We start from the raw sequence: 69,250 nt of genomic DNA, 5'->3' as shown, positions 1-69,250 counted from the left end.
AACACCATGCAAATGTTCCCTAAACATTTGCCACATTTCTGCTGTGCATTTCACTGAGAACATCTGCTCCCAATTTATGTTCTCAAGTTCCTGTCTAATAGCATTCCCTCTACTCCAATTAAATGTTTTCCCAAATTGTTAAGTGCAGGACAAACAATAGTTGTAGAGAGGTAACACTAACTTTAAAGATTAGAATAGCTTTATTTGTCACATATACATCATACAACTAGATGTGTCATTTGCATCAATGACTAACATAGTCTAAGGATGTGCTGGAGGCAGCCCGTAAGTGTTGTCATTCTTCCAGTGCCAATGTAGCAAGCCCACATCAACACATACAAGATGCTGGAGGAACTCAGCAGACCAGGCAGCATCTATGGAAAACAGTAAACAGTTGACGTTTCAGGATAAGACCCTTCATCAGGACTGGAAGGGAAGGGGAGAAGTCAGAATAAGAAGGTGGGGGGTGGGGAGCAAGACGTAGAAGGTGACAGGTGAAACCAGGAGAGGAGGGAGGGAGGTGAAGTAAAGAGCTGGTAAGCTGACTGGTGAAAGAGATAAATGGTTGGAGAAGAGGGAATCTGATAGGAGAGGACTTTAGACCATGGAAGAAAGGGAAGGGAGAGGAGCACCAGAGGGAGGTGATGGGCAAGTAAGGAGATAATGTGTGAGAAGGAGACAAGAATGGGGAATGGTGAAGGAGAAGGGGAGGGGACTAATTACCATAAGTCGATGTTCATGCTATCAAATTGGAGGCTATCCAGATGGAATATAGGCTGTTGCTCCTCCAACCTGAGTGTGGCCTCATCACAGCAGTAAGGAGACCATAGACTGACATATTGGAATGGATATGGGAAGTATAATTGAAATGGGTGGCCACTGAGAGATCCTGCTTTTTGTGGCAGACTGACTGAAGGTGCTTGGCAAAGTGGTCTCCCAAATTACATCGGGGCTCACTGATATATAGGAGGCCACACCAGGAGCACTGGATACAGTAGATGACCTCAACAGACTCGCAGGTGAAGTGTCACCTCACCTGGAAGCACTGTTTGGGGTCCTGAATGGTAGTGAGGGAAAAGGTGTAGGGCCAGGTGTGGCACTTGTTCCCCTTGCAAGGGTAAGTATCAGGAGGGAGATTAGTGGGGAGGGAGAAGTGGACAAGGGAGTTGTCCCTGAGGAAAGCAGAAAGTAGGGGGCAGCAAAGATGTGCTTGGTGGTGGGATCCCTTTAGAGATGCTGGAAGTTACGGAGAATTATGTGTGGAGGCTAGTGTGGTGGTAGGTGAAGACACGAGGAACCCTATTCCTGGTGTGGCGGCAGAAGGATAGGGTGAGTGCAGATGTGCGTGAAATGTTAGAGATGTGGGGGAGGGTAGCACTGATAGTAGAGGAAGGGAAGTCCCTTTCCTGAAGAAGGAGGATGTCTTAGTTGTTCTGGAATGAAAAGCCTCATCGTGAGACCAGACGCAGCGGAGACGAATGAACTGAGAGAAAGGGATGGCACTTTTACAACTGACAGGGTGGGAAGAGGTATAATCTAGGTAGCTGTGAGAATCAGTGGGTTTGTGAAAGATATCAGTAGATAGACTGTCTCCAGAGATGGAAACAGAGAGATCAAGAAAGGGAAGGGAGGTGTCAAAAATGGACTAAGTAAATTTGAGGGCAGGGAGGAAGTTGGAGGCAACGTTGATGAAATCGATGTGCTCAGCATGGGTGCAGGAAACAGCACTAATGCAGTCGTCAATGTAGCATAGGAAGAGTTGGGGAGCGATGCTGGTGTAGGCTTGGAACATGAATTGTTCCATGTAGCTGATGAAAAGGAAGGCATTGCTGGGACCCATGGCTACACCTTCGATTTGAAGGAAGTGGAAGGAGCCAAAGGAGAAATTATTGAGGGTGAGGGCCAGTTCCATCAGATGGAGGAGAGTGGTGGCAGAAGAGAACTGGTTGTGTATGTTGTCCAGAAATAAGCAAAGAGCTTTAAGGCCCTTCTGATGGGGGTGGAGGTGTATAGGGACTGGTCATCCAGTGAAAATCCCTGCAACTTGCTAACCTTAACCCATATAGCTTTAGGAACGTAGAAGGAAAACAGAGCACCTGGAGGAAACCTACACAGTCACTGGGAGAACATACAAACTTCTTAAAGGCAGAGATGGGCATTGAACATTAAGCGCTGGTGATGTTAATTGTTGCTTTAAGACTAACAAATAAGGAATGAACAGAACTTCTCCAAGACATTCACTAGAATTACATCGGTGTGGATAATCCTGATGAAGGGTCTCTGCCTGAAACGTTGACTGTTTACTCTTTTCCATAGATGCTGCCTGACCTGCTGAGTTCCTTCAGTATTTTGTGAATGTTCTGTAGATTTTCTCCTGTTTGTAATCCTATATCTAAAACTTGCGTTATCTGACTCTCACCATTCAAGCAGCTTCAATTTTTCCAATTGACCTAGCATGTCTGTCAGGAAAATATATCTGCCAACAAAATATTTTGATACAAATTGCAAACAGTAGCAGTGGCATGAATCATGTAGATAGGTAGAACCTGTTAACAGGTATCCTCTAGGATGCTAGCATAGTCCCAGCAAAAGGTTGAACCACCTGGTGAGGACAATGAAGATATCAGGGCTCTCACCCTCCTTTCTATCAAATATAGTGGGCTACAATTCTACCAAAGTCTTCTGCACACTTCCATCTTACATTGTGTTTCGACCTTCACACAATCTCACAGGACATAACCTTCCTGTAGTATTTCTGCTGTGCTAATACCAACTAGGAAATTAATGTTGAAAGAAGTGCAGCTTCTTTATGAAGTTTTCATTTTTGCAGGAAAGTAACATTACTCAGAGTCAGAGACCCGGCCACTAAGTATGAATTCCCCTCATTTTAGGGGGAAGTCAGATCCCTTGGAAAGGCATTCTGCACTGAGGACAGAACATTTGTAAGGAGTCAGTCCTTGTAAGGAGTTTCTATGCTTTCCCATGATCATATGGGTTTCTTCTGTGTGCTCTAGTTTCCTCCCACGTTCCAAAGTTGTATGGGTCACATGGGTCTAATTAAGTGGCACTGGTTTGTTGGGCTTGTTAGCATGCTGGACGTCTCTAAAATAAATATCTCTAAAAATTGCTCTCACAGCTTCTCAATGTCTTATCGTCCCAGCTCTTTGAAATTAATTAGGATGTGCACACTATTACCTATTTTGTCTGATCAAGTTTTGGCAGACTTTAATTTAATCAAAGTAGTTCAATATGTCATCCTATTTTGCAATGCCCAAGTCAAATATTTATTATATTTCATAACGGAACGAGCTTGGATGGGCATCTTGTTTGTCATGGATGCGTTGAGCTAAAGGGCCTGTTTCCATGATGTATTACTCTGTGGCTCTGTAGTGTTGTGCTAAAAAAAGACTATGAGGCTAATTATACTTGATACAGTCTTGAATACCATGTTAGACAACCGGGATGATCAGAATTCACAAATTACTATGGGCTTTGGGTGCTAAGACAAGGCAGGAGTAAGGATCTCAAAGGGGTATTAATGTGCAAATAATCCACGCCTTTATTTCCTATGTGTGTTTTTATTGCAGAAACTAGAATTGGAATCGATAGCTTATGCCAAAAATGTTGTGATATTTGGTGAGATTGAAGAAATTGTTCCCCTCCATTGATGCTGTCTGACCTGCTGTGTTCCTCCAGCAGTTTGTGTATGCTTTTCAGAATAGTGTCTGTTTTGTGATACTGGTATCAGGCAAGGCTACTGAGCACACAAATAAAGAAAAATTTTTTCTTATTCACACTCTGTAGGGCTCTCATAATTTTATAAACTTCAACCAAACCTTCACACAGTTTAAAATCATTATTCCTGATGATCCTTGCTAATTTGTTCTGAGCCCTTTGTAATGCTATCAATATTCCCCAGGCTGCTCCACGAGACGAGAGAAGAGATTGCTGACCCTCTGGCTAGGATCTTTATGTCCTCGTTGTCCACGGGAATGGTACAGGAGGATTGGAAGGAGGCGAATGTTGTCCCCTTGTTCAAAAAAAGTAGTAGGGATAGTCTGGGTAATTATAGACCAGTGAGTCTTACGTCTGTGGTGGGAAAGCTGTTGGAAAAGATTCTTAAGAGATAGGATCTATAGGCATTTAGAGAATCATGGTCTGATCGGGGACAGTCAGCATGGCTTTGTGAAGGGCAGATCGTGTCTAACAAGCCTGATAGAGTTCTTTGAGGAGGTGACCAGGCATATAGATGAGGGTAGTGCAGTGGATGTGATCTATATGGATTTTAGTAAGGCATTTGACAAGGTTCCACATGGTAGGCTTATTCAGAAAGTTAGAAGGCATGGGATCCAGGGAAGTTTGGCCAGGTGGATTCAGAATTGGCTTGTCTGCAGAAGGCAGAGGGTGGTGGTGGAGGGAGTACATTCAGATTGGAGGATTGTGACTAGTGGTGTCCCACAAGGATCTGTTCTGGGACCTCTACTTTTCGTGATTTTTATTAACGACCTGGATGTGGGGGTAGAAGGGTGGGTTGGCAAGTTTGCAGACGACACAAAGGTTGGTGGTGTTGTAGATAGTGTAGAGGATTGTCAAAGATTGCAGAGAGACATTGATAGGATGCAGAAGTGGGCTGAGAAGTGGCAGATGGAGTTCAACCCGGAGAAGTGTGAGGTGGTACACTTTGGAAGGGCAAACTCCAAGGCAGAGTACAAAGTAAATGGCAGGATACTTGGTAGTGTGGAGGAGCAGAGGGATCTCGGGGTACATGTCCATAGATCCCTGAAAGTTGCCTAACAGGTGGATAGGGTAGTTAAGAAAGCTTATGGGGTGTTAGCTTTCATAAGTCGAGGGATAGGGTTTAAGAGTCGCGATGTAATGATGCAGCTCTATAAAACTCTGGTCAGCCACACTTGGAGTACTGTGTCCAGTTCTGGTCACCTCACTATAGGAAGGATGTGGAAGCATTGGAAAGGGTACAGAGGAGATTTACCAGGATGCTGCCTGGTTTAGAAAGTATGCATTATGATCAGAGATTAAGGGAGCTAGGGCTTTACTCTTTGGAGAGAAGGAGGATGAGAGGAGACATGATAGAGGTGTACAAGATAATAAGAGGAATAGATAGAGTGGATAGCCAGCGCCTCTTCCCCAGGGCACCACTGCTCACTACAAGAGGACATGGCTTTAAGGTAAGTGGTGGGAAGTTCAAGGGGGATATTAGAGGAAGGGTTTTTTACTCAGAGTAGTTGGTGCGTGGAATGCACTGCCTGAGTCAGTGGTGGAGGCAGATACACTAGTGAAGTTTAAGAGACTGCTAGACAGGTGTATGGAGGAATTTAAGGTGAGGGCTTATATGGGAGGCAGGGTTTGAGGGTCGGCACAACATTGTGGGCTAGTACTGTGCTGTACTATTCTATGTTCTATAATGTACTGGCCACAAGTGTACACGATGCACTAGTTGTGGGGTAACTAATGAACTCAGTGGCCATTTAATTAGGTACACCTGCTCATTAATGCAAATATCTAATCAGCCAGTGATGTGACAGCAACTCAAGGCATAAAAATATGTAGACATAGTCAAGTGGTTCAGTTGGTGTTCAGACCAAGCATCAAAATGGGGAAGAAGTGTGATCTCAGTGACTTTGACTGTGGAATGATTGCTGGTACCAGACAGGGTGGTCTGAGAATCACAGAATCTGCTAATCTCCTGGGATTTTCACACACAACAGTCTCTTGAGCAGAGGTTACCAACCTTTTTTATGCCATGGACCACTACTGTTAACTGAGGGGTCCCTGGACCCCAGGGTAGGAACCTGTGCTCTACAGTTTACAGAGAATGGTGCAAAAAGCAATAAAAAAGCATCCAGTGAGCGCCAGTTCTGTGGGCAAAAATACCTTGGTCAGAGAATACCCAGACTTTTTCAAGCTGACAGGAAGACAACAGCAACTCAAGTAACCACACATTATAATAGCGGTATGCAGAGAGCATCTCTGAACGCACATGTCAAACCTTGAAGTGGATAGACTTCAGCAGCAGCAGACCACACTGGGCTTCACTCCTGCGCCTAACAGGGCCTCTGAGTATATGCTACATAGCTGTGATGACATCTTTCTGCTTTATTATATGACTCAACTAGCATTCCATTTCTTCTTAGCTACCTAACCTACACGCTCTGCCATCTAAAGGGATCCATAGCTTTTGGTTCCTCCACATTTTCCATTCCTTTTCACATTTTGATGTTATATCTCCCAAGTGCAACATATTTGTTTCCACTATAGCTTTCCACCATCTCCCAGGCTACAAAATCCATTTATGTACTTTAACCAGACCCTATTTAGTATTTAATTGTACTAGAATTTGGCATTTGCAGGTTACGAACTGCAAGATAATAACTATTTTGTAGAAGCCATCCAGTACATACCAAGTTCACGATGTACTTTGCTGCTGCTTTTGCATGGGAAGGGGGAGTTGGGGGGGGGCTTTAGGGTTCTAACATTTAACTGTCATTCATTCTTTGGGGCACTCCTCTGTTTTCCTGGATGTTTGTGAAGAAAAAGAATTTCAGGATGTATATTGAAGAATGGATTAAAGATCACCAAAGAGTGAAAAGGGCAAAATTCAATATGCCCAAACAGTCACACATAATCCAGAAATATCGTAAGTGGTGGGAAAAGAAAGTGAATATAATTAGTTGCACAATAATTAGTTACATTCCTCTTGGGGGGGGGGATAAGTAAATTCATCAGTGTGCTGAAAGCTAATTTACTCACCAAAAAAGTGACATATAAGATGAAAGACAGATTATTTTAAGTTTGTAAGCAATCCATCGCAAATGAATAAATAATTAATTTGAACTAGCTATGTATATTTCAAAAACTTTGGTAACAGACTTAATTATAACGTACCAGCATGTTCAAACAGATGGAGTATTTATATTGGGATTCACTAATTAGAAGAAACCCATCTATCAGGATGGATATAAATGACTGGTAATTTTGTCTGCATGAAAGATATTCTGAGCTTTAAAATGCAGTATCTAGTTTCCATTATTGAAAGGTAATGGTCTGGCATAAAAAAAAACCATGACCTATCCCTTTCAATTCTAAATGTTTTGACAACAGGAATCAATCTAACCATCCTATTAAAAGGAAAAAAGTTTTTAAAGTGTTCCGGAGACTTAAAGCACAAATTTTATTTTTACAAGAGACCCATGTACGGAGGGGGGACAGACTACGTTTTTTTAAATTCTGGAAGGGACAACAATTTCATTCGAACTCCAATGCTAAGATTCGAGGCGTCTCTATTTTTATAGACTCCTCAGTTACTTTTATACAACAGGATATTATCTCTGATCCGAATGGTAGATTTTTACTGGTTAGTGGTTTACTATTTAATAAAAAAGTAGTTTTGGTTAATGTTTATGCTCCTAATATGGATTGTCCGGAATTTTATAAATCATTGTTTGATCAGTTTCCGAATTTGAACGAGTTTTCATTGATTTGGGGCGGAGATCTTAATACCTGTTTATCTCCAGCTTTGGACCGTTCGGCTCCTTTACGGACTTTACCTAATAAATCTGCAAATTTGATTAATTTTTTCCTTTCTGATTCTGGGTCGACGGACATTTGGCGTTTTCTGCATCCTCAGGAAAAAGATTTTTCCTTCTTTTCACATGTTCATCATTCCTATTCAAGAATTGATTATTTTTTCATTGATTCTCGTCTCATTCCTTCAGTGATTAAATGTGATTATGATTCTATAACCATTTCGGATCATGCTCCACTTAAGCTTTCTATTAAAATTATGGCCAATATACCAAACAATAGACAATGGCGTTTTAATTCGCTGTTGCTTCAGGACTCGGACTTTGTTAATTTTATGAATGAACAGATTGAGCTTTTTTTTACAATTAACCATACAGAAGATATTTCGGTTAACACTCTTTGGGACACTTTTAAAGCCTATATTCGGGGTCAGATTATTTCGTATTCCGTTGCTTTGAGGAAGAAACAGAAGCAGGAGGAGATGGCAATTGTGGACAAGATTAAAGAAATTGATAAGAAATATGTTATGGCTCCTTCTGAGGAGCTATACAAACAAAGAACTGAACTTCAAATGGAACACAGTTTACTACTCTCGTCTTCGATTGTAAACCAATTAAAGAAAACAAGAAGTGATTTTTATGTTCACAGTGATAAAATTGGCAAGCTGCTGGCTAATCAATTGAAATCTAATTATGTTAAATCTCAAATCAATCAGATTTATAACCAAAATGATCGATTGATATTGGATCATGTGGGGATTAATCAAACCTTTTGTGATTTTTATTCTTCTTTATATCAATCAGAGTCTCCTCGAGATTCTAAATATATGAATGATTTTTTAGATAAGTTAGACTTCCCTCAGATTTCACAGGATATGTCTTCTTTATTAGATACTTCCATTACAATGGATGAGATTAAGAATGTTATTTTTTCTATGAATCTGGGGAAAGCTCCTGGCCCTGATGGGTTTACCGTTGAATTTTATAAATGTTTTGCTTCTTTATTGATTCCTTGGCTCTATAAGGTTTTTGAGGCTTCTTTGAAACTTGGTAAACTTCCGGAATCTTTTAATAGAGCATCAATTTCTTTAATACTAAAGAAGGATAAAGACCCTGCTCAATGTGCATCTTATAGACCAATATCTTTATTAAATGTTGATTCTAAAGTTTTTTCCAAGTTATTAGCAAATAGACTAGAAAAAGTACTTCCTTCTATTATTTCGGAAGACCAAACGGGTTTTATTAAAGGTCGTTACTCTTTTTATAATATTCGTACATTGTTAAATATCGTTTATACTCCCTCACAAAATGTTCCTGAGTGTGTTATTTCTTTAGATGCCGAGAAAGCTTTTGATAGAGTAGAATGGCCTTATTTATTTAAGGTGCTTGAAATGTTTAATTTTAGCTTGAAATTTATATCCTGGATTAAACTGTTATATCACTCCCCTGTAGCCTCGGTTCGTACTAACTCCTTAAACTCACCTTTTTTTCCTCTCTTTCGTGGTACTCGACAAGGCTGTCCTCTTAGTCCCCTATTATTTGATATTGCATTAGAACCTCTTGCAATTGCTATTCGAGAATCTTCAAATATTACTGGGATAACTCGGGGATTAAAGTCCCATAAATTATCACTCTATGCTGATGATTTACTTTTATATATTTCTAATCCTGAGAGATCCATTCCTGCTGTTTTAGAGTTATTAGCACAATTTGGTCTTTTCTCAGGTTATAAATTAAATCTTAGTAAGAGTGAACTTTTTCCGATTAATAAACATCTTCCCTTATATTATAAATTTCCATTTAAATTGATTAATAATTACTTTTCATATCTTGGGATTAAAATTACTTGTAAACATAAAGATTTATTTAAGACTAACTTTTTACCATTAATAGACCATATTACTCAACTTTCATCTAAATGGTTTCCCTTATATTTAACTTTGATTGGTCGTATTAATGCAGTTAAGATGTTTTTTTTGCCAAAATTTTTATATGTGTTTCAGGCATTACCAATTTTCGTTCCTAAATCTTTTTTTGATAAAGTTGACTCTAAAATTTCTTCATTTATTTGGCAGAATAAGAATCCGAGACTGGGTAAAATACATTTACAGAAAGCTAAGAGAGATGGAGGTTTAGCATTACCTAACTTTAGATTTTATTATTGGGCTATTAATATTCGACATATGAAATTTTGGTTACTTGACCGGGACATACTATCTATTCCTAAATGGGTAGCATTGGAATTACAATCTGTTCAGGGTTATACACTTGGTTCTATTTTAGGTTCCTCTCTTCCTTTTGATTCGAAACGCCTTAAGCAGGTCTCTAACCCGATAGTTAAATATGCTTTGCGCATTTGGTTTCAATTCAGAAAATTTTTTGATCTTAATCAATTCGGGTTAGCGATTCCTATTTTAGGTAACATATTTTTTCCTCCCTCTTTTACGGATCGCGCTTTTCAAACTTGGAAGACTAAGGGTATTTTACGGTTTTTGGATTTATTTTTAGATGGTTCCCTTATGTCTTTTGAACAATTATCTAATAAATATAACTTATCAAGAATACATTTTTTTAGATATTTACAAGTTAGAAATTTCCTAAGTACTATACTTTCTTCCTTTCCAATGCTTCCTCCTATATATATTTTAGATTCGATAATTAACCTTAATCCATGTCAGAAAGGTGCATCGGCTATGATTTATAATATTATTATGAAACTTAGGAAAGCTCCATTTGATAAGATTAGGGTAGATTGGGAACAGGAATTGGGGCTTACCATTTCTGTGGATGATTGGGGGCAGATTTTACAATTAGTTAATACTTCCTCTATTTGTGCTAAACATTCCCTAATTCAATTTAAAGTGGTTCATAGAGCACATATGTCCAAAGATAAGTTAGCGCGTTTTTACTCGCATATTAATCCTTTCTGTGATAGATGTTCGGGGCAGATAGCCTCTTTAACTCATATGTTTTGGTCTTGCCCTACTTTGGAAACTTTTTGGAGAGATATTTTCAATATTATTTCTAAGGTATTAAATATAGATATCTCTCCTCACCCTATTACTGCTATCTTTGGACTACCTAAAATTTCTAGTAATCTTTCCCCTTCAGCCCGTAGAATGATTGCATTTCTTACTTTAATGGCGAAAAGATGTATTTTACAACATTGGAAAGAGCTTAATGCTCCAACTACCTTTTTTTGGTTTTCTCAGACGATTTTATGTTTGAATCTGGAGAAAATTAGAAGTAACCTTTATGATTCTTCATTTAAATTTGAACAGATTTGGGGACCTTTTATTCGATATTTTCATTTAATGTAATATTTACCCTTCTTGTTTTTTTTTCACTGTTTTAATGGAGGTCGGGATTGAGGACGTGATTTTAAGTTTAACTCTGTTTGGTTTCAAGTTAGCCCATTGCTTTGCTTTGCTTTTAGGTAGTTGCACGGTGGGTTTTTTTTTGGGGGGTTTTTTTTTTCTTTTTTCTTTTTTTTTCCATTGATATATATAAAATCTAGTATACTATTATGTTATCTTGGTTTCTTATGCTTAAATTACATTGTTTGTAGTATTTTCTTTTTGGTATTGTTATCTTTTGGAATTTTATTGTACTTTAACATTGTATTAATGTTTATATGGCTTACCTTTTTTGTATACTTACTCAATAAAAAGATTTAAAAAGGAATCAATCTAACTATAGTGTTGCTTACAATATCAATTTATGATCTGCTCCTTACACTTTTGATCAATAGATATTCAGGACATTGCTTAATTAGCATTATGCACTCCACTTCAAATACTCACTTCTTCCATCTTCAATACAACTACAGTATCTACCACGCATATTCCAAAGCTGTGACTCAAAGGATAGCAGGAGCACAGCAACAATGCCAATAGCAAGTACCGTGTCAAATCACACTCCATCCTGATTCACCAATTCTTTCTCATGGCTGGTTTAAAATCTTGGAACTCAACACAACAAATGGGATTACATTTCCATAGTGCAATAATTCTAGAATGTTACTCGCCTTCACTTTCAAGGGGAGAGAGCAATGGTTAATAAATGCTGGCCCCAAAGATGCCCAAATCAAAGTGTTTGAATAAGAGCATCATTAGTTATGCATATCACAAGATCAGCATATGGGACACTTCATATTAGAGAACATTATAAAGCACCAAACTTTAAAACACTCAAGAATCTCAAGGTGGCAGCATTATAAATTACACTAGAATGTATGCATATTAATTGGATTTCATAAATAGAATAGATGGACACACAATATTCCATGACAAGTATTATGCTTGATGGGCAAACTGTGGCCTATTTAAGAATCAGATTGGTCCCAGCATTGGTAACCCACAAGACACTATCTGCCAATTTGGGGAAAAAAGGACCCATTTCTGCTTCTTCTCAGACAGCCAGTTCTCTATTCGTCAACACTTTGCTCTCAATCCCAAGTGATTTAATTTCATATACTAACCTCTTATATCTTTTACATGTGAACTTTATCAAAAAGTTTCTTAAAAGTTGAAATAAAGCTCATTAAAAAAAATTCCAGTTGAATTGTCTAGTATAATTTTCCTTTAACCAATGTTAACTTTGTCAGATCATATCTCTCTTCTCCAAGTCCCAGGCTATTATATCATTTATAATGGACTCTTGCAATTTGCCTACTATTGATCTCTAAGATAACTGGTCTCTAGCTTCCCTCTTTTCTCTGTCTATCTCTTTTTAAAATAGTCAGGTTATCTATCCTCCAATCCACTGCAAAAGCTCCAGATGATCAAAGCATCTCATTATTTCTAGGTCTACTTCCTGAAATGCAATGAGATGCAGACCATCAGCCCCTGTGGATTTAATCCCTCCAATTTCCCCCAAATTATTTCCCTTGTGATATTTATTTTATTTAGTTCCTCCCTCTTACTCAACGCTATGTTTCTGTAAGATTATTTGTTTCCAAACTATGAATTCAATTGGCTTGCCATCTTTTTTCTTCAGTTCCTGACTGTAGTGGCCTACATTTGTCCTTGTTTATCTATCGAGGCCTTTACAATTAGTTTGTGCTCTCTAGGTCGTGCACACACTCTGTTTTCCTTTTCTGTATCAACCCCTTTGTCCTCCTTAATCAGCTCCAAATCCTCCGGTTTCCACTTTAACTGGCTTTTTTCTCTACTTTCCCCCCAGAAATTTGATAGTAACCCTCACAGATGTTGAAATCCATAGATGAGTCACCTTTTCTGTTTTAGTTTTGCATCAGACAGGAATGAATGACTGTTATCATTAATTCATACTCTCATTAAAGATATGCTTTTGACCATCCACTGCCATACCTATAGGTTTCCAACTCTGGCTCAATAATATTATTGTTTATTTTGATTCAGGACCCACATTTCAAAATCAACTCTCTAACTTTCCATCTTAATGAAGAATTAATTACGATCAGAAGGATTATTCCTTTCCCCCACGATTGTTTAGTAATCCTTTCTGATTACACTGCACCCAAAATAGGACAGCCTGTCTCCAGAACATACTGGTATCAACCTTGCATACACTCCAGAAATTCCTCCTCTACATTATTATTTCTAATTCGATTTGCTTGACCTATCTGTACATCAGTTATCCTTTGATTAGAGTTGTGCCCTTATTTTATGCATCTGGTTTCCTGTTTAATGCCATCCCTACTATTGGTAGTCAATATACTGCTGTTCCTTAACTCCAATCATGAAAATTCCACATCAATGTTCTCAGAACTAAGAATCTTCTTCGCTAATGTATTGGTTTTCCCTTTCATTGAACAAAGAGCAAGGCCAGCAAGAGTTTAGATCTATTCCTAGAGAAAACCCCATCAGCATGACAATTTTCAAATGCTGCTTAGTTTAATCAAAATGCACATTTTTGTTACTACCAAATGGAAAGGATTATAGTTGGCTTTACTGATGATTTCAGGGTGTAAGAATTGTGTTAAATCATCGTTTCATGTGAATGAAGATAATGTGTCATCTGTTTATCTACAAGGATTTAAAATGAAATTACAGCACACTATTCTTTGCATTTATTGTTAAACAAGCTAGAGAGTGTTGCACCATTTTCCTCCCTCTACTGGAGGAATTGTGGAAGCATCATCATCATACAGACTACTGTACTTCAATAAGGTCCATTACCAAAATCTCCATTAGGTAATAAATCCAGGCTTCCTAATATCTCTGTTATTCAGGGAACTAGCAAAGTGCAGTTGAAGAACACCCTGTCCCAGAAAATACAATGACTAATAACATTTTCCTGTAGGAAATCAGAAAATCCCATCACCACAATAGTAACAGGATTCAGCAATCGTCAATAAAGGAGAACTGTGTTTAAAAAAATACATCTCAATTCTCTCATAGGTATTTACCACCCATAATTGTGTTTTTTTCTGCAGTAATCGTGTAATTTGTAGTGATAATGTGGACAACTGCAGATATAAAAATATGTAATAATTGCCTCTGAAGTATAAAGCTAAAAGGCAGTTTAGAATTATATAAAATGTACAAGTATGAAGTTCAGAAACAGTTCAAGTAATTTAAAATAACTTCTAAAACTTCAATTATTGTCATCCAGTCACACAACACAGAAACAGACACTCAGCCCAACAAGCCAAACTTTAGTGACCATTGTCCATCCATTTACGCCAATCCCTCTTTAATTAAAATTTTATTCTCTGCATCTTCTAATCATCTCCTCCCAGATTTCTCATTCACTTGAACACAAGAGGTATTTTACAATGGCCAATTAACTTACCAACCTGCACAGACCTTTGGGAACGTGGGAGGAAACTCATGTAGTCACAGGGTGAGTGTGCGAACTCCACACAGACAGCATCTTGGGCCAGGATTGAACCCAGCACTGTGGGGCAGTAATTCTACTAGCTGTGACCACCCCCCCCCCCATTATAGTGAATTCTTGATCTGACTTCTTCTGTGACAAAGCCATTAGATTTTAACCTTCCCACCAGATGCAGACACAAGGTTTCAGTTTAGGTGTAGTAAATTTAACCTGCTAATTACATCAGAGAAGAAAGCCACTTGGCCCATCAAATCTATACCACCACCCAGAACGATTCTATCAACCTCAATCCACTCACCTTACTTCCCAGTACCCCTGCAACAGATTCTCTTTCAGATCTAAAAACTATTCCCTTAATTCTTTAAGATGGCAATTTACAGTAGCCACTTCTTTGGGATATATAAGAAAACTGGTGAACCTGGAACAACTTCATGGAATGACAGGGAGAATGTGAAAGTTCATACAGATGGCAGCCGAAGCCAAATCTGAGCATGCATCTCCAAGGCAATGAGGCATCAGCACTAACTGCTGCAGCACTGCGCCACTCTGTAATGGAGTAAAAAAGAGAATTAATACCTCAGGAATTTTGTTACAGAAACTCCTCCAGAGTTTGTTGGATTTTGAGGCAGCAACTCACAAATCCTTGGGTCAAAATTTTAAACAAGTGAATAATGAAAGTTTCAGAGGCATTCAAACCATCTAACAAGAAAATTGGTTGTTATTACAGTACCAGAATGCACAAGGCCAGAAATGAAATTTTGCGTGTAAACAGACAACTAGGCTCACGAGTAATTTTTAGCTAACAACAGAGATATCAAGAATGCAGAACTTTGATCGACAAGTAGGGCAAGGCACCCGATTTGAAAGCCACGTTTCTGGATGCTGCTGGTCTTGGCGGCTGGCAAACCATTTCCCCATGCAGGTCAGACACCACATAGGACGACAGTAGCACTGTTGACATTCACCCTCATTTGGGTCCATACAGACTTTGACAAGTTTGATATTAGCAGCTGTCTGCATGCAGCCAATGCATGGTTCCAGTTCCTGTTTTAAAGAAACAGTGTGCAGTTAAAAGAAATAGATAATATCTCTATCAGCCACCTCTAAAAGATTCTTGGAGAACAATTGCGATTCAGTTAACTTACAAAGTTCTTGGTATTATACAATTCTTCAAACAATATTACCAACTCTGCCCTACTTACCAGTATAACTATGTCTTCAAGATCAATGTTATTTTTGATTTGATGAAACAGTGACAGCACCATTGTGGATTTGAATTATTGTCACACAAGCTATGACTTAAATTTATATTCTATCTTTTCTTAACGAAATCTGAAAACCTATCCTTTTTTTAAGCAATAAAACAACTTTCCATTTACATAGCTTCTGTTATAACAGTTTTCACAAGTGATAAACAGGAATAGATTCCTATTTTGAAGTGGAATATGATCTGTAATGCAACACAGAACTTGGTCACACCACATTCCCATGGACACTAATTTGAAATATACTGGAAGGTGTTGGCTACAATACTGTCAACACTTTTAATGTGTTTCTTTTAAATACTCCTCCTCTCTTTCAAACACTTCCATGGCTCTTTTATGCCCAGTTCAAGAGGTTTGACAGCTCATTCACAAAACAAATGATCAATTCTTTGATTTTCCCCAATATTATCCATTTTGGTTTCTTTTGAGGCTGGTACATGGTTTGCTCATTACAGCACAACAATTTATTGATTCCTTTTACTCAGATGAAGTACTTATCATTTTTCTAGTCCAATTTCCCCAAAAGAAATCCAAACCTTCTAAAGACATACTGCCCTCCCCACCAACCTTCCCCCTCACCTGGATTCACCATTACCTGCCAGCTTATACTCCTTCCCACTCCCCCCGCCCAGCACCTTCTTATTCTGGCTTCTTCCTCCTTTCTTTCCAGTCTTGATGAAGTGTCTCAGCTGAAAATGTTGACTCTTTATTCCCCTCCATGGATGCTGCCTGACTTGCTGATGTCCTCAAGCATCTCGTGTGCATTGCTCAAGATTGCCAGCAGCTGCAGAATTTGTTGTGCTTATGATTTACTACCTTGTTATTTCTTTTTTTTGCACTATTACTTTTGCAATTTAGAGTAATTTTATGTCTCTGCACTGTACTGCTACTGCAAAACAACAAATTTCATGTCATATGAGTGATAGTAAATCTGATTCTGAGCTGACAGATTTGTGCTGGATTTCACATGACTGAATACAGACAGCCAATGTATGGTTGTACTTCATGATCAAAAACAATTCAGTAGTCATTTTAATCCTAAAGCAATCAAAGTGATCAACCCCCACATCTCCTGCGACAAAGGAAGTAATTCACCTCCTCTTTCAGCACAAATTTTCATGTTAGAAATTCCATGAAGCACAAGCCAATAAAGAGAGTAACAATGCTACTGGGATCTTGGTGAATGTCAGTTTTTATGGACTGTGGGAAAATGAATCAGAGTCAAGTGTGTACTTGAGGATTGGGTTAGGAAGGCTAGTTCTTTCTGGATTCCTTCCTATTGTAATATTTCTATGGCTCCAAGTTGAATACAGAAATAAAGAAAGAATCAGGGATTGGACAGAGGGAAAGAGAGGAAATGTTCCTGTTTTGAATGGTTATAAATTTCCATGAACAACTCATTACCTGCAAAAATGAGACTCCACTGGGCCAGAATATTGAATGGCAATGCGAAAAAATAAATATCCCCATTGAAAGAGTTTTTACATTAAGAACAGGCATTACATTACATCAAGTTTAATTGGCAATTAGTATAGAAATGAAGAAGTTTCATAAAACGCAAATGCTGAATCAATTTTCTGCAAGAGCAATCACAATAGTGCCTTATTATCACAAATTGCCAAATGATTTGTGCAATTACAACCCATATGGTTTCTCTTTTGTATCACAAGACTGTGATGTGATTTCTTTGTTTATAAACTTCAAATGCTGTTATTTAACTGTGAAATTCTGGCTCGTTAACCTGGAACAAGTTTAATTTCTTGTAATTGTGTCTGCTAGATATCAGGACATAAACACAAACTAAATAAAAGAAAATTCAGTATTAATGACAGGATGTTCTTTTCCAAGAAAGATTAATTTCTGAAAGAGTTTTCAAAGTGAAGACAGCAACTTATCAATGGCAGATGGGAGCAATGATTATGCTTGGGCATGGGAAACGAACCGCAAATTTCTATGGAAACATGTTAGATTTAATAAATAGCCTCCCTCATCTGTACATGTCTTTAATCTTCATTATACTCAAATCTGAAGCAGAGTGAAAGGGTTTAGAAACTCGAGAGCATAGTTTTAATATTCACTTCGATGCCAAGCTGCAAAATACACACTTACTCTCTTATAATATCAATTATATTCTTTTCCTGATGATTGTGCAGAATAGAACTGGACTATACAACTCCAATCTGAGCACTTTGGGATTGTAAAAGCGATCCCCTCAGAGATGATGAATACATTAGGAATGCTCTTCCAAAATTCCACTCTTTATGAAAAAAGTCATGATATATAAGAAAACAAAGCCAAGAGAAAATAGGGAATTAGCAGCCAGTTAGCTTGAGACACATTGTCAGGAAAATGCTGCGATCTACTATTGATAAGAAGCTGTTCAATACAGAACATAATGTGATTGGGCATGAGGCATCTGATGGAGTTTCAAGGATACAAGCAGCAAGGTTTATGATAGAAAACTAATAGATGTAGTAAATCTGTATTTTCCAAACAGCTTTTCATAAAGTAGACAAAAGGTTCTGACAGGATTTATCACATTCAAGGCTACAATTAATAGATTTTTGACAAAAAGAGTATCTAGGGATATGACAGATCAAACTGGAAAATGGATGACCTTAATAAATTGTATGACTATGTGGACTACTTCGGTTTTTATTTCTTTTGTTGACCTAATTCCAACTCTTATAATCAATGACAAGGATTACAGATTTCCAAGGGATTATAAATTTATGGAAAAAAAGTGGGATAAGGGGTGTGAAGCAATTTTTAAACAATAATTTAGATAGTCTTAATGTGACATACTCAAGCTTTCATATAAAAGCACAATCCACTTTAAATTTCCCTTTTCAGCTATGGTAGCAGTGCCTCAACACTTTCTAAGACAGATATGGCCTCCTTTGAGAAAACCATCCTCTAATCTGTTACTGTTTCAGAAACCATTAAACAAAACTCTACTGGTTGCAAAGCTGGATAAAAAGCAATACATTTTTTGAACAAGTATGCAGGTTTAAATCATTTAAATCAGTCTGGTCAAAGTTGCAATAAGTTGAAACCCATCCAGCTTCCTATGCTTCTACTGTGTTTATCACCTTTTTATGCACTTTTTGGTAGTTTTTCCACTTTATTCTATATTATTATTGTTTTACCTTATTTTATCTCAATTTGATCTGTATGAACAGTATACATACAGATCAAGAGAGCAAGTTGCAAGAAACCATCAGAAATGTAAGAAACAGAGAAAAATTGATGGTTTTCACTGTATCTTGATATTTGTAACAATAATAAAACAATACCAAATTTCAACCCATAATATATTCCTAAGGTGTTTTAAAACATCTTGAGTAGATGTTAGGACAGCCAATTCCTCTCTAGCTCTCCTACCCACCTGGCTTCACCTATCACCTTCTAGTTATCTTCCTTCCCCCCCCCCGCCACCTTTTTATTCAGTGCCTACCCCGTTTTTTCCCCAGTCCTGAAGAAGGGTTTTGCCCGAAATGTTTATTTCCATAGATGTGGCCTGACCTGCTGAGTTCCTCCAGCATTTTGTGTATGTGTTGCTTTGGATTTTCAGCTTCTGAAGACTTTCTTGTGTTTAGGACAGGTGATTTGAAATTTAACCAAGGAGGTGAGGAGGAAGCAGTGTGATAAAGATTAGAGAGAAAGCAGGAGAGGTAGCAACAGATATGTTGAGGAAATTCTAAATCTTATAGGCTACACAGCTGAAGGGAAAGCCGTAAACAGTGGAACAAGGAAATTCATGGTCAGAGCTTTTGAAGCAGAGAGATTTTGGAGGGTTGCATGGTGTAAGACGGTTACAGAGATAGAGGTGAAGAGGGATGTAGAAGTAAGAATGAAAGTAATCTGAAGTGAATATACATCAGCAAGCACAAAGGTGATGGAATCTGATGCAACGTAGGGAAAGTGCTAAAAATTTTAAGGCCAGTTCAAATCACAAGATGGGAGGCTTCCAATCAATTGTTAAGTAAGGTAATGAACAGGGACTGATACAGAGTTTGTGGAGTAGCTTTATTTTACTTTTAAACAATTAAGCCCAACATACTTTGCATAGTAATGATTCTATTTCCAGTTCAATTGGAGAAGCTTTGTTTACTTTCCCAATTTGCACCCACCTTTGCTTTGCACTGCTATTGTTTTTCATTTAGCATCAGACGCTTTCCATAATCAGACCTATTCCCCAACTTTAAAACTTCTGTGCATGGTTAAACCTTGTTACGTTTCATGATGAAGACCATTAACCTGAAATATAGCCCAGAATAAAGCATACAACATTTATGCTTTTTATTATTTCTCTGTGATTGTGTTGCCACAGATTCACTATGATATTATTAATTGTGACAATGCATACCTGATTCCCAGAAAGATGATAAGGTTGATTTAATTCTACTTGAATCTTGAATGTGTCCAAAAACATGTCACTCAGAGACTGATGGATGACCACATTATGGGCATTCCGGATTGTAGTATGGAGCTTCTCACGAAGTTCACCATATTCTGTTGAATTTAACCTGCAAACAAAAAAAAAGAAATTTCAATCTGTGACAAGAGCTAATGCTAATCATTTTCTTTTATTTGCACCCCACTTGCTATGGTTTTGTTGTATTAAGGGAAAGAGGTTAGAAGACTTTAAAAGTGTTAAGGAAAGAATATTAGGAAATCAGCTCAAAAATGATCTGACAATTAGTCTCAACTTTTAAGCAGCAATGGAAAATTAAGTCTGACTCTACACTGGGTTACATCACCTACCTAATGTCAAATGGTGTGATGTGTGGATTGATGATGCCCACTCGGATTGTGAGGAATTGCACAGGTGTATTTAAGTCAGGACACAGTTCATGCTGCCTTGATTCAGTCAGGGTGAGGTGAATGTCCTGTTGCTGTGCTATATAAACACGATACGTAGTCACCTTTATCACCCAGGTATCAGTGACAACAACTCGGGCTCCTGGTGCACCGGAGGCAAATTTATCAATCCGTCGGAACTCTGTATTCACAGAAGATGCCACAGCTCTCCAACTGGACTGAGGAAGGGCATAGTGTGCAAGGCTTCGGGCTATCGGATGGTTGCCCCAATTATTTAAGGACCAATACCAAACGATGAGACTAACAATGACAGGAATTAGCACAGCTATCGCCAAGTAAATAATCCATCCCTTGCTCACAAGAACATAGTAGTACTTTTCATCAGAAGTTGCAAAACACATTCCTGCAAAATAACCTGCAAGACAAAAAATAGTAAAGGAAGATTGACAATAGGAACATGCATATTAGTAAAGGAACATTATGTACCTACTTGCAAAGTTTATGTCAAAACTTAATTGCAAAAAAAATCCTCCGTAGTTCAAAGTCAAAAATGAATTTACTATAAAAGTACATATATATTATATCTCCACATACTACCTGGAGATTTATTTTCTTGCAGGGATTTACAGGAAAACAATATTTATGAAAAACTGTACATAAACAAAGACTAACAAATAACCAATGTGCCAAAAAAAAACTGTGCAAATAATAAAAAAAATGAGAACATGAGCTGTAGAGCCCTTGAAAGTGAGTCTGTAGGTTGTAGAATCAATTCAATGTTGAGGTAAGTGAAGTTATCCACTCTGGTTCAGGAGCCTGATGGTTGTAGGGTAATAACCATTCCTGACCTGGTGGTGTAGGACCCAAGGCTCCAGTACCTCCTACCCGATGGTAGTCACATGTCCTGGATGGTAGGGGTCCTTGAGGATGGATGCTGCTTTCTAGTGGCAGCGCTCAATGGTAGGGAAGGACTGTGATGGACTGAGCTCTGTCCACCACTTTTTGTACACTTTTCTGTTTCTAGATATTTGTGTTTCCATACCAAGCCATTATGCAACCAGTTAGGATGCTCTCCACTGTGCATCTATAGAAGTTTGTTAAAGTTTACGGTGAAACACTGAATCTACACAAACGTCTTAGAATGTAGAGGCACTGTGGCACTTGCATGCTGCTCCCAGGACAGATCCTCTGACATGATAATGCCAAGGAACTTATAGTTACTGACTCTTTACATCTCCGATTTCCCAATGAGGACTAGCTCATAAAATTCCAGCATCTTCCTCCTGTCCATAATTAGCTCTTTGGTTTTGCTCACATTGAGTAAGAGTTTATTGTTGTGGCACCATTCAACCAGATTTCCATTCTCACTTCTATATGCCAATTGGTTCACCTCCAACCTTGCTTTCTCTCCGAAATAACCCTTGCATTCAAGTGTTAACTTACACCCTTTTGAAGTGCAAGGACTATTTTGTATTGCATGTAAACTTTGTTTTAATTAGATTTCATCTTGGTCCTGTGTTTGATGGGTTTCAATGCAACGTAAAAGTTATAGATACACTAGAGGACTAAATTAAAGAAGTTCAAAGTTCAAATTTATTATCCAAGTATGTATACAGTATGCAACCTTGAGATTTATCTTCTTGCTGGCGCCCACAAAACAAAGAAACAAGAGGGTCCCTAAAAGTGAGTCCACAGCTACTGAGTGAGTTCAGCGCTGAGGTGAGTGAAGCCAGTCCAGGAGCCCAGTGGCTGCAGGGCAAGAACTGTTTCAAAACCTGGTAGCGTGGGATCCAAGTCTCCTGCACCTTCCCCCACCCCCCACCCGATGGTAATGGTAAGATGAGAGGGAAGCGGGTCAAGCACAAACAGTTCCTCCTTCAGGAGACTGCAAAATTGCTAGTTCGTTTAGATGGTTTAAAAGTACATTTCTTAAAAGAAGATTACAGGCTGCAGATTGCAGTGATCATAGTTCAGACGAAATATATCTAGTAGAGTATCTAGCAGTTTTGAGAGTTGCTGGCAAAATGTCGCTGTATGTCCATAAGACTCAGGAGCAGAATTAGGCCATTCAGCCCATCGAGTCTGCTCCGCCATTCCATCATGGCTGATCCCGGATATCACTCAACCCCATACACCTGCCTTCTCACCGTATCTTTCAATGCCCTGACTGATCAGGAAACGATTAACTTCCGCCTTAAATATACACACGGGCTTGGCTTCCACCACAGTCTGCGGCAAAGCATTCCACAGATTTACTACTCCAGCCAAAAAAAAATCCTCCTTACCTCTGTTCCAAAGGATTGCCAGTCAATTTTGAGGCTGTGCCCTCTAGTTCTGGATACCCCACCATAGTAAACATCCTCTCCACATCCACCTTATCTAGTCCTTTCAACATTCAGTAGGTTTCAGTGAGATCCCCTCGCATTCTTCTAAATTCCAGTGAGTACAGGCCCAAAGCTGCCAAATGCTTCTCATATGTTAACCCCATCATTCCTGGAATCATCTTCATGAGCCTCCTCTGGACTCTCTCCAATGACAACACATCCTTTCTGAGATATGGACCCCAAACTTGTTGACAATACTCTAAGTGTGGCTCTAAGACTCTAGAGTCTTATAAATACTCGGCATTATCTCCTTGCTTTTATATTCTATTCCCCTTGAAATAACTGCCAACCCTGCATTTGCCTTCTTTATCACAGACTCAACTGTAAATTAACCTTCTGGGAGTCTTGCATGATTCCAAAGTCCCTCTACACCTCTGATGTTTGAACTTTCTCCCCATTTAGATAATAATCCACATTATTGTTACTTTTATCAAAATGCATTATCATACATTTCCCAACACTGTATTCCATCTGCCATATTTGCCCATTCTTTTAACTTGTCTAAGTCCTGCTGAAATCACATTGCTTCCTCAGCGTTACTTACCGCTCCACCCATCTTCGTATCATGCGCAAACTTTGCTACAAAGCCATCAATTCTATTATTTAAATCACTGACAAACAATGTGAAAAGTAGCAGTCCCGATACTGACCTCTGAGGAACACCACTAGTCACTAGCAGCCAACCAGAAAAGGCCCCTTTTATTCCCACTCGCTGGCTGTGGCCTGTTGGCCATTCTGCATCCATGCCAGTATCTTTCCTGTAAAACCATAGGGTTTTATCTTGTTAAGAAGCCTCATGTGTGGCACCTTATCAAATGCCTTCTGAAAATCCAAGTAAATGACATCCACTGCCTCACCAGGGCCTTCTTGCAAGGGAGCTACAAGGAAAAAATTTAGAACTGGCATGCAATTAGTTGGAAAGAAAGTTAACAACAGGAATTCTGCAGATGCTGGAAATTCAAGCAACACACATCAAAGTTGCTGGTCAGGCAGCATCTCTAGGAAGAGGTAAAGTGGGAGGGGGAGATCCAAAATGATAGGAGAAGACAGGAGGGGGAGGGATGGAGCTAAGAGCTGGACAGGTGATTGGCAAAGGGGATATGAGAGGGTCATGAGACAGGAGGCCCAGGGAGAAAAATGGGGAGGGGGGGACCCAGAGGATGGGCAAGGGGCATAGTCAGAGGGAGAAAAAGGAGAGTGAGAGAAAGAATGTGTGTATAAAAATAAATAATGGATGGGGTACGAGGGGGAGGTGGGGCATTAGCGGAAGTTAGAGAAGTCAATGTTCATGCCATCAGGTTGGAGGCTAAAGAAAGTTAATCTGGTACACTGGCTAAAGTTAAACTACGTTTGTACTATAGAAACAAGAACAAAATTGGAAAAAGCAGTACCTGTGAAAAAGAGAAATAGATTTAATAGGCCAGGATAAAGACTTTATGTCAGAACAAGGTTGCAATTCTGATTTAATATCAGGAATTCATTCAATACTCAGTTTCTTTCTGCAGAAACCCAAGTGAGGAAGTAGAATGTAATTTTCTTTTCCTACATGCGTCAGCAAGTACAGATGACACGGACTCAATACACACCTGCTTCAAGAGTTTCAGTAACTACAGTGATCACTGGAACTGATATTAGAGAGTTCAAAACTTTTAATACAAGCAATTGACAACTCCTTGACTAGGTCCCAGCAGACAGTCTGGGCCAGTCCCACAGTGCCAGCAGACCGCTCGGGCCGTCCTCCCCTGCCACCGGAGCAGTGGCGCTTACCTAGCGGCAGCAGTGAGTGCACGGCGAGAGTGGCGGCCGTCCGGCGGATGTGGTAGTGGACGAAGGCAAGCTGCTCGCTGCCCAGCTGATCGGACAGCAGGTCCTGCACCGTCAACCCCGCCGAACGGAACTCAGTCGGGGTTAAGACGAAGCAGAAGCACAAAACGACGTAAAACAACGTAAACACCACCTCGGGGTTGTTCATTGTCAAAAGCCCCAGTTGTGGTCTCCGTGGAAACAGGAAAATCAGGTCCCGGGCCCGCCCATGCACGCATGCGCAAATAGCGCGGCTCCGGGCGATCCCGAGTTGTGTCTATTCCCAGGGAAAGCAACTTGCAGGGGTTGATTTCATTTTCTGTTTATGTCCGTTATGCAAAAAATGCAAATTAATTTCGTGGTTTTATCGCGCAAAAGACCAAGGTATGTTCGTCTGAATTAAAAACGAGGGATAGTTTTCACTAAAACTCATGGGATAAGAAGAAATAACATTCTTCCCACCCCCCCACCCCCGACATTTACATCGTGCCTTTAACACGGTGAGAGCCCAGGCCAACTTGTATCAGTAAATGGCAATAATCTTTCAGTCATAGAGCACTACAGCACAGGAACAGGCCCTTTGGACTATCTAGTCCGTGCCCAACTATCATGCTACCCAGTGCCATCAGCCTGCACCTGAACCCATCCATGTGCCTATCCTTTTGTAGTGGTTAGCTTCCCTATTTTAGTAGCAACATTTATGAATGCTACGTCTATCAGACTTAGCTTTAATATTTTTTGAAGAGTAAATTTCCATTGTAAAATTCTGCACATCTGCAATAATAAACTCCACAGAGGGGCAGGGAGACAACATTTCAGATTCAGCTTTTTGTGACATTAAACGTACCTTGAACTGACGTGACATTTCATGCTTTATTTCTGCATTTAAAAAAAAATGTTATCCTGCAGCATAACCAATGAGCATAATAAAATAAATGAGGAATTGGGAAGAAGGGAGCAGAACTGCTATTTTATTTGAAGAGATTGGTTGCAACAGTTTAAGTAATCACAATATTCAAGGAGGACATGGCTGAAAGATCAGATACCATTACTGAAACAAAGGAAGAGGAAAACAAATGGAATATCTGCAAGGGGCTGAGCTTTTGATGGAAGAGTGGAGAAGACATACCACTGGGAAAAACAGGATGTAGGGATTTGTCAATTAAAATTATAAACTATAGTTTGGGAGATGGAGAGGCAGTAATATTAATAATGAACATAAACAACAGGAATTCTGCAGATGCTGGAAATTCAAGCAACACACATCAAAGTTGCTGGTGAACGCAGCAGGCCAAGCAGCATCTATTTTTATCATTAAGTCCTGACGAAGGGTCTCGGCCTGAAACGTCGACTGCGCCTCTTCCTATAGATGCTGCTTGGCCTGCTGCGTTCACCAGCAACTTTGATGTGTGTTGCTTAATAATGAACATGATGGGTATATGGGACATGGTATATGACAGGTAATTTACAAAGAATGTTTTAACTGAAGAAGGCTATTAAAATAAAATCTTCACACAAAATTAAAGTTTCTTCCTCCAAGCAGTTAATCTGATCAACCATTTTAGTCCCACTCCCTTTATAAATTACCTCTGTCACTGCACTGTACTGTAGACATCATGTAAAAAGTGATGCTATCTGGAGTTTAGCCATTGGTGCTTGGCTCTTGGTAGGGTCACCCACAATGGTAAGGTCAAGGGAGAAGTCCAGGCAACTACATTGAAATATCTGGATCTCAGAATGGCCTCAACGGCCAGCTGAAGATTCATCAATAGACAGCTCCTTAGGAGAACATCATACTCAGTTTAAGTAATCACACTCACACTTTTTATTATGCTGTTTGCATTGCAAATATATGCTGGCATTTATGTATTTATGCACATTTTATTCCATTTCTGTCCTTTAACCTCTAACTTTATTTTTTAAATCATCCTTTGTTATTGTTGCAAGTTGCTTTTTGTTGCATGTTGTGCCCTGACCAACACAACCACAGCAAATTCCTAATACATGTATATACAAATAAAATTGATCTTTGATCCCTTGAATTCATGTCAAACCACTGGCAATTTCAGAATGTCCCAAGTGCTTTTTGAAGTGCTGTCACTGTCAGTGACAGAATGAAACTGCACAGTATCTGTCCCTTTGGCCTGTCGTGCCCAGACCGAACATTTGAACCTATCTATTCTTCTCTCATTTAGCAGCATCTGTAGCTTCATTCCTTAGTGATTCAGATGGTATTGTTCAGATATGTTTTAAATTATGTGAGAGCACTACCTTCCCAGGCAGTGCACTCCAGATGCCAGCTAGGGAATATTTAGAAATCCCCACGAGGACACCAGCAATCTCCTCTCTTACTCAGTGAATATGGACGAGAAGGATTATTTTAAATACTATTCATATTTTTTTGGTTCCGAGCACTGATTGCTCCCTGAATGATCCTCAACAGGCCTTGTTCTTTCCCTGGTTACCTTCTTGCTCTTAATATTTTAAAATGCCTTTAGATGTTCCTTAATCTTGTAGGACAAGGATACTTCATGGCCCCTCTTTGCCCTCCTAATTTCTTTTTCAGTTACCCCTTACACATACACACTCTGTAGTCCTGAAAGTACACCAGTTTTTGCACCCAGTACCTGCTATATGCGTCCTTTCTTTACTTCAAATCCTCAAAATTCTTTGACATCCAGAAATATCTTGATCTCTCCTTACTGATCACCTCATGGGAACACCTTGCCGCTGAACTCTCATTACTTCAATTTCCATATAGCAATGTTCTCATCTCTTTTACTTGCTTCCCTGTCTTGCCAGAAACTTGTACACACTGAAGCACTGATTTGCTACTCCTTCCTTTCTTTAAACCATGTCTCTGTGATTATAACATTTTCCCATGTACAGATCAACCCTCTGCCTCACCAGTCATTCTCCGTGCATTTAAGTACAGACAAGTTAGCTTTCCAATCCTTCCATGTGCTGTTATATGCCCATACAGTGGCATGCAAAAGTTTGGGTGCCCCGGTCAAAATTTCTGTTACTGTGAATAGCTAAGTGAGTAAAAGATGAACTGATTTCCAAAAGGCATAAAGTTAAAGATGACACATTTCTTTAATATTTTAAGCAAGAAAACTATTTTTTTCCATCTTTTACAGTTTCAAAATAACAAAAAAGGAAAAGAGTCCAAAGCAAAGGTTTGGGCACCCTGCATGATCAGTGCTTAGTAACACCCCCTTTGGCAAGTATCACAGCTTGTAAACACTTTCTGTAGCCAGCTAAGAGTCTTTCAGTTCTTGTCTGGGGGATTTTCGCCCATTCTTCAATGCAAAAGGCTTCTAGTTCTGTGAGATTCTTGGGTCGTCTTGCATGCATTGCTCTTTTCAGGTCTATCCACAGATTCTCAATAATGTTTAGGTCAGGGGACTGTAAGGGCTATGGCAAACCTTCACCTTGTGCCTCTTGAGGTAGTCCATTGTGGACTTTGAGGTGTATTTAGGATCACTATCCCGTTGTAGAAGCCATCCTCTTTTCATCTTTGGCTTTTTTTTTACAGACGGTGTGGTGTTTGCTTCCAGAATTTGCTGGTATTTAATTAAATTCATTCTTTCCTCTACCAGTAAATGTTCCCCGTCCCACTGGCTGCAACACAAGCCCAAAGCGTGATCGATCCACCCCCGTGCTTAACAGTTGGAGAGCGGTTCTTTTCATGAAATTCTGCACCCTTTTTCCTCCAAACATACCCTTGCTCATTGCGGCCAAAAAGTTCTATTCAAAAGGTTCAAAGGAACATCTAAACAAGCCTGATGCATTTTGCATCCTGTGGACTGATAAAGTTAAAATATTAAAGAAATGTGTCATCTTTAACTTTATGCCTTTTGGAAATCAGTTCATCTATTACTCGTTTAGCTATTGACAGTAACAGAAATTTTGACCGGGGTCCCCAGACTTTTGCATGCCACTGTATCTGTTCTGCCTACAGGACCAACAGTTTGTTTTCTGTATTTGACTGTACCTCCTCCCTGATGGTAGCAATGAGAAGGCACTTCCGGGGGGGGGGGAGGGGGAGGGGAGGGAGCTTAATAATGGGTGGTGTCTTTATGAAGCATTAGCCAATTTCCCCCGGGATCAATAGTATGACTATGACTATGACTTGTAAAGGTGTAATTGATGCCCTAGAGCCTCATGTCCAACATTGGGTTGGCTGAGTTTACAACCTTCTGCAGCTTTTTCCGATTCTGGAGTTAATAACATGATCTGTACAGATGGCATGCAAAACAATGCTCTTTATTGTACTTTGGCATGTGTAATCTCCACGGATGCTTCTCCACCTGCACTTTGGTTCTTGCTCTAGATCCCAGCATCAGTCTCATGTCTCCTTATAATCATAACCGTTCTTCCCTGCTGTGTCAGAAACTTGGCCGTGCTGCTTCCCCCGCAGTTCCTTCCCCCGCCCTCGCAACCCCTGTGTGGTGTCCAATGTGGTATGTACTGTATACAGTATTTATTTGCGCAGATACCTGACTTCATCCACTGCTCCACCTGGTGGTCACCCATCACTTTTCTACCTGCGCAGCTAATGTTTTGGATGACCAGCTTAATAAGCATGCTATCTACAGTGACCACAGCATTTTAATCAAGGAACAAATTTGAATAAGTAAAATTGATGAAGGAGCGCAAGTCTACAAAAAGGACTTTAGAATAGCTGATGGTGGATTCATTGAAGAATGCTGTGTCCATACATCTATTGATGCTTCTGGACACATCTTCAGTGATGTTCCTGGAATCATCGGGTGTTTCGGGTCTTTCAACATCATACAACGGCCTCCAGGTGACCCAGCCGGGGCTGATCAGACCCCAGCTTGTGTCCAGATGGCTAGCTACTTATGACTCCATGGCTCCCCTCTTTTGAGCCACAGCCATCTTGAGGCCCTCTCTGCCGCACCGGTGGTACTGCGGATGGCTCTCCTCTTCCTCTCTCCCTCGATGCCCAAAATGCTGAAGGCTCTAACTAAAGAATGGATACTCTGTAATCATTATTATGTGGGGATTAGATTATTTTCCTTTGGGTGCAGAGATCGTAAAGAGTTCTGTTTAAGTGTTAAAGGAAGAGATGTCTGTTTCAATGTGAACAAGTTGGGAGGGGTGACTGAAAAGTGGTATTGGAGGTTCATTAATGTACACACAAGGCTAGTCTGCCTGTCTGTGACAAATATTTCTGAGGGGTTGAATATTGGTAGTGATAAGTTATTCAGAAGATTGGAGACCAGATTTGAGAGAAATTATTGCATGGATAGGAATGAACTAATACTAGACTGGAAGAACAAAGCAGGTCTATTGGAGAATCATATTGACTGCTGTGGAAGTTTCAAGTTCAACACTGGAATTGGGTATATCTAAAGCAGAGGTTGATAGGTTCTTGATGAGTAAGGGCTTCAAAAGGTATGGGGAGAAGGCAGGAGAATGGGGTTGAAAGGGATAATAAATCAGGCATGATCACGTGGTGGAGCAGACTCAATGGTCTGATTAACCTAATTCTGCACCTATGTCTTATCGTCTAATTTGGAAATGTAGCTGGTACTATTTTAAACTGAAACAATCTAAACAATCTCTGAGATTGTTGAAAAGCATCAAAATATTTGACTGGTTACATTATGTTAAAGATGGGGTGGGAGTTGCGGTTTTCAGAATCGGTTATATCATTGTCTTAGCAAACGTGAAAATGCTGTTTTGTGGCAGCTATTTGGACTAAGTAAAAATGTTATATATTAAAGATAAAATTACACATTGGTAGTGTATAACATAGAAAGCGGTGCACAGATACAATCAATAGGACTCCATTGTTTTCACTTTAGGTTTGTAAGCATAAGATTGCAAGTTTGATTTTTTTTATGAAGTACATTACTGGGTTATATGATGATTGACTTTTGTCAATATTCTAAGCAATGCATGTGGAGCAGAGTCACTTTAATAAAAGTAAAAGTATGTTTGTATGTCTTGTTTTAGTTTTCACTGAAGCTTTTGAATATGCATACAAATAGGAGCAGCTAAGTCTGTTATCCTTGTCCAGTTCTTCAAGATGATTCATGGCATAGGGTCGTAAATTATCAGACAAAATAATCAAAGAAACAAGATTTTTAAGAAAGGAGATTGTGATTGTTTCAATTGATGTATAAGAAATTAACTTTATTTGCCATATAACCATTGAAACATACAGTGAAATGCATTGTTTGTTTATCTTCCAGAGTCTGAGGTACTGGGAGAACTCTACAAGTGTCACCATGCTTCCAGCGCCAACATAGCATGCCCACAATTTACTGGTACATAACCTGTGTGTCTTTTTTGGAATGTGGGAGGAAACCGGATCACCCAGAGGAAAACCATGTGGTTGTGGGGAGAACTCCTTAAAGACACTGGTGGGAATTGAACGTCAATCTTCCAATCACTGGTGCTGTAAAGCATTACACTAACCACTATGCCACTGTGTCACTCCCACCTGCTGATTAAATCTTTCCAGATTCTGATACATAAGACATCATTTTGCATGTCTTGGTTTTGAAATGAGGCCTCTTAGAAGATTCGTTAACCAATGGTCTATGATTTTCCATTAACTTTGCTCTAATCATTTTAAGAGCACAAATACAAAAAGCTAAAAATGCCTGAAACTAAACCATTTTAATTTGGAAGCATACCAACTTCTGATGAAACTAAAGAAAAAAAAAGTTGTCTTTCATAGTAAAATGATCACTAGATTATTGACTTTTCATGCAACATCTCTATTAAAACAAGTAGACCAGTCATTCTCAATAAACAATAGGCTCCTCCAATCATTATGTACGATCATGTACATTACATGAAATGTATACACAAGCTTAGATACTGCAGCCTCAACAGAAGTTGTCCAACCTCAAGAAGAACGCCTGTCCTACAACTTGAAATACTTGTTTTAAAAGATGTCAAATCCAAGAACAAATCAGAGCACTAAAGTACATAATCAGGATACAATCTCAATGCTTGAGCTTGAACTTTAAGACCACTGGTGAAGCTGACGCATAAGCAACACCACCGTAATCAAAGACAGATCTAATTAAAGCAATATACATTGAAGTGACCTCCTTCTTGCACACCAACCACAACCAACCAAACACCTGAGCGTGCTCATTTATATTGCATGAAAGATGAACAGAAGTAACACTGCCTAACTTTCTGAAAGCTTTACTCCACTCCACATCTCTTTTACATTCATCTGCCCACCAGGGAACAACTCTTCTTTTATTGTCTCCCAATGATCTGGAAATTGATTCCTTAGTTATTTAGTTGAGTACAGAGCACAAGAGATTATTACTCAACTCGATATCCTCCAAAACCATATGATCAAGAAATATCCCCCCCCCCCACCACCACGGTCGGCCGGTCCGCGGTGCAAAAAAGGTTGGGGACCCCTGCCTTCAAGCTTCTGTACTGCCTACCTGATGGTAACAGTGAGAAAACAGCATGCCCTGGGTGCTGGAGGTCCTTAATAATTGACTCTGCCTTTCTGAAACATCGCTTGCTAAAGATTTTCTGGATACTTTGTAGACTAGTACCCAAGATGGAGCTGACTAGATTTACATCCTTCTGCAGCTTCTTTCGGTCCTGTGCACTAGCCCCTCCATACCAGATAGTGGTGCAGCCTGCCAGAATGTTCTCCATGGCACAAATATAGAAGTTTTTGAGTGTATTTGTTGACATGCCAAATCTCTTCAAACTCCTAAGTATAGCCACTGTCTTGCCTTCTTTATAACCACATCGATATGTTGGGACCAGGTTAGATCCTCAGAGATCTTGACACCCAGGAACTTGAAACTGCTCACTCTCTCCACTTTGATCCCTCTATGAAAATTGGTATGTGTTCCTTTGTCTTACCCTTCCTGAAGCCCACAACCAGCTCTTTTGTCTTACTGATGTTGAGTACCAGGTTGTTGCTGTGACATCACTCCACTCGTTGGCATATCTCACTCCTGTACGCCCTCTCGTCACCACCTGAGATTTTACCAACAATGGTTGTATCGTCAGCAAATTTATTGATAGAATTTGAGCTATGTCTAGCCACACAGTCACGTGTATATAGAGAATAGAGCAGTGGGCTAAGCACACACCCCTGAGGTGTGCACTGATCATCAGCTATGTTATCACCAATCTGCACAGATTGTGGTCTTCCGGTTAGGAAGTCAAGGATCCAATTGCAGGGGGAGGTACAGAGGCCCAAGTTCTACAACTTCTCAATCAGGATTGTGGAAATGAAGGTATTAAATGCTGAGCTACTACATTTTAGCCTAACAACATCTCTACAATTGCTATATTCATGTTATTCACATCTACCACACTGCTTTTTACTCTTACACACAACTGCCACATGGCCAAACTTCTGGTACTGAAAACATCTGAGGGGGCAGGAAATTGACTCAAACCATGTAATCAGATAACCTAAATTAACCCTATCCAGCAATTTTTTTTCATCAAATTTAATCAGCAATGATTAGCCATCTGCTCTTATTCACCACAAATTTCTTTTAAACATTTAGCATCTACAACTTTGCCCCAAACTAAATTATTTTTAAACTTGGTCCATGAATACATTTAGAGGCACTCCAATGATTACTCCCCAAACCACTATCATTAAATATTATTCCTTGATGTTACTTTCCTTCCTCCTACAGCTTTTAATACCCAAGGTTTTCTCACAATGCCTACTATCTCTACAAAATACTGAGTGTTTGCTCCATCTCTTTAAAATTTTGCACTCACAATATCTATTTTTTCAAGTCATTAGTTTAACTGGATTGTTATCAGAAACAAACTCAACAAAACCTTAAACTCTTCCTTCCTCATTTGATTTAAATCTAGTTTACTGCCTTCATCACTGGATGATAATCCACTACAATCCTCAATCGGTCGCTTCCCCAGAAACCTGCCATTTGCCTTCCTCCATACAACTCCTCTCACCCAATATCTCCGTCTTCTCCACCGTTTTCTTTCCACCTCTATCCCCTTCTTGCCTGAGAGGAACTCCCAGCAGCAGGCTCAGTCCTTTGTTTCAACCCCAGTCACCGGACCCTCGGGACACAAATAGCCAATTTGATATAAAACACAAGTAGCAACCTTCATGATGTGCATTCCGCAAACGATATTGGGTGTTGCTAATCTCTGTGTAAAGCGCGGTGTCTAACAAGCTGGGATAACAGGCCCCACCCGCGACGAGATGCTCCCAATCACACAGCTTCAGCAGCAAGAGGGGCTCCATGGCACTGTCTTCTCGCGAGAAGAGCGACGCCTTTCTCCGGCTGCCGATTGGTCCGTTTGTAAACCAGCTGAACGATGACCTTGGAAAGCGGCTGCTTTGTATTGGACGTGGCGCCAAACGGTCAGGTTTTAAAATTTGGCGAGCGAGCCGGAGCCGGAGCGGAGTAGAGTAGGAGCGGGCGGCGGTGGAAGGTGAGGCAGGGGCTGGCCGCGGGAGAAGGGTGGAGTGGGGCTGACGGTGGTGGGAGGTAGGCGGTAGGGTTGGAGGGTGGGGGAATTGGGATAGGAGAGTGAGGTGGAGGGGTCTGCAGATGGATCGGGAGAGGACCGGCGGCGGGAGACGGGTTGGGGTTGGGGTTGGGGTTGGGTGTGGTGGGGAACGCAGACAGTGTTGACATTTTAACTCAGCGAGCTGTGGTGCGACTACCATTTTCTAGTCATACGAAGGGATGCAGCGAAGCTTGGTGCAGCCAACGCGAAGTCTTTGCGGGGAAGGACCAGAGTCTAGTTGTTGCACTGTTAATGAATACTGGTGGGATTCTTCTCGAAAATGGGGCGTATAACGTCACATGAGTGGAATGTTACTAAGGTCTTTAAACAAAAAAAACTTACCCCAACTGAATGTGCTGTGCAAATGACACCAAAAATGTAAAAAAAAACAAACTTTTGTGTTATCTTCTGCAGCCCTGGGACTGCTGTACTTGATGGTCATCTGGGTGGTGAAGGATTCCGTCTCCATCACCCTAGTGTTCTGCCCCTCTCTATTAACTGACTCTCCCAGAAAGAGAGCGTATGTGCTGAATCCAATTGCTGGGATGTTACTTGAGTTTACTGTACTGGTTACATTAAATATGTTTAGGGAAATGCTGGATTTGAGATCTAAGGGTGTATGTGGGCATAAGATGCTGTGATCTATCGAGAAAATCTATGTTTATGTAGCATGTAAACGGGATCTTTAAAGGCCCATCTTGTCATTGCCAACCAAGTTGTCTACCTGAGTTATTTTCATTTTCCAGTGTTTGGCCTGTATGCCTTTTCTAGAACTATTTCAATTATGTATTTGTGAATAGGAAGATTTGAAGGGATTGGGTCAAATGCAGGCAAATAGGGCTAGCTGAGGCAAACAAAAGTCACAAATGGCTTGTCATTAGAGCTGTCAAAAGGCGCAAAGATCCCTATTTGGCTACAGGCCTAATAGAACCAGTGCATAAAAGGTATTGATATTATAGATGTGGAATTGGCTAATAGTTGACAGCAAGATTGTGGTGAGTGATCATTATTGAAACTGGGGTTGGGGGGTGGTGTATAGTGATATTCCCAGGAGTTAGTGTTTCTAATCCATATTAATATCCTAATTTTCGGTGAAAGTCACAATTTCTAAATTTGCATGTGATGTGAAGCTTGATAGCACTGTAAAATGGAAGTATAGTCTATGTAAAAAGGCTGGTAGATGGATAGAAGCATAGCAGGTGAAGTTTAAGGCAGAGAAATGTGAGCTCATGCATTTTGGTAAGAAGTATGAAGAGATAACATTAGGGTAAAAGATAGTGTTGGTAAAGGAATGCAGGGCCCTGGGGATATGGGTTCACAGGTGATGGGGCACAATTAATAAAGCATATTAAAATGGGATTTTATCGATAGAAGCTTGTATAACTTGCTGAGCCTTTATAAATCTCTGGTCTTGCTCTTCCAGTCTTGTGTTCAGTTCTGGTCGCTTCATTTATAGGAAGGATGTGAGATAGAAGGATACCAGAAAAGATTACAATAATAATCTCTGGTTTTAGGAATTAGAGGTTAAAGTCCAGAAGCACCTGTCCAGAGAGAAATGTTCATCTTTCATGTTGACCCTGAAGAAATGGTTTTACAACTTAATAGTATGTATTTCAATCACTGCACTGTAGGAAAGATGTTGAGACAGAGGATGCTGAATAGATATAAACTAATGGAAGAGTATTGATGTTCATTATTTAGTTGACAGTTTTGTATCTCAAGTACAATTTTTGGATGGAGTCTTGATGGTTCCATGTGTGAATATACAGTTTGTTAAAAGAACACTGAAAAATCTGGAAGTAATGTATTCAGAAAACTAGTGACTTTGTATTAGTGTTTAATGTTGTTTCTATGAATTATTTATAGACAGTTATAAGTGGTTTATCTTGCCTTGCATCTTTCTCAGCCAATCTGGTATGAGTTTGCATTTGGATGAAAACAGTTATTTGGACCTTCAAGGCTCCACTATAATGGATGAACAGTGTATCCCGTCAACACCGATTGCAAACCCTGGGAAACCAACTCTTCGAGTAACAGAGAAGGAAAATTTCCCTCCAAAAAGTTCAACAAAACTTTCCAAGGTGCTTTTTTTTTGCATTATAGCATTAATAGTTTGTCTATTTTCTGTTTTTAATCAACTTGTTGAACTTTAATGTTCATTATTTGGTTCTCCAAAGATCTGAAACTTAAAACTTGTATATAAAATTTCTTCATTTCAAATAAATCAAAGGATGGGTATTTTCAGAATATTTAACAACTGAAGCTTTTTATCATATAAGATATCACTCTGCACTAAAAATATCTGTGTAGCAAAACTTAATGGTGCAGTAGGCAATGGTTATTGGTGGAAGCAAGTTTTCTGGTGAGCTATGCACGTTGAGTCTAATTTCTGATTTGATTTCCAGTCCACTACTTTGTTCCCTACTTGGTGCTATTCAGTACATTAAATACGCTGCAGAGGTTAGGCTAAATTTGACTTTCATTTGTCTCTTAAAACATTTGAGTTTTCTATTCAAATTTAATTGCAAAGTATCACCACAGATACAAGAGTTAGCTACTTTGGGCACTGAATATTTACAGAGATGCTATTGATATATTCCTCTGTTCTAAACTAACTTTTCACAATGTAGGTGTCCTTCCAAACCCCTGCAAGAGACCCTGTTACACGGAAAATATTGAGTCCACATATCACCAATGTTGCATTTCAGAAAATTGGAAACAATGAGGAAATTGCATTGAACATACAGGGTCCAGAAAATCTTAATGAGGATAAATGGTAAGAATAAATGAGTTCCTCCAGCATTTTGTGTTACAAGAATAAGTACTCTGTCACAGTGAGCCAAAATGTGTGTACTTGGTTCTAAGCTAGTTTTATGTAATTGTCTGAGACTTTAACAGTCCTGTGATATTGTATTCAGTTATGAATATTCCCGTTAAGGTTACTCAGTTAAATGCTTTCTCAGTTCTGATGAGATGTAACTGAAGCACCCGGAGGAAGCCCACACAGTCACATGGAGAACATACAAAATCCTTACAGACAGCGGCAGGAATAATCCTGATCAGTCGTGGTCGGTGCTGTAATGAGATTGTGCTAATCTCTTTGCTTCTGGGTTGCCTATTTTCCCTGTTGGGTATACTTTGAGATACTGCCTTGCCTGCAAAGATAACAGGATCCAAATAAGCATTCAACTCCATTATACACAAAGATGACTTCTGTATTGTGTAACACCTGTGTAGTGTTTGTCTCTTCTCGCGTGACTATTCGCCGCACTCTTGAAGATCAAATTACATAGCATAACGCTAGGTCCCAGTGGACCATCAGTTTGGGTATTGGAAGGAGGCAGTGAATAAAAAAAAAATGCACACTTCTGGAGGTAAATTTATTTATAAAAAGTAGTAATATATGCAAAATATTTACATGAGTAAGAACAATTCAAAGTTCCAACATTCTGTTTAGATTCCAAATCTCAGATATCAAATTCCTTTTCAATTGGAATCAGTGATGTTCATTAGAATAACATTTATTACTCTAATTTCTGTAATTAATTAGGTCTAGTATTATTCCCTATTTAAAGGTTTATAGACTAACCTTTTGCCTTTCTATTTATCCCTAGTTGGTTAGAACTAATTGAATTTCTATTCTTGGGTATTATGGTTAACTTCAGTTTCAGTTCAAGTCACTATGTCTACAAGTTTAAATTTTAAAAAATATTCAACTTAATTCCTTTCATGACAATTCTCCAACATCACAATTTTTAAAGTAAATCCCATTTAGTAACTTATCAAAGTCTTTGCAAAAATCAATTCTTGCAGGAAATCAAATTCAGATCCTCTAAATGAATAATAAACTTGTACATCCAACTATGTTAAATCCAACACGTCATGAAGTATTTTGTTCCGTGCTGGTTTGTTGATCATGGTTGGCTCGTCATCTTGTTTCTTGGTTCATTGGATGAAATAGCTGGTCATCCATGGAAAGTCACTTCTCAAAACTTGTACAACAAAAAAACCTGATCTGTATACAACAGGATTACAGTAAGTTCTTGTACTCATTCTGACTTCTATCTCAAAATCACGTCATTTCCAAACATTTCTCAGTTACAACACTACTGAACATATTTCACACACACATTTTACACTTGGGACAGCAAAAGTGTTTTAATTCACCAAATCCTTGGTATGATTTAACAGAACTAATTCCCAGTTACACAGCAGAGATTTTGGACACTCATCTCTGCTGATATTGTCTCGCTATAGCTGGTGCTTGTTACAGCCGTAGCTTCAGTAATTCTTCTATTGATATATTCTCTCTTGCCAGGGGTTTCACTGAGGTTTTCAAGTAAATAGAGTAGCGATGTTCACTACTAATTCTACTTTTAACAGTTTATATATTTAATTTTTAATAGTTTGCTGCATTTCTCTCGCTTGTCCATACCTGCGTTTGCTGCCTCTCGTTCTCCCATAGTTTTTTTTCCCCCCAAGTTTAATTTGGTAAACCTCATTTTCATCCCTCCACAGGTGGAGCTTTCTAACATTACATCTGAGTTTAATTAACCTTAGTTACAATTGCGTCAGATGTATAGTGTAACACTCAATTTCTTCCAATAATAAATTGATGGACGCTAGCTGCTGTTAGATGTTTTCTTCTAAAGATGGTTAAAAGTTTTATGGAAATAATTCAACATGGGCTAGATGTGGGGAAGGACCTGTTTCTGTGCTGTGGTGCTCTGACTATAACTGTAATCTAACCCAATTGTGCAAGGTTTGAGGAGGTGGTATGGTGTACTCCCATCTTGTATCCACTGTAATTCATTGCCACATATGGCTCTGGAGACCAAATTGTTGAATATATTTAAAGTAGAGGTTGATAGGTTCTTGGATTGTGATGAGAAGGCAGGAGAATGGGGTTGAGACGGATAATAAATCCATCATGATGGAATGGTGGAGCAGACTCGATGGGCCAAATGGTCCGGTTCTCCTCCTATGTCGTATGGCTTTATGGAACATAATTGCACAGGAATAGACCCTGCTGCCCATGACGTGCCAAACTAAGCTAGTGGCACCTAATCCCAGCAAGCAGATGGCCCATATCACTCCATTCTCTACATGTGCCTATCTATAAGTGTCTTAAACGTGTTTATCATGTCTGCCTGCACCATCCTGTATTTTTCAAGTGCTCTTCACTATTTATATTTAAAAAAAAACTTCCCCTGCGCATTTTTAAACTGTGCCCCTCTATTAGATACTTTATTGGAGAAGAAAGATGTCAGATGTCTACTCAATGCCTCACACAATTTTATAATTTGCCTCTATAGCAATCCTCCAGTCTACGCAGCATGCCGGGACACTTCTGAGCTCTCTCTGGGCCTCCACATCCTTCCTAAAATGGGGCAATCAGAATTGATGCAGCCTGATGAGCTTTATAATGCTGCAACATAGCTTTCTAAGTTTGAACTCAGTGCCTCAACAAATAAAGCAGTACACGTTGGAAAACCCTAATGAATTATGTGGCTACTTTCAGGGAGCTGTGGACTTGGACCATGTTAAAGGTTCTGTCATTAACTGTTCCTTTCCTTTTCATTTACCATTTATCAGTTCTCTAACCATATCTGTAACTGATTTTTTTTTTTTATCCTATGGAACACCACTAAGTCTGTGGCTTTTTGCCAGGATAAGACCTATCAACCACTGCACTGATTCCTATGCGCCATGCAATTCTGAAGCCAAGTGATTGTGGATCTTGTGCATCTTAATTTTCTGAATGAGTTCATGAGGCATCTTGTCAAAATTCCTTGCACTGCTCTACCCTTTGAGCATCTTGGGTCATTACTTCAAAACTCAATCGTTTATATGACTTATCCAGCCCCTTAAAGACTATCCCAAATTAGGCCATCATTTTCCAAATGCTCATCAGTCCTGTTCCTAAGAGTCCCCAAAAATAGCTTCTCTACCACTAAAGTGAGACTAGGCAGTTTATAATTTTGAGGGTTATACCAGTGCTTTAGCCCTCCCCTTCCCCCTTGAAAAAAGAAACATAAACTACTCACCAGTCCACAAGAACCTCTCCTGTAGCTGGGAAAAGACTATCTTGGTCATGGCACCCCTCAATATCACGGAGTATATTGTGTAAGACCCTGGGGACTTGTCCACCTTAATGGTGAGAGATCGCTTAAATATCTTTTACAATTACAGGCACAAAGATTCTGGTGGAAGTTCTGAAGTATTTAATCTGCAATCAGAAGAGCAATTGAAACAAAGCAAGTATATTTGGTTATTTTATTTGGTATATTTGAATTGTGACTCTTGATCTTGTGTTATTGTATGCAAAGTTAGTTTGTAAAGTAAGTTAAACTTTATCATATTTTCTAAAATCCTGTTTATTGGAAAAAAGGCAATGTAAAATTGAGCTTTCATAATTTTGACCACAATTACTGCCAGTTCACTTTTGAGTTAAAAGTCAAGATATTGTTAGCATTTACTCTGAATTGAAACTAGTTTGCAAAGTGACATAAGGTTTCTGAACTTAAATTAGCTTTTGAAACAAAAATAAAATCTTTGGCTGATTTCATTTAGCGGGGTACTTTTCAAATATGCCTCTGGTTGTTGTTCATTAAATTTGAGATGCTTTTTATCTCTGACAGAGACTAGCCAATCTTTTGCCAACGAGGAACAAGTTCCATCTCATGGAGCATATACACTTGATCTTGACATGCTTGATGCAATAAATCCATTTCAAAGTAATTCAAAAGTTATGAATTCGCCAGCTCAGAAACCGAGTGACAACGAGCTTGACTCTCGTGAGCAAAGTCTCAAAATTACTCCAGTGAATAGTCAAATGCTTCTTGAGGAGACTGCAAAAATGTCTTTAACCCCTCCCTATAACATTAATGCAGATCAGCGAATGAACACATCAGCAGACATGCCTTTACAAATGGAGTGTCAAAGCAACTACATAGAGGAGGATTCTGAGGTAATTGTATCTCAGAAGTTGAACAGCTTTGAGGGAGATTGTCTTGAGAAGATTGATCTTTGCAAAAGTGAGGCAGCAGTGGAAAGTTTAGAACTTCCTGTAGAAAATTCATTGAATCTCAACTGTGACAGCACAAGCTCTGACTCCCTTCTGACGGGAGTGCAAAAACCAGAGACTTCCCCAGTACTTATTCTAGATCTTGCATCTGAAAATGCCCAGAAAGCTGATGCTGATTCTTTGCAACCAGTAAAGTTGGAGTTTGCATTTGATGATGAAGTGAAGAAGAAACCACCACCAAAGAAGTTGGGGAAAAGACCTGGAGGGCAGTTATGCCCTAAGAGGTCCAAAGAAACTACAGAGAAATCAGCGCATAACAAATCTGAAGAGCAGATTAAGGAAGTTATAAAACAGAATGAAATTCACCCTGATGAACACTGCAAATTGGAAGAACAGAGTAAGGAGGCTGTAAAATTGAGTGAAACTGATCCTGTAGTCCCAAAATTTAACTACAGTGTTGACTGGGACAAACTAGATGACCCAAATTTCAATCCTTTTGGTGGAATTTCAAAAGTTAGTAATTCTCCCAGCTCTAAGTTGCCAAAAGCCAACGCTGCAAAGCAATTATTGCAAGATAAAGAAGAGAATGTTGAGCCATCTGCGGACAAAGTGGATATATTGCAGAAGCCAGAAAGCACTCCAGGGGCAAATGGATCTACTAAAGGAATTAAAGAGGTTCAGAAGCAACCTGTAAAGAAGTAAGTGGATCAAATTTCAATGGTTCTTTTATTTAAATATAGTAAAGCACTTGAATGCCTGTCTTTTGTAGCTTTTTGAAGCATTGAAGGATTTTTAAAAAAAAAACAAGAAACATCCTACAGTACTCTGGCATGGGCTAGTCATGATAATATGCTTACTAAATGGGTTGAAACACTATCTTAGCTAGTTGACCAAATTACTCTAATCTGTTAACCCACTCTTCAGCCTTTTACAAAAACTTCCTTTAAAATTTTGTTTTTGTGAGTTCTAAATTGCAACCCGGCATTTCCCATGTTAAAATTTAGGGCACAGGTATTGCTGGTAGGGTCAGGGTACATTCCTAATTGCTGTTAAGGTAGAGATGAGCCATTTTGACCCGCTGCAGTTTATCTGAAGATCATCCTCACAATGCTGGTGGAGGTTTAAAGTTTTTAGATGCAGTGGAAATTAAGAAACGTTAATATTATACTTGGTATTCCTGTATCCTTGTTCTTATTATTCTTAGCCATAAAGGTTGTGGATGGTACATACTAATAGTGTCAACAAAGGGGGCCACTTTCTTTGTGGTGGTATTGCACTTGAGTGTTAAATGGAGGTGGAGAGTATTTCATCACACTTGTCTAAAGAGCCTGGTAGAAGAGAAGAGTCACTGACATGTACTGCCATCTGACCTGCTCTTGTAGCCACGGTATTTCCTGCTGGTTCAGCTGAGCTTCTGGTCATGACAAATCTGAAGTAATTATGCAGGACTGCATTCAATGACTGGGTAGTTCATTAGACAAATATTACTTTGCACTCATGAGCCCATACCAATAAGATCTTTCAGTCTTAATGCAAGCAGGCATTGATCCTTTGCATTGCAGATGGAATTGAATATTATGATGTTGTCAAGAAAGATCTTTTATAAAGCAGCTAAAAATGATTGGGAGAAGGACATTTACCTGAAGAAATGGGAAGACAGACCTGTGTGAAGTACAGCTATGCTCTTTAAAGGTTTTCTTTTTCCCTTGATGTCCACTTCTACCAGGGCATCTTGATGTCACTCCAAATGTTGCTCTGGTCTCAAGGGCAATCAATGCCTCTCCTTTAATTTTGCTCTTTGGTCAATGTTTGACTTGAGTGGATAGAGAGGTCTGTAACTGAATTGTCCTGGTGAGGCAAAACTGAGTAAATTGAGGAAAATTTGCATCTTAGTAGAACAATGACACTTTTCATACCTTTAGAGTGTATGCTGGTGGTAATAAGCAACTAGAGACATTAATCTTGAATTTTGCTTATTAGGAATTGTGCTAAAAGAGCTCTCTGAGCAGGAGATGCATGAGAATACCATCTCAGCAGGCTTATTAATGTCGTTTATAGCCACTGAATCAAATTCCTAGATAACAAAGCTTTGGGGTGGCTCGAAGTGAAGGATTGCCCCACATATTCTAGGCAGTTGGAGATAGAATTTTTAGCTATGCTTGCATTCCCCTGAAGAAATAAGAAATTTAAAAAATCTTGTTAATTCTGTGGATATTAGATGAACACCCTGCTGAAACGTAACGTTCAACGATCATACAAATATTTTTAATCACTCGCTGTTTTTTCCTTTGAACCTGATTTGTGCCTCATTGAGATGACTGCTGACCACAATTTCATTCTTTGTCCTCCAACTATTCCATAATTCTTTATGACACATGATTGGAAATAATTGACATTGACAGTAAGAATATTATATCCTGCTTTAGAGAACCTCTACTTATCGCAGAATTGAGCCACTGCTATGCCTGATGTTATATGAAACCCCAAGAAATGTGGGTAGATATTTTGGCTTGTAGTTATGACCTTGTACACTCAACAGCATTTTATTAGGTAGAGGAGTAGACCCAGGTGTGCTCTTCTGCTGCTGTAGCCCATACACTTCAAGGTTTAACGTGTTGTGCATTCAGAGATACTCTTTTGCACATCACAGTTGTAATACAAGACTTGAGTTGCTGTCACTTTCCTGTCAGCTTGAACAAGTCTGGCCATTCTCCTTTGATCCCTCTCATTAACAAAGCATTTTTACCCACGGAACTGGTGATCAGTGGATGTCATTTTGTTTTTTGCACCATTCTCTAAACTCCAGAGGTTTGTGCATAAAAATCCCAGGAGATCAGTTTCTGAGATACCAACAATCATTGCAATCAGTCACTGATTACATTTCTCCCCCATTCTGATGTTTGGTCTGAACAACTGAACCTCTTGACCACGTCGGCATGATTTTGTGCATTGAGTTGCTGCAACATGATTGGCTGATTAGATATTTGCATTAATGAGCAGTGTACCTAATAAAGTGGCCACTGAGTGTATACTGGAGACTAAGGCTTAGGAGGTTTAAACTGTATTCATTATAATGTGGAAGCATCACCTTTAACAGAGCTCATCACAAGACGTCCCTTGTTTTGACTACAGCTCTTCTGTCCTACTTCGTTTTTATCCTTTGTCTCTCAAATGTGTGTATTTTTTTCTTTTAAATTGGATTTGTCTGCCCAACTTGCATTAATAATTTGAATTTATTATTCTTAGGAACACTTGTAAGGTTAAGCCGATGAGGGAGGTCTCAGCAATTCCTTTATTTCAGGTGGGTGAAATCTTGAAATCTAAAAGGACAATAATTCAGGTACACAATATCAAAACTGTTTACTAAAACAGCAATCCCTTAGATCATGACTGGTTTATATGATTCAGGACTGAGGTCAATTGCTCTCAGATTTCAGTTGATTAAACTACATTGCAAACATAGCAGCATTTCAACCCAAAACATTAATTTGTTGCTTCCCACAGATTCTGCTCAACCCAGTGTTTTCAATATATTGTTCTAGGTTACCAAGGTGCCAACAATTTCTCTCCTGAATGACTTGCCTCTTTATCTTCCCTAGGATTTCAGGTTAATGCAATGATTTTTAGATTTTTTTTCATCGTTTCTCCATGTTCTAGCCAAGGAACTAGTACCAGTTAACTTAAGTATTTTATTAAATTCAAGTTTACTGTCATTCAACCATTTATATATGTACCGCCAAATGAAACAATTTCTTGCAGACTAAAGTGCACAGTACATATAGCTCTCTCAACAGAGTAATATCACTACAAATAAATTAGTAAAATAAGTTTATTTAAAAAATACAATTTTAAAAAGTAAATGGTGTAACGCTACTGGTGCTTCATACGTAGTGAGACCTTGAAGATTGCAGGGAGTTGAGTAGTCACTCAGCCTGGGACGGAAGCTGTTTCCCATCCTAACAGTCCTTGTCCTCATGCTGTGGTAAATTCTTCCTGATGGTAGAGGGTCAAAGAGATTGGATGAAGGGAGGGATTATTGACAATGCTAAGGGCCCCACATACACTGTGCTCCTGATAAATGTCTTGGATAGGTAGAAGGGAGACTGATGATCTTCTCAGCGGTCCTCTGAATCCTTTGCAGGGTCTTGTAGCTTGTCAGGACACTCTCAATCGTGCTCCTGTTTATATATTTTTTTAAAAAGTTAGATTGGGAGGGATTACCTCAGGAAGTGGGAACTGTTGTACTTTCTTGACCAAAGGGCTGGTGTTGAGGGACCAGGTCTGTTTTGTGCACTCCCAGGTACTTGCTGCTCCTAACTGTCCATGGAGAACTATAGTTATTATTTGCATCTCCCTTCTTTTTGTGCCACCATCCCCCAGTACATTGCTACTAACAAGCAAATCTGAATAGTGAAACTAATGCTAAATTTAAAGTTTCTCATTGTTTCAATTTTTCTTCATCATGTACTTTCAGAGCCTGGTATCTCTTCTTCCTCAATTTTGGCAAGATAATGCTAACACATAAGATGCACTTCATTTGAAAGATTTACAAAAAGACCAATTGCTGGGTCAGTCATCCCACTTTTTGATGTTGCTGCATTTTAATTCCTGAGCGGTAAATATGGGACGGAAGGGAAAGTGCAAAATTTACTTCTGTATCCCAGTTAGAAACACTTACTACATAACACAAACTTGAAATGGAACAGTTTCAGAAATAAAGTTTCACCAATCAGAAGGGGCAGTCTGGATTTACAAACCACTGAAAACAAATTTTCAGTCATGGTGTAAATGTGCAATTTAAGTAAGACAATGAACCATGCAAAAACTTTTTTTCATTTTTAGGAGCCTCAAGTTTTTGCTATTGGAGATATTATTGAGTCCATGCCAGTATCTAATCCTGAAAGGAGGATTTCAGACAGAGTACAACCATCGAGGTGTGAAGAAGTGACACAGGACACGAAAAATCTTGAGTTCACCATGGCAGGAAGCTCTGAATTTCTCGATGGCATCATTGAAGGCGAAGCTGAAGAATTCAGACCAGCTGACCAAAGTAAGACTGGTTTTCTGGTCTGTCTTGTTAAGCTGTTTTTATTGTCAGTAACATTTGCCTGTGATCTCATCTGATTTCAAGATAATTGTCTTGAAACTAATCCATCTATGTACTTTTAGCTTTAGTGTCACTGGTAGAGAGCAAATCATGAATTCTGATATTTTCAAATCAGTATCTATTAAGCATACAAAGTGTTAATTCAAACACCTGAAGGTGATCAAATTATTGTTTAACATAAATTTCAAAATACTTGATAAAATTAATTGGTCTTGCTTTAACTTGAATGTTATAATCTGATCTACCTGGTAATCTTCCTTCTGTCAGTGATTGAATGCTGGGCAAATGTTTGCAGGGTGTTGCTCTTTCTTCCTCTGTCCATGTCACCCATCTATTGCCTGCAAGTGGAAATTTCTTTTTAGAAAGGTGTTATATTTCAGTCATTGTACTTTTGGAAATTTTTTAGCTGGTGTTGAGCATATCTGGTCAAACTATTATTATTGCCTGCAAATGCAGTTACGTAACTGCAGTTCACTCCTCCCAACCCAAACAATTTTTGTTCGTCAGAGATGCAGGTTTCATTCCAAGTGCTTTCCTTTCTGAGCATTGTAGGGAAATTCAGACAAGTTTCTATGGTACACCTATACATCTCGGTCGACAGTGCTGAATTGAGGTCTCCTGCCCATCTTTGAGGGGAGGACCAGCCAGCGTGCTTTTAGTGCACAATAATACAGTGCATTCTGCTTAATTGCAGACAAGGTCCCACACAGGAGATTAGTGTGCAAACTTAAAGCACACGGTATTGGGGGTAAGGTATTGGTGTGGGTGGAGAATTGGTTAGCAGACAGGAAGCAAAGAGTGGGAATAAACGGGACCTTTTCAGAATGGCAGGCGGTGACTAGTGGGGTACTGCAAGGCTCAGTGCTGGGACCCCAGTTGTTTACAATATATATTAATGACTTGGATGAGGGAATTAAATGCAGCATCTCCAAGTTTGCGGATGACACGAAGCTGGGTGGCAGTGTTAGCAGTGAGGAGGATGCTAAGAGGATGCAGGGTGACTTGGATAGGTTGGGTGAGTGGGCAAACTCATGGCAGATGCAATTTAATGTGGATAAATGTGAAGTTATCCACTTTGGTGGCAAAAATAGGAAAACAGATTATTATCTGAATGGTGGCCGATTAGGAAAAGGGGAGGTGCAACGAGACCTGGGTGTCATTATACACCAGTCATTGAAAGTGGGCATGCAGGTACAGCAGGCGGTGAAAAAGGCGAACGGTATGCTGGCATTTATAGCGAGAGGATTCGAGTACAGGAGCAGGGAGGTACTACTGCAGTTGTACAAGGCCTTGGTGAGACCACACCTGGAGTATTGTGTGCAGTTTTGGTCCCCTAATCTGAGGAAAGACATCTTTGCCATAGAGGGAGTACAAAGAAGGTTCACCAGATTGATTCCTGGGATGGCAGGTCTTTCATATGAAGAAAGACTGGATGAACTGGGCTTGTACTCGTTGGAATTTAGAAGATTGAGGGGGGATCTGATTGAAACGTATAAGATCCTAAAAGGATTGGACAGGCTAGATGCGGGAAGATTGTTCCCGATGTTGGGGAGGTCCAGAACGAGGGGTCACAGTTTGAGGATAGAGGGGAAGCCTTTTAGGACCGAGGTTAGGAAAAACTTCTTCACACAGAGAGTGGTGAATCTGTGGAATTCTCTGCCACAGCAAACTGTTGAGGCCAGTTCATTAGCTATGTTTAAAAGGAAGTTAGATATGGCCCTTGTGGCTACAGGGGTCAGGGGGTATGGAGGGAAGGCTGGGTTCTGAATTGGATGATCAGCCATGATCATAATAAATGGCGGTGCAGGCTCGAAGGGCCGAATAGCCTACTCCTGCACCTATTTTCTATGTTTCTATAATTGGGATGCGTCGGCACCAGTGTATTTTGGCCCAATTAGCCTGTTTCATGGAAATAGTTTAAAAGGTGCAATAAAAAAGACGAACCAAACACAAATTATATATCTTAAATTCAAAGTATGTTTGTTAATATACACATGCCACCGTATACAGCCCAGAGATTCATTTTCTTGTGGCATACTCAATAAGTTCATAATAGAATAATTACCATAACAGAATCAATGAAAAAAATGTGCCAGCTTGAGCGTTCAACCAGTGTGCAAAAGATGACAAACCACAAATACAAAAATGAAGAAATAATAAATAAGCAATAAACATCACACATGAGTTGAGTCCTTGAAACTAAGTGCATTGGTTGTAGGGACATTTCAGTTACTGGGTAAGTGAAGTTGAATTCCCTCTGGTTCAAGAGACTGTTGGCTGAGGGGTAATAACTGTTCCTCAGCCTGGTGGAGTGTCCTGAGGCTCCTGTACCACCTTCCTGATGGCAGCAGCGAGAAGAGAGCATGGCCTGGGTGGTGAGGTCCCTGATGGATGCTGCTTTCCTGCGACAGTGCCCAGTGTAGATGTGTGTGATCAGTGTAGAGAGCTTTATCTGTGATGGACTGGGCCATATCCACTACATTTTGTAGGATTTTCCATTCAAGGGCATTGGGTTTTCCATAAACACAAATCATCTGCAGATGCTGGGGTCAAAGCAACACTCACAACACGCTGGAGGAACTCAGCAGGTCGGGCAGCATCAGTGGAAAAGATCGATCGACGTTTCGGGCTGGAACCCTTCGTCAGATACATACCCTTCGTTTTCCATACCAGGCTGTGATGCAACCACTCAATATACTCTCCACTACACATCTACAGAAGTTTGTCAAAGTTTTAGATGTCATGCAGAATCTTTGCAAAACTTGTAATTGCACCTGTGTGCTGGTCCCAGGACAGGTCCTCCAAAGTAATAACAGTGAAAAATTTAAAGTTGCTGACCCTCTCTATCTCTGATCCTCTGAGGACTGGCTCATGGATGGATCTCTGGTTTCCTTCTGAAGTCAATAATCAGCTCCATGGTCTTACTGACATTGAATATAGAAATGTAGAACAAATTGGAACACTACCAATACTACTGAATTTAAAACTGTATTAGTTCCTAATACTTAACTACAGAGGGATTGTCTGTATTGTATTCTTTTGACTGTAAATAAACAAAATTAGTGCAGACACCTATTGCACATAATGGACAGCAATTCATACAATGCTTTCAGTGACTGCATCCTCAGTCCTCATTTCATAACATCCAGGATGATAGCCAATGCCTTCAAACTCTTCATAATTCCTGATTTGCTGAAGTAGTAAAATCATTTCATTTTCACTCCCAGCTGTCACTGGCATTTCCAAGTCTGAGTGCTTAAAACCACAGGGAGCAAATCAGTTCTGCATTGTCTTATTGCTTATTTCTCATCAACTATCAGTGACAAAAATCACTGCTTTTTGAATAATGCTGTTTTAAAATCTTTGTTCTAAGCACAGTGTAGTGTATAATGGCTACACGAGTGCACGCGACTGATGCTAGTTAGAAACTGTTCGACAAGTTTCATGCCCCAGTTAAGCAGCATAGTTTCCCAAATAAGGGGGATCCTGGTTATTTTCTTGATTAATTTATTTGTTGAGAGCTGTCCCAAATATATGGCTGCCCCAGTTAACTGATGGGCCAATTAACTGGAATCCACTTATATAAAACTGTTTATTGTTCCTGATTCTGAGGCCTTGGTTAACTGAGCTTTTTAAATCAGTGGAGCAATAACCAATGTACACAATAGAAGCCACAATGGGCCGGTTCTTTCATGGCAGTTACTGCACTGAATTTAATGAATCCCTTGGCACTTAGTTCTCTTAATATCCATAAATGTCCTTGATACAGACTTCCAAAGATTTGCTGCTCTTGATTCATGACTTCCGATTTTGGTTTTGCATGACTATTTTGATATTGAATTTTATTTCTAAACATTGCAAATGGATGAAATATTTATGCTGGTGCTTTAATCTACTGTCAAGTCCTGTGAGTTTTGTACTGTACACTACACTTCAATGGGAATAGGTGGTAATACAAAAAGTTCTCGTGTGCCATGGTAATTCAAAACAGATTATCATTGATAAAGTCCTATCAATAATTATGTCCTTCAGGAAAAGGATGAGTCCTGTTGCTTGCTTGTGTGTATTCATTGTCTAACTCTTAAATCTCTGCTTCTCCCATCATTTGAATGTTTTATTTCTTTACTATTGTATCTGACATTCTGAACAAGGGTAAACACAATTTAAAAATATCTTGGTAACAAGCAAATAGTTTACTAATGTTTATTGCAAAAATATTAATATCCATAATGTTGCCATTGTTATCACTGACTCTTCCGTGTTCATTCACAAATAACATGAGAATGTAGTCAGAGCAAAACTAATGCTAACTGACCTATTTACTCTTCAAAACTTGTGTACACAAGATCTGTGAGGATATCAAAATATATCATCCAATATTACTGTATGTCTTCTCATCTAGCTGGAATGAAGCCGTGCTAGACATTTCCTGTGAAAACATCTCACTGCTCTTGGTTTATTTAAATTAAATTATTCACTGCTTCATTTGGCAGTAAAGCTAATAATTCTGTGCTTTTTATGGGCAAATTTAAAGAATCAAGAGGTGGCATTGCATACCCCATGCAAACAAGGTGTTTGTACTGTCTTGGGTATGTGTTCGAAAGGGCCACCACTTCAGTCTTCCAGGGTGATGGGTGCTAAGTTTTAAAGGTGCTAAGGCAAGGTTTTAGAGTGCTTGGTACCTGGAAAATGCCAAGGAGGATGGTGGAAGCAGATATGAAATTGGTATTTGAGGCACTTAGAGTGGGGAATGTGAATCATGTGCAGACAGATGTGATCTGTTTGATTTGGCATCATGGCCTGCACAGTACAGCATGACCACAGCGGGACAGGCTGTTCTATCCTTGCCTATTTTAGTCTCTATTCTCATGATGAACCGTGTAGGTACAAGAATGTATTGTACAAATGTGACTGTTAAGGCCACAGCCAAATTCTTCTCGAGCCCTGTTAGCTGCAAGCGCCCCCGAAGTATAGCCTGTTTATGCCCACTTGGTTAAATGGTAGGATTACATATGCTAGCTTCTGGTCTGTTCCAATATCTACATATGGCATTGTGGACAGTGACAGTGTTTGCTATATCCATTGGGATATTTGCAAGCTTGGTATGCAGTTCTTGAAGATTTATTTTTTAGCCCCTATTAAATTCTCCCAATTTTTTAAACTACTGCTAATTTCTTTGAACTGGGTTCTCACTCTTAGCTTGCAGTTCTGTAATATTTCTAGGAGTTTTGTTATCTTCTAGCAATGCAGATGCCCAAAATATTCATTTTGGTGCTCTACCATTTCCTTTATTCATCAATATTTCTTTTGTACATAGAATATTTGAAGCTTGTTTCCAGCTTGCCAATTGTTGTAGCCTCTTTCCTTATCAGTCCTTGGCCCCACTTTGCTGTCTTAAGTATTTCCAATTTTTAAAATGTATTATTAGATTAATGCATAAAACATGCCCTGTTCTAATCTCTCTACAGCCAGATCACAAAACTAGTGGAATCTAGTTAAGCCTATCGGTTAATTGGGGCAGCCACTTACTTGCGACAACTCTTAAAGAACAAATGTTAGTCAACAAAATAACTGGGGTTCCCCTGGTTTACTTGCAACACTGCCACTTAATTTGGACAGGAGACTACTGCTGAAGCTTTTGGAGTCAGTTGCATGCGCTTGTGTGGCCGTTAGACACAGTGCTAGAAGTGAGCAGTTTTTAAATAGTATCAGTTGCATGTGTTTGTGTTCAAATGCAGTGATTTTTGTCACTGATAGTTGGCAAGAAATAAGCAGCAAGACATCTCAGAACGGTTTTGGTTACTGCAGTTTCAGGCATTCTGGTGTGGAGATGCCAGAAATGGCTATGAGTGAAAATTAAACAGTGAAAATTCATGACTTTGTTAGGAACTACGAAGAATTTGAAGGCATCAACAATGAAAATGAAGATTTGGAGAATGAAGTCGTCAAAAGCATTGTATAAATCCAGTCCATTATCTGCACTAGGAATCTGTACTGATTTTGCTCATTTACAGCAAAATCAAAAGATTACAGTCCAGCATACAGTCCTTAAATAACTATTAGAAACTGTACTGAGGTGGTATTAGTGTCTTAATTTGTTCTGTATTTAATTTAAATGCATAATTTATTTGGTTAAATTTGTTTGTCATTTTATACTTTTAAACTATTTCCATGGAACTTCAGCTAATTAGGCCAAAATGTACTGATCATGATGTGTTACAATTAATTGGAATCCACTGTATTTGCTGCAGATATTTTGAAAAGTTAGCAATTACTCCATTATTGCTATACATTTCAATATGGTTCCCAGTGTCTCATAGCCAACATGGGCCTTGACTTCATAATTTACTTTTAAAATTAAGAACCTGTTTTCAAATAGAACTAAGTTGCTCTTGGTGCTTAAAGAAAATTCCTGCATGTTTTGGTCATTTCCTTTAAAGGTCTCTTGAACTACCATTAGTCCTTATTGCAGAATTTTGGATCAAAAATGGACTGTTCCTTGGGCCCTTTAGAAAACCATCTTGTGTATGCCACAAACATTACCACAGCCATATTTTTTTTGGGTAGTGTAGATTAAAGATCCATGATTATTTTCCTGTTAGAAGCATCTAATTTCTGTATTATGTCCTACATTACCACTATTGCTTGTGGCTGTGTTAGTAATTCCTAATACTCTGTCCCTTGCTTTTTTTTAATCACATAATTTTCCTTTGCTGTAATCCTATGTCAACCCTTCCTTTTGCATTTCGTTTCATAGAAACATAGAAAATAGGTGCAGGAGTAGGCCATTCGGCCCTTCGAGCCTGCACCGCCATTCATTATGATCATGGCTGATCATCCAACTCAGAACCCTATCAGGACCTTCTCTCCATACCCCCTGATCCCTTTAGTCACAAGGGCCTTATCTAACTCCCTCTTAAATATAGCCAATGAACTGGCCTCAACTGTTTCCTGTGGCAGAGAATTCCACAGATTCACCACTCTCTGTGTGAAGAAGTTTTTCCTCATCTCGGTCCTAAAAGGCTTCCCCTTTATCCTCAAACTGTGACCCCTTGTTCTGGACTTTCCCAACATCCGGAACAATCTTCCTGCATCTAGCCTGTCCAATCCCTTTAGAATTTTATACATTTCAATCAGATCCCCCCTCAATCTTCTAAATTCCAGCGAGTATAAACCCAGTTCATCCAGTCTTTCTTCATATGAAAGTCCTGCCTTCCCAGGAATCAATCTGGTGAACCTTCTTTGTACCCTTTTGTACTCTAGGTTGTTTGAAGCTGTTTTAATTTTGCATGATTTGTAAGATTAATAATTGTTCATTGATTGTAGTGGTGGGAAGCATTTAGAAATTATAGCAACTTAATAACTACTCAGCAATTTCAATGTGTCATGGAGCTGGTTGGGATGGTATAGGATTAGAGTTGTATATCATGACTAGATTAGCTATGGATAATTTATTTGATTTATCAATTTGCATAGCTTTGTAGTTGCCAGCAATACAAGATTTTGCTGTGATTTGACATTTGAACTATCAAATGATTTTTAATTAGCAATTCTTAGTGAAGGTGATTTTTACCTGTGACAAAAAATTAGTACTTTTAAACATTGTAATATTGAAAGTTTTCCCTTGCAGTTCCAACATTTAATGAACCAATTGAAGTTGACTACCTGGAGCAGTTTGGTCACTCACTGGTAAGTTTAAAAGTGCATTCTTTTTGTAATTAACTTTGATTCCTTACCAGGGTGGGCCACTCGGATTGAGGCAGTAGGCAAATGTAAGGTAGATACAGTATGTAGGTAAATCTAGTTATTCACTTTGATAGCCAAAACAGGAAGATGGGTTGTTTCTGAACAGAGCTTATGAATAGGTGAGGTGCAATGAAATGGAATGAAGCCATTGAAAGTAATGCAAATGGTATGTTAGCCACCATAATAAGCATAGGAACGGGGAGGTGCATCTGTGTGAGGACTTGAGACCCCCATTCTGAAGTTTTGTATGGTAGTTTCGGTCTCTGAAGGAAGATGCTCTTGCAATGAAGGAAGTACAGTGGAAGTTCCCCAGATGTGTCCATGAGATGGCATTATTGATGTATGATGAGTGCCGGTTAGGTTTGTGTTTGCTAGAATTTGGGTGAATGAGTAGAGATCTTGGAAATATGGGGTGGGGGAAAAATCCAAAAGGTCTGAATAGATTGGATGCAGTAAGGCTGTTCGAGACTATGGGAGAAGCCAGGGCTAGTGCTCATAGACTAATGTAAAGCCAAGTAGCACTGAGTGCCGAAATTTCTTCAGTTAAGAAGATCCAACTAAATTAGTGGGTCTGGATTTGCCCATACGCTAGACAAGGTAAGAATTAGAGCAGCATAGAATGTAGACCAGTACAGCACAGGAACAGGCCCTTCAGCCCACAGTGTTGTGCCCAACCAGTTACGTTAGTAATCAAATGCACACTGAGTGTTTCTTGCAATATCAAGCTAGTTTAACCGAAGCTGCTTTTTCTATTGTAATTTGTTTAGTTTCATGCTTCTGCTTTGAGAAAGCAGTCTCTATACCTGAAGTTTGATCCTCTGTTGAGGGAAAGTCCTATTAAGGTAACTGCTAAGCCCCTGGAAACTAAGCCCAATGTGGCAGATCCACCAACTGCAAGGTAAAATGTTTGTTAATTTACTATTTTCTTAACCCTCTTTGTCTAAAGTGTTATCACAGCTGTTGCCAAAATGTAATCTGGTTTGGATGATATAAATTAAAAAATGTAGAATTTCTTGATGTGCCATTTTTTTCTTAAATGTTGAAGTGCAGTAAGGTTTCAGGTGGAGAAAGTATCACTGCTGTAAGTAGTGAGCTTTTCCTCAAATGTTTCCATCTTAACTGCCATCGCTGTTCCTGTAACATCCAATGTTAAATCACAGTACATAAACATTTTAAACAGTATAAATACTTAGCTAACTAAATTCTTTTGTCATGCAATTCCAGTATTATTGATCTTGAAACCAGATCTCTTGCTCTTCCTAATGAAGAAACAGTGGTAAGTAACTTAGTTTTTTTTAACGTAAGATAGTGCCATTTCATTATCAGTTAATAAATGAATAATGACCTCAATGGAATAAAGATTTTTGAACACCTTAATAAACAACCCTACAAGCTGTGAAAATAAATCAAAACATCTTTTGTTCTTTAATTAGTAGCAAAAATTTAAACTTGTACGGACTATAATGTGAAATCATTGGTACCAGAAACATGCTATGTTTGCAAAAAGCACCTCTGTTTTTCTGACAACAGTTGAAATATATTGCTCAGGATACTGGGGACTAGAGAAGTATTGTATCTTTTGTTTCAACAGTTTTTGCTAACTTTGAAGTTTGAATTTAATGCTGTGAAGGTTTGCTAGGTGTATTGAAAAGAAATTCTGGTAGGTCAGGCTGTAAATGGAGTGGGGTACAGACTTCTGACCTTTCATCAGAGATGGAATATGTGAGATTAAGCTTTGATATCACTCACTCACTCACTCACTCACTCACACATTAGTCTTGCGAGACCATGGATTTGTGCCTGGAAAGTCTTCACTCTCCAGGGCACAGACCTGGGTAAGGTTGTATGGAAGATTAGCAGTTGCCCATGCTGCAAGTCTCCCCTCTCAACGACACCAATGTTGTCCAAGGGAAGGGCATTAGGACCCATACAGCTTAGCACCAGTGTCATCACAGAGCAATGTGTGATTAAGTGCCTTGCTCAAGGACACAACACGTTCTCACGGCTGGGGCTCAAACTCACGATCTTCAGGTCGCTAGTCCAATGCCTTAACCATTTGGCCATGTGCCCACTGAGATTTATATGAAGTAAATAAGTGAAGCAAAGTTGATTTGGTTTAATGTTAGAGAAACTGATGGCACACGTTAACTAAAATAACCTACCTTCAGTTGTAAAGATGTTTCCTTTAAGGGTATTAAACCCTAATCTAGTAATGCTTCTATATCATTGAATTTTTTCATAATTGATTTGTAAATCAATTCACACCCGTATTTTTTTCTTTAAAGGATACAGCTCCCTTAATTCCTGATGTGCAACCTATTCTTAACGATCCAGTGGCTGATTTTGCACCTACTGTTTTTGCTGAAGATACAATTGTTGATGTACTCAAATATAGCCAAAAAGACATGGATGCTGCAATTCAAGCTGTGAAGCAAGAGGCAGATGAGGCCATATCAGCTGTGAAGCAAGAGGCATGTACTAACAGTTGTCTTAATGTTTTCAAGGTTCAATTTTGGTAACTTCCATCTAAGGTTAAACACACCTTCCTAAATAGTTGTGCTTCTTGGGAATTTTCTGAATAATGCTGCGAACCCTGATTTGTGTTTTTGTACCATTGCTTAGGAAGTATCGTATTATAGTTAAGAGATTAGTGCCATGTTATGGTGTGACCTGTACGATTTGTTAATAAACTGTTCTAATCAACAGATCAGCAACTTGTTCTGTTTGACAGATCCTGAGATCGGAATCTTTAAATTACATAATATAGTTTTATCTGTTGAGGCTTGTTTTGGACCTTTGTAGGATTTGAAATTTAGAATTGGTAGCTTTTGCGTTGTTTGATACATAGCTGCCCTAACGCCCTTTCCAGCCTATTGGGTTGACGCTTGTGCTTTATCAGCTTGGGATTTAGAACTTACCGTGGAATACTTTATTTTTGGTAGCTTGCTCGTCAGGAAGCTATAACTTTGGAATGGAAAAAGAAGCATGAGGAAAAGCTTGTACAATGTGAAGAAATGAAGTAAGTACTTCTCATGTGAAAAGTTTTCTCATCCATTTGATTAATGGGAATGTGGTCTTTTATTGCCAAATTTGTTTTTTCTAGGAAAATTATTGATGGATATACTGAATTGGTTTTGCAAATGAACGGTAAGTTTTATTCCTGTTTCATGGTTTTTTAAATTTAAGAAGCTTGGTAATTCAGGCAATGCATTTTTTCCTTTGGCAATGTTTGATACATTAACCAATTAACATAGTTATTTAGAAATCGTACTTCTAAAGATTATTTTTGAAATATTTCAGAGGCATCTAGCAAAAAGGTTGAAACGGCCAAGGCAGAAGTAGACAAAGTAACTGAAGAAAAACAGCAACTCTTAAAGGATCTGAATTCAGCTGAAATATCATTTTCTGAACTATTCAAACGATTTGAAAAACAGAAAGAAGCAATTAATGGTTACATAAAGGCAAGTTTATTTTGCTAAAAATGTGCTCCTATGATTTGTATTCAGTTTTAATATTTACATTCATGAAGATTGTCTTGCAGACCAAACTTTTAAAATTATGACAATGAAGTAGGAGCTTCAGTAGATTGTTTTATCAGTCTGCTCAATGATAAACAGTCCTTTAGTGTGGTGCACTGTTTAGTTTTTGGTGAGGATTCACACTGAGCTGATTTATTGTTGTCGTACAGTTCTGCCTTGGACTTGAAGCTGTGAGTAATTTTTGGACTGGTACAGTGTAATGTAGAAATGGCAAAACAAGTTTAAAATGGTGAGATGTTCTACTTATAGTGTGCAAACATCATTTCACATAACCTTATCAATGTCTTATAACATTGTCAAGGATGTCATAACAGCTTGATTAAAGCTAGTTGCTATGATGTCTAATTTTTGCAAGTATGAAAAACTTGGTGTCCTGTGACAGTCGTGTTTAAAAGATTTTCCAATGACTGGACTTGAGGTAGGGATCCAGTCATACCAGTGACCATTATAGAAGGTGTTCTTTCATTTGTTGTCAGCAGGGTTCCTTGACAATAAAAGGGATGGGAAGAAATTTCCTTGCTGGGAAACATTTCTTGGATTAATTGAATGCACTTCCTATTGAACAATGGTGTTGAGCTATTGAAGACATTGTATCTGGCTTGAAGAGAGCACCCTGGCAAAAGAACGAACAGTTTGTTTTGAGATGGCAAAATTTTCTTTGTTACTAATTGTAAAATCTTTTTGAGCATACTAATTTTGTAACAACTGGAGAATCCTTGGTCACCATCTCCAAAGGACTTTATTTTTGTATGGTGTCTTCTCAAAACTGTGGAGAAAAGTATTGGAGACAAATGCCTGGCAATTTGAGAATGTTCAACAGTGATTTATACAGCACTAATTGAATGCAATGTATGCTTTTCCCCATTGGACATGGATAAAGATTGACTGTGGAAAGGAATGATGGATTGGAATGTAGCTGGCTAGAATGAGGATTGTTCCATTGTACTGCATGCCCTTGCACCCTACTGATCCTTGCTTACCTTTTGTGTTTGTTTCTATGTCGGTTGATCTTTGTACCGACCAGTTTAAGTGGTGCTGTTTGGCTGAAGCAAGACTATGGGGACTATCAAATTGCCTTTGATATATCTTCCTTTAACCACTCGTGAGCATCAGATGTGGGGGAGAAAACACACTTTACTTTGGGAACTTATGCCTTGATAGCAATGTACATTCTGAGTATGACTCCTAATCTGTAGTGTCTCCTGTAAATCAGACTTGTTTCTCTTTTGTAATCCTGCTCTGACCTGTGAATCAACTACTATTACTGAAATGGTTTGCTTTCAAATTTGTCTTAGAATAAGTGCACAGCAAACGTTTCTGCAATTGATCTGTCCTGACTAGGAGCTCTAGAAAGACATTTTGTACTGGCTCTTCTGTCTCGTATTCAGTGCTCAGGAAATGCAATGTTGACAATGGTTCACTCAGCAATTTTGTGTTTTTTATATAGAATGAAGAGATACTAAAGAAATGTTCTCAAGATTATCTTGCAAGGATTAAGAAGGAAGAACAGAGATACCAGGCTCTAAAAGCTCATGCTGAAGAAAAATTGAATCAGTGAGTAATCTTAAATTTAGCATTAGTTCCGCTATTTAAGTATCTTGGGGAAATGAGTGGGAAGAAGTTAATGATGACCCTAGTTAAATATTAACAAAATGCTAAATGAAACCAGTACTTATTCCTTGTATCATCCATTCTGTATGTTCTAATCATCTAAAAATCATTTGAATTGACCTGAAATTTCAGAGGTCATAATTAAAGGCAAGTCATTTTGGGTTGAAATTGCAGGCACATCAGTAATCTAGAGCAACAATGAATCTGCTGGAAGAACTCGATGGGTTTAATAGCATCTGTGGGATGAAATGTTTTGAGTTGAAATCCTGCCACATTTGTAATCTAATTTTGGGCCAATTGAAGACTGGGGTTTCAAATGAATATGGAGTCAAATATACAGTAAATCAGTCAGTGGGGTTGCAGTTTTAGTAAACAAGTGCATTCTGCTTAGGACAATTTAGAGTTTAACAGTACATTTGCTGGTACTAACATTTTCTCCTGTTCCTGTACAGAGCAAATGAAGTGATTGCGCAAGTTCGCAATAAATATACAGCAGAAATTGCTGCAGTCGAGGCTCATCTGCGGAAGGAGCAAATGAAAATTAATTCCTTGGAAAGGAGTCTGGAAGATAAGGTTATGAGAAATAGACTACAATTCTTTTCATTCAGGCTTCCCTTTTCTCATCATTCACAACAAATCCTGATGAGTACATTAGGCCACTTTAAATTTAATCATCTCACTGAAATGAGACAGATGGTCATTGTAAACCTGCACTTAACCATTAACTTTTTAAATCATTCTGATCACCTTCATTCCCCCTTCACACATGCCCTGCCTGAAATAAGTTGTTTAACACCACAGTGGTTCTGCATGGAACTAAATTTGTAGTTTATGATTGATTTGTTTTTGCTGGCTCAACCATTTGGTGATGGGCTTTTCTCTGGTAGAGGATTGTTATCTGACTTGGTTTAAGCCTAAATGTGTTCTGTGTATGCTTACATGTGTGTTATTTGAAAATGCCACTTTTTGGATTTGTATTTAATTTTATTTAAATCCTCTCCCACACTGGAATGTAGGAGGGTTCTCTGAAAGTGGGAAATGAACAAAGTGTACAAAGTACACTATTATGAACACCTATTGGCACTTCAATAACATTTCCAGATTTTCTTTTATTGAACAAGTGGATGGAGTTTTGTCTTGATATTTGAGAGGTAGAGTTGAAGGCAGGAGAAGGCCACATCTAAATACTTGATTTTCACTCTTCTGGGAATCTCAAATATTACACCACCACCTCAAAGGCATTCCTAATACAATCCAATATGGAAATCTAGCAAATGTTATAGAACAGTAAATCTTAGGACAAGGCCCTTCAGTCCACCATGTATTTACCAACCATAGTGCTAATCTAAATCCCTCCATCCCTTGCCTGTTCACATCCAACTAAATGCCTCGTACATTTTTATGGTATCTGCTTCTACCCTCCTCCTTGGAAATGTATTCTGAGTACCTACTACTCTCTTCCTTAAAGAAACAATTTTCCTTGCAGATTTATAAACATTCCGTCTCACCTTAATCTATGCTCCTCGGTATTTGACATTTTGCCCTGTTTGGAAGGGTGGTGTGGCTTATCAGATTTGTTTTGCCACCACTTTGCAAGCTAGCAAGCAGTTAAAGATGGTACATTGAAGGAACAGCAATGATCAATAAAAAATTAGCCTTCCTGATGAATTATTTCAAGATATGGGCAATGTGTAGAATTAAAGTAGGGTTTAAAAACCAGTTTTGTAATTGCAATTTTGTTTTATTTCCCTACAGACTAAAGAAAACTTGGAACTGTCAAAGATCTGCGATGAACTAATTTCTAATATGAAAAAGAACTGATTTCCCTGTGTCTTGTAAATATAGCTTAGTGACAAGATATGAACTTCCTTTTATAACTAAATTACTAGAGAAATAAAGTTTAATATTTTACATTCGCAGTTGTGTGCAAGATTTGGAATAATAAGAAATAACAGTAGGAATAAGCCTGATCCTGCATATCTCCATGTTCCTGCATGAATCTTTATTCCCTTGTATTGTAAAATCCACCAGTCTGGAACATGATGGGCACTATACAGTGATCTTAGTTTACAAGAATAAAATTCTTTTAGAAGTTGACAAGGGAGATGGTTCTCTGTAGTGGAAAGAGCCAGAGGTCACTGTGTACTTTCCACAAGGGAGAAATATCTCCCCAATCAACTCCTATAAGAATTTTGTACTTCTAAACCAAGCAGACAAGACCATGCTTTCTAATCTCTCAGCGCAAAATTCATGTATTCTGGAATTGCATCTTTGCTACACAATTGTAAATATATCCTTGGTGACTGGACATTTACGCAAAATTACAGGTGCTGACTTTCTAGTGCTTTCAGAAATTAGGAACAAAGATGTCTGTAGTACTTGCAACAAGTTAGTAACTAACTTGTCCTTAACTGCTTGCTGAGCCATGTTAATTTCTAGTGAGGAGATGCAAGAGACTACATGTCCTGGAATCTGTAGCAACAAACTAACTGCTGGAGAAACTCGGTTGGTCAGGCAGCATCTGTGGTGGGGAAACAAGCAGTTGATGTCAACTGCCTGACCTGAGTTTCTCCAGTTTGTTTAGAAACAATTACTTTCCTTTGATCACCCCAAAGTAGATAACAGCAATTGTCTCAAACTTAAAGTGAAATTTCAAAGAATTGTGCTCAGTCAGTATTTTAGAATGCTTACCACTGCTCAGAAGTGAGCTGCATCTTGGTAATGTGTTTTTTTCCATTTCTAATTATGTCTGAAACATGTTAACTAAAAGATTTATACATACTTTGTAAGAAGATCAATAGAAACTGATCCTTGCCTCACTTGTGCTTCCACCTTTTGCATTACTTTATCCAATGTATTTTTCAAATTTATTGTTTTGCATAACATTTCAAAATGCTTTTAGGTTGCTGATTGCGCAAGCTGTTGCTTGTGGTGAGTGATTTTTAAAAAGTGAACAGGACCAAGCGCGATATTCAGAAATGCTTGAGCTTGTTGGGTAGTTAGACACTTGGCAACGGCCAATAAAAAGTTGGGTTGAGTGGAAGGATGTTTCATTGTGGGGGCCAGGGCGAGGATAGTGTGGGAACTTGTAGATTTGGCTCAAGAGGCTTTGGTGAGAAGAGATTGTTTCGGGCAAGCTTCTTGCACAATTAGGACAATGGAATTCTTGTTTTGTAGGATGTGGGAAGCTGGGGAGACCTCCAATACAGTATTCCTGACTACACCTGCAAGAAGTACATCCAGCTGCATCTCCTTGGGGAACTGGAGCTGGATGAATTCTGGATCATTCAGGAGGCTGAGAGTTTATTGACAGATGTGGGGGGAAAGTAGTTGCACCTCAGCTAACTGGGTAACTGTTTGGGGGTGGGGTGAGGGATAGGCAGCCACTGCAGGTATTCCTATGACCAGTTCCCCTCAATAACTGGTGTACCACTTGGGATACTTGGGGGGGGGAGGGGGTGGGTGGAGGAAGTGAGGGGGCAGTGAGGACCTAGGATTTGGGTCTCCAGCACTGAGTCTGGCTGTGACTCAGAAGGAAAGGGGCGATTTTGATCAGGGTGTTCGCATATAATAAATGACGGTGTTAGATTGAACTAGAACTGAGCTGAAACTGAATATGCCTGGCCTCTTTCCTTGATTTTTGTAGGTTGGCATGTAACATTGTGTGTGTGTGTTTTTTTTTTGCCATTTGCACAATTTTTTTTGCATGGGGGGGGGTTCTAACTTTCTCCAACTGGGTTCCGTGTTTTTGTTTCACGGCTCTCTGCGAAGACTAATCTCGGGTTGTAAAACTGCAAACATACTTTAATGTCTTTTGAACTGCTGTACCTGCAACACTGATTTTAATACTGATAGACTTCCTAACTATGCCTTGTATATTCACATCCAAAAGATATATATAACAAACAATATACATAGGTTCTAGAGGTAACCCCTGTGGCACACTGAACACAGGCTTTAGTCCTTACAATTATCCTCTTCCTCCCAAACTTGCTCACAGTGTGGAGAAGGAAAACTGATTTTAAACCTCCACTGCCTTGCAGCCATACCCACCCATGGGAACGGTTTTAGGAGTAAACCCTGTGGAAGAAATGCGGAGCTGGAGTGCCTAAGGCAGTTGATGTTTACAACTTCACTGGTGCCAAGCTGTAGTGGCACTTGCCCTTGGACTACATCTGAGGTGGAGAGGGGGAACTCACTGCATGAGCAACAGCTGGTTCTTAAAATCTTCCTGCCCAGTCATGTGCCCTGGAGAGGACATAGTCCACCAGAGGTGCAAACCCATGATCCCCTTGGTTCGATGGCTGCCTACTACTACTCCAAGTGAGGCCTCACCAGTGCTTTATAAAGCCTCAATATTGCATTCTTTTCTTTCATATTCCAGTCCTCTCAAAATCAATGCTGACATCGTATTTGCCTTCCTCAACACCAATAACCTTCACATTAACCTTTAGGGAATCTTGCACAAGGACTCCAATTTAAGGTCCCTTTGCACCTTATTTTTGAATTTTCTCTCGACTTAGAAAATAGTCTCATTGACCTGCATCTGGATCATAATCCACCATACTCCTTCCATCCAAGTACCTGTCTAAATTTCTTAAATGGTGAAATCAACCCTACATCCACCACTTCTGCTGGCTGCTCGTTCCATGCTTTCACCATCTACTGAGTGAAGAAGATCCCCCTCATGTTCCCCTTAAACATTTCACTTTCACCCTTAACCCATAACCTTTAGTTCTGGTCTCATACAACCTCAGTGGAAAAAGCCTGCTTGGGTCTACCCTATTGATAGTGGTTATAATTTTAAACCTCTATCAAATCTCCCCGACATTCTCCTACGCTCCAGGGGTTAAAGTCCTAACCTACTTAACCTTACCCTATAAACTCAGGTCTTCAGGTCCTGGCAACATCCTCGTAGTTTTTTTCTGCACCCTTTCAATCGTATTGATATCTTTCTTGTAGGTAAGTGGCTAGAACTGCATGCAAAACTCCAAATTAGGCCTCACTTGGGGGACTGGGCAAATCTTAACAAGATAAGCAAAATCTGCAGCCACTATGAGGTATTTTACCACATGTCTACACCAGCCAGCAAATAAGCAAACCATCCTCAGCCATGCTGTTCTGCCTGTGGTCTCCAGGTTAATTCCTGTCATGATGCAGGATTTCATTGTGATGTGTCAGGGTTTGATGCCCCTGAGTAGTCATACTTCAATATCTCCATATTTAGTAAAAGTCTTGGTCACTGGCTGGGTTACAATGGTGTAAGGATAGTGAAAGGAATATCTGGTTTTCATGGTGACCTCGGGGATGGTAGAGGAGTGATTGATCATTTTCGCTGCTCCTTAACAGGGTTAAGGGAGATCCAGAGCTAAAATGGTGCTTGAAAACAAGGAAATGTGGAGACATTGCACAACATATTTTGAATTATTCTTCCTCGTTCTATTTAACATTGAAGTATTGGGAAATAAAATGGAATGTTGAAGGGAATATCTTGAACAGGACATTTGCAAAGTCACATTGCCTGTGAATCTGTTGGGGGAGTCTGTTGTATCTGGTGCTGCTGATGTGACCTCCTCTACATTGGTGAGACCCAATGTAAATTGGGGGACCACTTTGATCTTGGTGTATCAAAGAGGAGAAAATGTAAGGAATGATAAATTCTAACACCAGTATTTTGTGGGTTTGTATGTCCTGCGCTCTACTGCAGTCTCAAAATAACATATTTCACATCATATGCCAGTGATAATAAATCTAATTCTGATTTGAAACACGAGAGTATCCAGATGCTTGAAATCTTGGACAACACACAAAATGCTGGAAGAACTTAGCAAGTCAGCAAGCATCAATGGAGAGGAATTTTTTTTAAAGAATCAATGTTTTGGGCTGAGATGCAGCTAAGGACAAACAATGTCTGGTCAGAAAATCCTTCATTACCTGCTACATGTGTTTTGTGAGAGTGCAGATGAATGAGAGCAAAAACGATCAAACCCAGAGGTGTTCAAAGTTTTTATTGACAGCTACTTTCTTTTAAACTAGACTTGGTAGTTTATTATCCTTAGAATAACTTCAAGTTTACCTCCACTTAAAAATTCAGTTTGCACGTTATCACTGGGCAAGAAATTGCACAGTACATAATTTTTGCGCACACTGGTCATTACAAATTAGAGGGAACATTGCTTACACGCACAAAGCCATGTTGACTCTCCCTAATAAGTCCCTGTCTATCCAACTACTTGTATATCTGATCCTTCAGAGTACCTTCCAATAACTTTCCCACTATTGATGTCAGATTCAATACTATAATTTCCTGACTTATTCTTAATGGAACACCATTAGCTCTCCTCCAATTCTCTGGTACCTTAGCCCTTGCCAAGGATGTTTTAACTACCCCTGGTAGGGCTTCTACAATTTCTGCACTAGTCTACTACAGGGTCTGATGGAACACATTGTCAGGCCCTGGGGATCTATCCGTCCTAATGAGCCTTGAGGCAGCAAACACCTCGTCTGTAATCTGTATAGGGTACATGGCCTTGCTGCTGCTTTACCTCATATTCTGTGCGTAAGGGGGTTTTGTCTCTTATGTTACTGCCTAGGCTAACTAAAATGGCTACTTTGTTATGTTATACTTGGGAATGCTTCTTTGTTATGTTAAATGCTGAGAAAGCCCCCCCGCTAGCAGTTTGTTGAATCACGTTACTGATAAGGTGTTATGAACCAATTGGGATAGTTATGTTTTTGGTGTATCTATAAGATATTGTATGCGCGGGGTTTTGGTGGAGAAGGTGGGAGAGAGAGACCGAGGATGGAGCAGGTGCTGAGAGTCCGCTAACGGGGTCGGACCCCGAGCGGGGCATTCGGTGAGGAGACGGAGACGGACTTGTGTGGTGCTTTTTATTTTCCTTTTATATTTTCTCTCTTAATTGTATAGTTCCAGTAATATCTATAAACTGTAAATTATTTAATTGTATCTGGTGTATTGTCTGTTATTTGGGTGGGGTGGGGTACATCACACAGCATCCACACAAACTAATTACCCAGTTTGGTGGGGCCGAGGGCTGTTTCCCTAGACGACAGTGAGTCGAGTGACCCTGAAGGTGGCCAGGGGAGCTAAATTGGCGGCTCGTCCGGGATTGGGTCTACTGGTATGCTGTGTAGGTGCCCTGTTTAAATCTGTAATGTGTGTCTCTGTGGGTTATTGCTGTATGCGTGGTAGGTGCAGTCTTTGTTTGAGTTCAGGCTGGCATTGACGAGTTGGAGGTGGCACTCGGGGCTGTCCATGCTGTTGGGGGAGAGAGGAAAGTGTGGTCTGATTTGGAGTTAGTGTCGGCGAATAAATGTTCTAGCTCTGGCAGGCTGTGCCTGACGTTTGGGATAGTGTCCACCCCAAGAGGGGCGGAGGCCTGTGAGATGTGGGAGGAGCGGATCTCTCAGTTGTTAGATGAGTGGTAGTGCTCGGTTGAGGGAGAGCGACAGGGATTGGTTGGAAGTTTAAGTAGGCAGGCTGGTGTTAGAGCTGTCAGGTTCACTTACACCATAGTGACAGCTGTCAGTTATTTGAAAGAGGGGGGAAAGTTTTCAGTGCGTCTTCTCTGGCTAGAAGGGAGGCTAAATTGCTTGCAGGGCCGGGGGATCATTTCAGGGGATCAGCCCCTCCTTCAGTTGTTCAGCTGATTAGAGAGGTATTGGGAAACTTACTGGAGGCCCAGTGGGGGACCGGCTTGGGGTCCCTGAGGAAGCATGTTCCCAGCAAGGTACCAATGAACTTCCGAAAGGAAAAGACCCTATTCCTGAAGGCTTAGAGGGACCACGCCCCAGGGTGTCGTTATGGATAGAGGGAAGCGATGCTAAAGCCATCCTCGACCCCGGGGCACAGGTCAAGTTGTTGTACAGTTCGTTTTACAACCGGTGTCTGAAGCATCTACCCTTGACAACCGCAAGGGCACCGGAGACTTTGGGTACTAGTGGCAGTAGTTATCCAGAAGACGATGATTGGTTAATGACCCTGGAGTTCATGGGGGCATTGTCTGGGCACTCAGTGTGTCGAGTTGCTTCTGAGGATGTGTGAAGCAGCCTTGAGCCGGTACCGAATTTAAACGAGACCCAGCGGTGGTACGGCCTGGGGAAAGTAGCTGAGGGTGAGACCCTCTTAGTAGATGCTCCGAACTACCATGAGGGAGGGGAGTTGACCACTGAAGACACCTCAGTGAGAGAGGGGTCACGGCAACTGGACCCTGGCGGCGTGGAAGATGGAGGCAACTTGTGTGTGGATTATGCGACGTGGTTTAATGTGCTGGATCTGAGGAGCGGATGTTGCCAGATCCCGAGGAGTGCGGCTGTCGAACTGAAGACAGCCGTTATTAGTTCCCTAGGATTCTTCCGATCTGAAAAAATGCCCAAGGGCATATCCGGAGCCCCTGCATCCTTCCTGCGGGACACGAGGAAGACCATGGGGGGAGTGAAGGTGTGTGGAGTTTTGGCGTATGTGGATGACCGCCTAGAGCTTGGATTTGCCTGGGGGGACTATGAAGCGAGGCGAGTGGCTGAGCCTGGGCGACCGAAGCAAAGTGTCAAATGTGGAGCAACACACATCAAAGTTGCTGGTGAACGCAGCAGGCCAGGCAGCATCTCTAGGAAGAGGTACAGTCGACGTTTCAGGCCGAGACCCTTCGTCAGGACTAACTGAAGGAAGAAGGGTCAGGACGAAGGGTCTCGGCCCGAAACGTCGACTGCACCTCTTCCTAGAGATGCTGCCTGGCCTGCTGCATTCACCAGCAACTTTGATGTGTGATCCTTTAACTGCTGCTTTTCAGGTCAGGGTGGAAGAAGCTGGTGGGGCAGCTGCCTCCCAGATTGAGATGGCCAAGAACCCTGAGTCAGAACTGTGGAGGCTGTGGCGAGAGTTGAAGGAGTCCCCGAAAAAGCTGATGTCTCTACTGCAGGAGGCTGAAGGGGTAGAATTTAAACAGCAGCTACCGATCGAGGGAATGAGGAAGAATACGGATTCGGAGGATGATGTGCTGCACATGTGGTACCTGCTGCCTTTTGCTAACTTCCCCGTGATTGAGGAACAGACCTTTGGCCCTTCTCCCACTGAGTCAGGTGTAGTGGGGAGGGCTAGCTGTGGGCAGTCTGAGTTACGGCAGGATCGGGAAGGAAAAGAAGCGGGGCCCCGGTCACGGGACAGGGGACTCTGAGCTGTAATGGTGGCCTGAGTGACAGAGGAGTTGGTAAGCAGGCCCGAGGTATCCCTAGTGGTGTCTGAACCTTTTGGGTTTAGGTGGGGGGGTACGGAGGTCTCGGAGGGTTAAGAAGCTCCCAGATGGGTTGGCCTATGTAGCGCCCATGGGACGGGAGTAAGGTCCACTGTTTGGGGAGCACTGTCACTGTGTGTATCTGTGTATGTGTGTGTTGTGTGTCTGCAGGACTGGTTGGCGAGTTATTTAGAAGTCATGAGGACATGACTTTATTTGGTGGGGGGAGAGTGTAAGGGGGTTTTGTCTCTTATGTTACTGCCTAGGCTAATTAAAATGGCTTCTTTGTTATGTTATACTTGGGAATGCTTCTTTGTTATGAGAAAGCCCTCCCGCTAGCAGTTTGTTGAATCACGTTACTGATGAGAAGGTGTTATGAACCAATTGGGATAGTTGTTATGTTTTTGGTGTGTCTGTAAGATATTGCATGCGCGGGGTTTTGGGGGAGAAGGCGGGAGAGAGAGAGATAGGATGGAGCAGGTGCTGTGAGTCCGCTAACGGGGTTGGACACCGAGTGGGGCATTCGGCAAGGAGACGGAGATGGACTCGTGTGGAGCGTCTGGTTGACCACCGTTGTTGGTCCCAGGCGGCCATTTGAGGTGGTCCGAGGGGTCCAGAGCTCCAACTGTTTTTGCACGAAGAGATTGAACTTTGATAAGTGTGGCGTGTTTTATTTTCCTTTTATATTTTATTCTCTCTTGATTATATAGGTCCAGTAATATCTATAAACTGTAAATCACTTAATCGTGTCTGGTGTATTGTCTGTTATTTGGGTGGGGTGGGGTACATCACACAG

General features: G+C 39.8%; 2 protein-coding genes across 2 annotated transcripts; one reads left to right on the top strand and one right to left on the bottom strand.

The window, feature by feature from the left end:
- Nucleotides 1-10,144: 10,144 nt before the first annotated feature.
- Nucleotides 10,145-24,854, bottom strand: tmem129 (transmembrane protein 129, E3 ubiquitin protein ligase). The gene is made up of 4 exons (XM_063045108.1): nt 24,604-24,854; nt 20,396-20,867; nt 19,998-20,157; nt 10,145-15,407 (listed from the first exon to the last, which is right to left on the bottom strand). The coding sequence occupies exons 1-4, from the start codon at nt 24,806-24,808 to the stop codon at nt 15,159-15,161; spliced, it is 1,086 nt and encodes a 361-aa protein (XP_062901178.1). The 5' UTR covers nt 24,809-24,854; the 3' UTR covers nt 10,145-15,158.
- Nucleotides 24,855-33,976: 9,122 nt separating this feature from the next.
- Nucleotides 33,977-61,114, top strand: LOC134344974 (transforming acidic coiled-coil-containing protein 3-like). The gene is made up of 17 exons (XM_063045106.1): nt 33,977-34,095; nt 36,080-36,254; nt 36,804-36,949; nt 40,366-40,430; nt 40,815-41,898; nt 44,447-44,501; nt 46,043-46,250; nt 53,938-53,996; nt 54,821-54,951; nt 55,278-55,329; nt 56,339-56,524; nt 56,996-57,072; nt 57,157-57,200; nt 57,354-57,514; nt 59,040-59,146; nt 59,656-59,776; nt 60,959-61,114. Exons 2-17 carry the CDS (start codon nt 36,090-36,092, stop codon nt 61,022-61,024), a joined length of 2,727 nt encoding a protein of 908 aa, XP_062901176.1. The 5' UTR covers nt 33,977-34,095; nt 36,080-36,089; the 3' UTR covers nt 61,025-61,114.
- Nucleotides 61,115-69,250: the final 8,136 nt, after the last annotated feature.

The sequence above is a fragment of the Mobula hypostoma genome, chromosome 4, assembly GCF_963921235.1.
Source record: "Mobula hypostoma chromosome 4, sMobHyp1.1, whole genome shotgun sequence".
NCBI classification, from domain to species: domain Eukaryota; kingdom Metazoa; phylum Chordata; class Chondrichthyes; order Myliobatiformes; family Myliobatidae; genus Mobula; species Mobula hypostoma.
This window is presented reverse-complemented; position numbering and strand designations above follow the sequence as displayed.

Coding starts and splice junctions, on each gene's coding strand:
- tmem129 (XM_063045108.1), bottom strand. CDS start 24,808: ATGAACAACCCCGAGGTGGTGTTTACGTTGTTTTACGTCGTTTTGTGC. Junction 20,868..24,603: donor GCACTCACTGCTGCCGCTAG/GTAAGCGCCACT, acceptor TTTGTCTTGCAG/GTTATTTTGCAGGAATGTGT. Junction 20,158..20,395: donor ATCACACCATTTGACATTAG/GTAGGTGATGTA, acceptor TTTTGTTTGCAG/GTTAAATTCAACAGAATATG.
- LOC134344974 (XM_063045106.1), top strand. CDS start 36,090: ATGAGTTTGCATTTGGATGAAAACAGTTATTTGGACCTTCAAGGCTCC. Junction 36,255..36,803: donor GTTCAACAAAACTTTCCAAG/GTGCTTTTTTTT, acceptor TTCACAATGTAG/GTGTCCTTCCAAACCCCTGC. Junction 57,201..57,353: donor ATTGGTTTTGCAAATGAACG/GTAAGTTTTATT, acceptor GAAATATTTCAG/AGGCATCTAGCAAAAAGGTT.